Here is a 60,948-nt window from a genome sequence, read left to right on the forward strand (position 1 = left end):
TCCTTTGTGAGTGTGCAGTGTATGTGTGTGCGTGCATGCATGCATGTGTGTATGTGTATGGTGTGTGTGCGTACATGCTTCTGTGCACAGTGTGCACACTTATTCTTCTGCAATTTTTGCCCAGGTCCGGCGCAGTCACAGTCACCCAGTGTAGTTGGAGCAAATCAACATCAACAAGCCCGTCTCCCACAGTGTCTGGTGTAGAGGTATCTCTAAGCAGCCCTGTCATGTTAGGAGACATCAGCTGACGAACGCAGGACAACTCTAAACATGTCAATTGAAACTCCCATCAGAAAAAGGAAGAGAAAATGTCTGTCAATCGTCTTGACGTTCTACTCCGCTACGATTAACATCACTTAGCAGTCATGCATGAAGACCTTTCTGACTGCTGAGAGGATGGTGGTGCGTTGAACACAAAACTGACTGCGGTAACTAAGCGATATATCACAAACATCCCATAATACAATTCTAAATTATTGTGTCATCGGCGTGCCGTTACAGGCATGTCCAATACTTGAACTGATGATGTCATAGACTGAATTCATCAAGGCCGATAAGACACGTCATGTCCCAAAACTACAGAATAGCAGTTGTAGTCTGTCCTTCCCATTATTAGACAGGGCTAGAGGCTCTGGGAGAACTGCAGATTCACTAGACAATATTGCCACTTGCTGGTGAATTGCTGGTAATACACTACAACGCCTGTAAAAATACATATAGGCCTACAGTGGGCCTATAGGTCTATAGTACAATGCTGATAGTGTAGCCCAGGGGTATTCAACTCTTACCCTACGAGGTCCGGAGCCTGCTGGTTTTCTGTTCTACCTGATAGTTAACTGCACCCACCTGATTAAAGGGGAACAATAAAAACATGCAGTGGAATGGTCTTTGAGGCCCCATGTTGAGTTTGAGGGGTGTAGCCTATATCCTGCAGTCTAGTTTCTTAGAATTTTTGCATTTCTGGATTCACCTTCAAAGACAATGTGATTATTTCACAGGCACAAAACACCTCCGGTCTCTTGGGGAATTTAAGGAATCATGAACATCAATCTCAAAGGTTCTGGCATTCCGTTTGGGCTACCACCACAACTCCTACTGCGCATTAGTTTTAACTGCACTCTATTCACTACATTCTTCTAAAGACATCAAAACAGGATGCTCCTGAATTCTTTTGTTTCATATTTAAAAAGTTATTTTTTTCATCCACTGCAATCCCTCACTTCTGACCTCTGACAGAGATAGAGACAGAGTGACAGAGAGAGACACAGAGAGAGAGAGAGAGAGAGACACAGAGAGAGTGTGTGTGTGTATACAGTTGAAGTCGGAAGTTTACATACACTTAGGTTGGAGTCATTAAAACTCGATTTTCAACAAGTCCACACATTTCTTGTTAACAAACTATAGTTTTGGCAAGTCGGTTAGGACATCTACTTTGTGCATGACACAATATATTTTTCCAACAATTGTTTACAGACAGATTATTTATTTTATAATTCACTGTATCACAATGTCAGTGGGTCAGAGGTTTACATACACTAAGTTGACTGTGCCTTTAATCAGCTTGGAAAATTCCAGAAAATTATGTCATGGCTTTAGAAACTTCTGATAGGCTAATTGACATCATTTGAGTCAATTGGAGATGTATCTGTGGATGTATTTCAAGGCCTATCTTCAAACTCAGTGCCTCTTTGCTTGACGTCATGGGGAAATGAAAGGATCTCAGCAAAGATCTCAGAAAAAAATTGTAGACTTCCACAAGTCTGGTTCATCCTTGGGAGCAATTTCCAAACGCCTGAAGGTACCAGGTTCATCTGTACAAACAATAGTACGACAGTGTAAACACCATGGGACCACGTTCATCTGTACAAACAATAGTACGACAGTGTAAACACCATGGGACCATGTTCATCTGTACAAACAATGGTACGACAGTGTAAACACCATGGGACCACGTTCATCTGTACAAACAATGGTACGACAGTGTAAACACCATGGGACCACGTTCATCTGTACAAACAATGGTACGACAGTGTAAACACCATGGGACCACGTTCATCTGTACAAACAATGGTACGACAGTGTAAACACCATGGGACCACGTTCATCTGTACAAACAATAGTACGACAGTGTAAACACCATGGGACCACGTTCATCTGTACAAACAATAGTACGACAGTGTAAACACCATGGGACCACGTTCATCTGTACAAACAATGGTACGACAGTATAAACACCATGGGACCACGCAGCCGTCATACCGCTCAGGAAGGAGACGCGTTCTGTCTCCTAGAGATGAACTGTATGTATGTAAACTTCTGACCCACTGAGAATGTGATGAAAGAAATAAAAGCTGAAATAAATCATTCTCTCTACTATTATTCTGATATTTCACATTCTTAACACAAAGTGTTGATCCTAACTGACCTAAGAAAGGGAATTTTGACTTCGATTAAATGTCAAGAGTTGTGAAACTGAGTTTAAATGTATTTGGCAAAGGTGTATGTAACCTTCCGACTTCAACTGTATATTGCAATGTGTGTGTGTGTGTGTGTGTGTGTGTCACAGTATGACCGTGAGTGTTGTATCGCTGTGAAGCGCTGACAGCCAAGGGGGGCGTGAAGACTCCTCATGGTACTAGACAGACAGAGAGGATGCAAGCTGACATGGAGGTTAGTGCAGTGGTTCCCAAGCTTGTGGCGTCCCCTGAAATTGAAATGTGGTTTCCTGATAAAATCGTTGTTTGTCTTATCTCGAACACCCATTGGAGTTTACAGTTTACCCACCTTTTCTCTACCACTACTTCACCGGTGAGGAGGAAGAGGAGCGAGGAAGCCTGCTGCACATGGCAACACGCATCTCCACGTTCCATAAACACAAAGGGCAGCTGAGGGAACCCAGTTCTGTCTGTGGAATGTGCCAGGGAACAGTCGGTTCTTGGCACAAGTAGCAGGAGCAATTAACGTCACATAAGCAGAGGGCCAGCGCAACGGGGGTGGGGGGGCAGAAAGGAGGATGTGGGAAACAAGGCATCGATGGGAAGACCTGAGCTGAGCAGTGCTGCACGCTCAATCCAAGGCACCCCTTCCCTTTCCTATACCAGTCAACACTCAGAGATCTTGGACGAGAATCTCTCCTCCAAAGACAGTTCAGGTCATGGCTCAATTAATTTATGTGTAGTTGTTGGCAAATAGCTTTTGTTTGTATCTGTGCATCCATAATTAGGGAATTGACAGAAGAAGCTTGGTGTCCTTGGAGATACCTCACATCCCCCCCAAACTGTTTTGAAAAGTCCCCCCCCCTTCCCCTAGAAGTTAAACTAGAGTTGTTGTTTCACGACACAGCAGGTTGTGAGCCAGTTAAAAGGAAACACACAGGCAGGTAGCAGCAAAACAGTGTGAATGACTTGCAAACTAAAACCATACTGTATTGTATTGGTCTGGTGTCTTAACCCAGCCAATCAGAAAATAGGAAGTTGTAAATAGCTGTCATGTAATGGTGGCAATCTCTCATTCAGTTGGGACTGAGGCCGAAACACAAAATGACATCTACAGGAAATGTGTATTATGTAATATAGATTCAGCTCAACTAAGGCTGATTTTAGATAGTAAATCATCTGAGAAATGTTGATGTTAGGGTGAGAGAGAAGGAAACTAGGGGAGACTTAGGCTCAGGGGCCTCATTTATAAACCTTACATACAAACTATAACCAAAAATGTGCGTGTACACACAAAAGTTAGCATTTATAAAAACTGAACTTGACTTGAAAATGTGCTCACCTTCCAGCAAACTTTTGACCGCAAATACACACTTTCTATTGGTTGAAGTATTAGATTAGTATATTGTGAAAATTATGGATATACTAGACACGCTTGTTCATAACAATAAACAGGTTAATAACAAGATGCAATCATTTGCTGTTAGTGAGAAGAGAGACTATCTATAATTAGAAATAGGCATCTATTTCCAAGGCTATTATTTATTTAATTTACATGATCACTGCATAATAAATTCCTGACCTTTTCTGTGATGGTTTCATACTCACCAGGTTGCTAGCACATGGACCTAGAACAAGTACTGTATACTATTTGTCCCATATCTCGTTTAATTGCACCCACTTCATAGTAGTAAATATACAAGCTATTTTGCACTAAATCATCCGATCCAGAGCTCAGATCCAGAGCACAGTTTATTAACGGTGGCACAGATGGTATTGCGTTTATACACATAATACGTATTTTCAGAGCCATTGCAGAATAAATTCTTAAACCTTTTTGGCCATGATGGGTTCATATTCCCGAAGTAGCCACAGACTACAAACAATTACCATGCGCATCTCTCGTTTAACTGGGCCAATTAGATACGCTATTAATTCAAGTATTTTGCTCTATGCACAGAAAGGAAGCTGGTTTATAACATACAGTAGAATGTATTTAACAGGTGAACAGACATATGACATTTTGCATTGAAGTGTGTAAGTTATGGCCATCTCTGTGAGTAGACAATGTTCTAGAATTCGCGCAGTGCAGCAGCGTAGGTTGGAGAAAAAGTAAATGCAAAACATGAAGTCCTATTGAATTCAAACGGTCTGTTTAAAGGTCCACAGCTATTTATCTTTGTTGTTGTCTTACCTAAACGTTTTGTCTGTTAGATAGCTACGGCCTACAGCAAATGTCACTGCAAAGGTTTAACATTCTGCTTTGGCCTAGCTCCAAAGTATGCAGGAAATAAGGGCGTTATTGTCACAATAGAAGGTGAACGATGGGCATTTTCGGGCGGGGGTTTAATTTATACGTACACAGTTCCAGGACGGGTCTGATTAGTAGACGGAAAAACACATAAACATACATACAACGTGCATATTCCATGCACCAAGTTTCGTGTGCAATTTACACAATGGCTATAAATGAGGCCACAGGATTGCAACAACTATCTCGCCAGTCACTTTTTCAAATGATGTGTTTAATAAGAGTTGGCTGTTAAGAAACACTTAGCTAGTAATCGCTGCAAACGTAGATAGATGGCTAGCCAACAAGAAAGAGTGGCAAAACAGAGGCTCCACACAACGTGGTTTACAAGCTGCAAAGGCAAGTCTGCATGCTGGACATCAGGTGCAGCCAGAGCAGCTTGTCCCCACATGGAACTCTGAGTTGGTAGATCATTTGAATATCCAAGTTCATGCACATCTCATTGGCTGAGCTGGCAAATTCAGCTGTTTTTAACCAGTAAGCCCACACCATTCTGTTTTTTCCTTACATGCCAAACAAGGGCACAGACTCAGAGAATATCCATCTTTTTAACATCTTTAAGCACTTCAATTTCTTTTCCTGATGTTGACAGTAAAGAATTCTTTACAAAGGTTAACTTGCTAAATCCTGAACCCGCTGTAATCAATGTTTGCCATGGTTGCGAGAGAACTGAGAGAACATCCTGTCATGACCAAACTCAGACTGGTAAGGCTGGGCTGGGTTAGAGCCAGGGTTAGGGTTGAGGTTGAGGCTAGTGTTGAACCGGGATGTGGACATGAAACTAGGGCTAGGGTTGGACTGGTAAGACTGGACTGGGTTAGAGCCAGGGTTGAGGTTGAGGCTAGTGTTAGGGTTGAACCGGGATGGGGACATGAAACTAGGGCTAGGGTTGGACTGGTAAGACTGGGGAGAACCAGGGTGTTAATGAGATGAAAAGCAGTAATGTACTGTACATACAAACCAGATAGATACAGAGAGATTCTGGTTTTCTACAGTATCTCCGAAAAAGAGGGAAACGAGGCGGTCTTCTGGTCAGACTCCGGAGACGGGCACACCGTGCACCACTCCCTAGCATTCTTCTTGCCAATGTCCAGTCTCTTGACAACAAGGTTGATGAAATCCGAGCAAGGGTAGCATTCCAGAGGGACATCAGAGACTGTAACGTTCTATGCTTCACGGAAACATGGCTCACTGGAGTGACGCTATCCGAGGCGGTGCAGCCAACGGGTTTCTCCACGCATCGCGCCGACAGAGACAAACATCTTTCTGGTAAGAAGAGGGGCGGGGGCGTATGCCTTATGACTAACGTGACATGGTGTGATGAAAGAAACATACAGGAACTCAAATCCTTCTGTTCACCTGATTTAGAATTCCTCACAATCAAATGTAGACCGCATTATCTACCAAGAGAATTCTCTTCGATTATAATCACATCCGTATATATCCCCCCCAAGCAGACACATCGATGGCTCTGAACGAACTTTATTTAACTCTCTGCAAACTGGAAACGATTTATCCGGAGGCTGCATTCATTGTAGCTGGGGATTTTAACAAGGCTAATCTGAAAACAAGACTCCTAAATTTTATCAGCATATCGATTGCGCAACCAGGGGTGGAAAGACCTTGGATCATTGTTACTCTAACTTCCGCGACGCATATAAGGCCCTGCCCCGCCCCCTTTCGGAAAAGCTGACCACGACTCCATTTTGTTGATCCCTGCCTACAAACAGAAACTAAAACAAGAAGCTCCCACGCTGAGGTCTGTTCAACGCTGGTCTGACCAAGCTGACTCCACACTCCAAGACTGCTTCCATCACGTGGACTGGGAGATGTTTCGTATTGCGTCAGACAACAACATTGACGAATACGCTGATTCGGTGTGCGAGTTCATTAGAACGTGCGTTGAAGATGTCGTTCCCATAGCAACGATTAAAACATTCCCTAACCAGAAACCGTGGATTGATGGCAGCATTCGTGTGAAACTGAAAGCGCGAACCACTGCTTTTAATCAGGGCAAGGTGTCTGGTGACATGACTGAATACAAACAGTGCAGCTATTTCCTCCGCAAGGCTATTAAACGAGCTAAGTGTCAGTACAGAGACAAAGTAGAATCTCAATTCAACGGCTCAGACACAAGAGGCATGTGGCAGGGTCTACAGGCAATCACGGACTACAGGAAGAAATCCAGCCCAGTCACGGACCAGGATGTCTTGCTCCCAGGCAGACTAAATCACTTTTTTGCCCGCTTTGAGGACAATACAGTGCCACTGACACGGCCTGCAATGAAAACATGCGGTCTCTCCTTCACTGCAGCCGAGGTGAGTAAGACATTTAAACGTGTTAACCCTCGCAAGGCTGCAGGCCCAGACGGCATCCCCAGCCGCGCCCTCAGAGCATGCGCAGACCAGCTGGCCGGTGTGTTTATGGACATATTCAATCAATCCCTATACCAGTCTGCTGTTCCCACATGCTTCAAGAGGGCCACCATTGTTCCTGTTCCCAAGAAAGCTAAGGTAACTGAGCTAAACGACTACCGCCCCGTAGCACTCACATCCGTCATCATGAAGTGCTTTGAGAGACTAGTCAAGGACCATATCAGCTCCACCCTACCTGACACCCTAGACCCACTCCAATTTGCTTACCGCCCAAATAGGTCCACAGACGATGCAATCTCAACCACACTGCACACTGCCCTAACCCATCTGGACAAGAGGAATACCTATGTGAGAATGCTGTTCATCGACTACAGCTCGGCATTCAACACCATAGTACCCTCCAAGCTTGTCATCAAGCTCGAGACCCTGGGTCTCGACCCCGCCCTGTGCAACTGGGTACTGGACTTCCTGACGGGCCGCCCCCAGGTGGTGAGGGTAGGCAACAACATCTCCTCCCCGCTGATCCTCAACACTGGGGCCCCACAAGGGTGCGTTCTGAGCCCTCTCCTGTACTCCCTGTTCACCCACGACTGCGTGGCCACGCACGCCTCCAACTCAATCATTAAGTTTGCGGACGACACAACAGTGGTAGGCTTGATTACCAACAACGACGAGACGGCCTACAGGGAGGAGGTGAGGGCCCTCGGAGTGTGGTGTCAGGAAAACAACCTCACACTCAACGTCAACAAAACTAAGGAGATGATTGTGGACTTCAGGAAACAGCAGAGGGAACACCCCCCTATCCACATCGATGGAACAGTAGTGGAGAGGGTAGCAAGTTTTAAGTTCCTCGGCATACACATCACAGACAAACTGAATTGGTCCACTCACACAGACAGCATCGTGAAGAAGGTGCAGCAGCGCCTCTTCAACCTCAGGAGGCTGAAGAAATTTGGCTTGTCACCAAAAGCACTCACAAACTTCTACAGATGCACAATCGAGAGCATCCTGGCGGGCTGTATCACCGCCTGGTACGGCAACTGCTCCGCCCTCAACCGTAAGGCTCTCCAGAGGGTAGTGAGGTCTGCACAACGCATCACCGGGGGCAAACTACCTGCCCTCCAGGACACCTACACCACCCGATGTTACAGGAAGGCCATAAAGATCATCAAGGACATCAACCACCCGAGCCACTGCCTGTTCACCCCGCTATCATCCAGAAGGCGAAGTCAGTACAGGTGCATCAAAGCTGGGACCGAGAGACTGAAAAACAGCTTCTATCTCAAGGCCATCAGACTGTTAAACAGCCACCACTAACATTGAGTGGCTGCTGCCAACACACTGACACTGACACTGACTCAACTCCAGCCACTTTAATAATGGGAATTGATGGGAAATGATGTAAATATATCACTAGCCACTTTAAACAATGCTACCTTATATAATGTTTACATACCCTACATTATTCATCTCATATGCATACGTATATACTGTACTCTATATCATCGACTGCATCCTTATGTAATACACGTATCACTAGCCACTTAAACTATGCCACTTTGTTTACATACTCATCTCATATGTATATACTGTACTCGATATCAGCTACTGTATCTTGCCTATGCTGCTCTGTACCATCACTCATTCATATATCCTTATGTACATATTCTTTATCCCTTTACACTGTGTATAAGACAGTAGTTTTGGAATTGTTAGTTAGATTACTTGTTGGTTATTACTGCATTGTCGGAACTAGAAGCACAAGCATTTCGCTACACTCGCATTAACATCTGCTAACCATGTGTATGTGACAAATAAAATTTGATTTGATTTGATTTGACAGTTAAATAGGCTACTATAGCCACTAGAGGTCAGCACAGTACTATACAAACACTGTGCTGAGAAGCTGCAGTCAGCAATACGGTGTAATTACATTGATTAGATTAAGTCATAAAAAAGTGCCTAAATGTTTTAGTCTTTTTTTGTCAATGCTTGAAATCAAACAACATCATTCTGATTTTGTGTTAAACGCTCTTTAACAAAGCTTTCTTCGTGTCCAACAAGCTTTCTCAACCCTTAACCTTGTTCTGAACACCTCCAAAACAAAGGTCATGTGGTTTGGTAAGAAAAATGCCCCTCTTCCCACAGGTGTGATTACCAGCTCTGAGAGTTTAGAGCTTGAGGTTGTCACCCCATACAAATACGTGGGAGTATGGCTAGACTGTACACTGTCCTTCTCTCAGCACAAATCAAATCAAATCAAATTGTATTGGTCACATACACATGGTTAGCAGATGTTAATGCGAGTGTAGCAAAATGCTTGTGCTTCTAGTTCCGACAATGCAGTAATAACCAACGAGTAATCAAACCTAACAATTCCAAAACTACTACCTTATACACACAAGTATAAAGGGATAAAGAATATGTACATAAATATATATGAATGAGTGATGGTACAGAACGGCATAGGCAAGATACAGTAGATGGTATCGAGTACAGTATATACATATGAGATGAGTATGTAAACAAAGTGGCATAGTTTAAAGTGGCTAGTGATACATGTATTACATAAAGATGCAGTAGATGATATAGAGTGCAGTATATACTGTACTCTATATCATCTACTGCATCTTTATGTAATACATATGAGATGAGTAATGTAGGGTATGTAAACATTATATTAAGTAGCATTGTTTAACATGGCTAGTGATATATTTTTCAAACAATTCCCATTATTAAAGTGGCTGGATTTGAGTCAGTATGTTGGCAGCAGCCACTCAATGTTAGTGGTGGCTGTTTAACAGTCTGATGGCCTTGAGATAGAAGCTGTTTTTCAGTCTCTCGGCCCCTGCTTTGATGTACCTGTACTGTCCTCGCCTTCTGGATGATAGCATGGTGAACAGGCAGTGGCTCGGGTGGTTGTTGTCCTTGATGATCTTTATGGCCTTCCTGTGACATCGGGTGGTGTAGGTTAGAGGTCGACCGATTATGATTTTTCAACGCCGATACCGATTATTGGAGGACCAAAAAAAACGAAACCGATTAATCGGCCGGATGACACACATGACACGCTAGATAATAGTAATGTCATCAACTATGTGGAGTTAACTCGTGATTATGATTGATTGATTGTTTTTTTAAGATAAGTTTAATGCTAGCTAGCAACTTACCTTGGCTTGTACTGCATTCGCATAACAGGCAGTCTCCTAGTGGAGAGCAGCGAGAGAGAGGCAGGTCGTTATTGTGTTGTTACTGTAAGGTTTCAAGATTGGATCCCCCGTGCGGACAAGGTGAAAATCTGTCATTCTGCCCCTGAACGAGGCAGTTAACCCACCGTTCCTAGGCCGTCATTGAAAATAAGAACGTGTTCTTAACTGACTTGCCTAGTTAAATAAAGATTAAATAAAGGTGTAAAAAAAAAAAAAAAAAAAAAAATTGGCAAAATCGGTGTCCAAAAATACCCATTTCCAATTGTTATGAAAACTTGAAATCGGCCTCTAGTGTAGGTGTCCTGGAGGGCAGGTAGTTTGCCCCCGGTGATGCGTTGTGCAGACCTCACTACCCTCTGGAGAGCCTTATGGTTGTGGGCGGAGCAGTTGCCGTACCAGGCAGTGATACAGCCCGACAGGACGCTATCGATTGTGCATCTGACAAATCAAAGCTGCAGGCTAAAGTTAAATCTAGACTTGATTTCCTCTATCGTAATCTCAGCTGCCAAACTAACCCTGATTCAAATGACCATCCTACCCATGCTAGATTATGGAGATGTAATTTATAGATCGGCAGGTAAGGGTGCTCTCGCTAGATGTTCTTTATCATTCGGCAATCAGATTTGCCACCAATGCTCCTTATAGGACACATCACTGCACTCTATACTCCTCTGTAAACTGGTCATCTGTGTATACCCGTTGCAAGACCCACTGGTTGATGCTTATTTATAAAACGCTCTTAGGCCTCACTCCCCCCTATCTGAGATAACTACTGCAGCCCTAATCCTCCACATACAATACCCATTCAGCCAGTCACATTCTGTTAAATGTCCCCAAAGCTCACATATCCCTGGGTCGCTCGTCTTTCAGTTCGCTGCAGCTAGCGACTGGAACGAGCTGCAACAAACACTCAAACTAGACAGTTTTATCTCAATCTCGTCATTCGAAGACTCAGTCATGGACACTTACTGACAGTTGTGGCCGCTTTGCGTGATGTATTGTTGTCTCTAACTTCTTGCCCTTTGTGCTGTTGTCTGTGCCCAATAATGTTAGTACCATGTTTTGTGCTGCTACTATGTTGTGTTGCTACCATGTTGTTGTTATGTTGTGTTGCTACCATGCTGTGTTATGTTTTGCTGCCTTGCTATGTTGTTGTCTTAGGTCTCTCTATATGCAGTGTTGTGTTGTCTCTCTTGTTGTCCTATATTTACAAAAATAAAAAAATGTAATGTAAATCCCAGTCCCTGCAGGAGGCCTTTTGCCTTTTGGTAGACCGTCATTGAATTTGTTCTTAACTGACTTACCTAGTTAAATATAGGGTAAATTAAATTAAAATCCTCCTTCCTTCATGTTGCAGAAAACCCTTGAGGACCCATGGAGCATCATGCTGGTTGCTAGTGAACAAGCACAACTGATGGCAAATCTGGCCAAACTGATCAATGCCAGCAAAACCATTGAAATTGGTATGTAATGATAAAAACTTTTAATGTTCCTATATTATTTGTAACATATTTCATTGTGCCAATCTTTTCAACATTCACTAATTCTGAATTAACTGCCCTCATTCTAATATCAGAAGAGACTAATATTAATATTTTCCTGTCTACAGGGATGTACACAGGGTACAACACCCTGAACATGGCGTTGGTTGTACCAGAGAGTGGTCAAGTGGTAGCATGTGAAATAGACGACGAATACGTGAACATTGCTGAACCTTTCTTTAAAGAGGTCAACAGATCAATCAGATCAACATTCCGCTAGTCATTCAGCTAATTTACTTACTGACTTTATTGTCCCCATGGGGAAATTTTGTTGCAGTGTCATGTACACATTGAAAGTGGCGTTTAAATACACAACAAAATTGACAATACAACTTTCATAACAGTTACATACCAATTTTTTTTTTTTAAATACAGAAATAAAAAATATATTTTTTAAAAGACTAGCCTGCTTACGGAGTCTATAGGAACATTAGCCCTAACTATTTAGGAGGGAAATCACACCTGGCACAAATGATTGTCTAATCCTGTATTCCCTGCTGAGGGGTGCCCTATACCTGCGCCCAGAGGGGAGTAGTTCAAAGTCCAGTTACAGGGGGTGGCTTGGGTCTAAAATTATTTTGTGAGCCTTACGGAGGGCCCTGACCTTAAAGATCTCATCCAGGCCTGTCTGTTTGACTCAAAGTACCTTGCTTGCTATGGTAATACTCCTTCTCAACATATTTCTCTATATTCTGATTTCTGATAGATGTTTCAGAGGTAGGTGTTGTGCATAGACTTCAGGAAGCGTACATCTCTTTGGTCTTGTTGGTATTGAGGACCAAGTGTGATTTCCTAACACCTGTCTACAAAGTCACCTTGGACCGGGCCATGATGTTCCTCATCTTCGGCGATGTCATCTACAAAATGGCTTCCAACACTCTACTCAGCAAACTGGATGCAGTCTATCACAGTGCCATCCGTTTTGTCACTAAAGCACCTTATACCACCCACCACTGCGACTTGTATGCTCTAGTCGGCTGGCCCTCGTTACATATTCGTCGCCAGACCCACTGGCTCCAGGTCATCTACAAGTCCATGCTAGGTAAAGCTCCGCCTTATCTCAGTTCACTGGTCACGATGGCAACACCCATCCGTAGCACGCGCTCCAGCAGGTGTATCTGACTGATCATCCCTAAAGCCAACACCTCATTTGGCCGCCTTTCGTTCCAGTACTCTGCTGCCTGTGACTGGAACGAATTGCAAAAATCGCTGAAGTTGGAGACTTTTATCTCCCTCACCAACTTCAAACATCAGCTATCTGAGCAGCTAACCGATCGCTGCAGCTGTACATAGTCTATTGGTAAATAGCCCACCCATTTTCACCTACCTCATCCCCATACTGTTTTTATTTATTTACTTTTCTGCTCTTTTGCACACCAATATCTCTACCTGTACATGACCATCTGATCATTTATCACTCCAGTGTTAATCTGCAAAATTGTAATTACTCGCCTACCTCCTCATGCCTTTTGCACACAATGTATATAGACTCCCCCCTTTGTTTTCTACTGTGTTATTGACTTGTTAATTGTTTATTCCATGTGTAACTCTGTGTTGTCTGCTCACACTGCTATGCTTTATCTTGGCCAGGTCGCAGTTGCAAATGAGAACGTGTTCTCAACTAGCCTACCTGGTTAAAAAATAAAAAATCATCATGCAACAGGCTGATCAAGGCAGTGTCATCAGCGAACTTAACAAGGTGTCTGTCAGTATGGGAACTAGTACAACTATTGTTGTACAAGATGTACAGGAGTGGGGACAAAACACGTCCCTGAGGTGAGCCTGTGTTGGTATTGCGTATGTCTGACACGTGGGGAACTGTTTTGACTCGCTGTGACCATTGGCTCAGGAAGTCCAACAGCCACAAAACCAGCCCCCCATCTAAGGAGAAGTCCCAAATGAGTCTCTGCCAAAATGGAAGGCTGGATTGTGTTGAAGGCAGAAGAAAAGTCAACAAACAGAACCCTGACATGGGATTTGGCACCCTCTATATGTCTATAGACCATGTTAAGGAGACTACACCCTCTATACGTCTATAGACCATGTTAAGGAGGGTAAGAATGGCATCATCAACTCCTCTGCTAGTCTGATAGGCAAACTGAAATGGGTCGAGATGCTTCAGACACTCAGAATATGATTTTTCACAATTTTCTCAAGGCATTTCATTACTAAGGATGTCAAGGCGACAGGGCGGTAGTCATTCAGCACAGAGTGTCACGCCCTGACCATAGAGAGCCTTTTATTCTCTATGTTGGTTAGGTCGGGTGTGACTAAGGTGGGTGCTCTAGTTTTTTTATTTCTATGTTGGCCTGGTATGGTTCCCAATCAGAGGCAGCTGTCTACCGTTGTCTCTGATTGGGGATCATATATAGGCAGCCTTTTCCCACTGGGTTTTTGTGGGATCTTGTCTATGTATAGTTGCCTGTGAGCACTAGATTAGCTTCACGTTTCGTTTCGTGCTTTATTGTTTTCTGTGTGTTTCACTTCCAAATAAAGAGGATGGAACCATACCCCGCTGCATTTTCGTCCGATTCATATAACAACGTTCGTGACAGAACATCCCACCACCCCAAGCAGCGTGCCCAGGAGGAGCAGACAGCCTGGACGTGGGAGGATATATTGGACGGGAAGGGATCCTGGACGTGGGAGCAAATCCTGGCCGGAAAGGATCGCCTTCCATGGGAGCAGACGGAAGCAGCGAGGGAGGGACAGCGATGACACCAGGGTTCGCGGCCACGACGTAGGCCCAAGAAGCAGCCTCAAAACGTTTTTTTTTGGAGGGGTACACGGGGTGGTCGGCGGAGCCGAGGTGTGAACCAGAGCCAGTCTGGGAGAGGAAGGTAAACTTGGAGGAGAGTGAAGGGAGTGAATCAGAGACAGTCAGTGAGTTGATAGGGAAATTGGAGGAGAGAGTTATTATAGAGCTGTTGTGTTGGGGCATGAGGCACGACATTCGCCCGAAGGAGCGTGTCCTCAGTTTAATGCCACCTGAGTCAGCTCTCTGTACTCGTCCTGAGGAGCGTGCTAACCGTCTGGTGAAGACTGTACCGCCACTGTTACGCACGCCTCTATGAAGAGGGAACGCAACACCCTGCTACAACTAAACTCTCTGTGAAGCGAAAAAGGTATGGACTGTAGGTGCGAGTAAAAATGACAACAAGCAGAATGTGGTACCGTTTACAAGGACTTTATTCCTTTACACGGTAATATGGGGAAAAGGGGCTGGACGGAACCAAAGCAAAGAAAGTAAATCTCAAAGCCCCCTCTCCTATCTTACCTGCCTACCCACTACTTACCTAATTTAGCACCACCTGGTGCCCTAACCAAAATACAAGGGGTGGTCCGCCCAGGTCTTACCTAGTGTGCCTAGACAGCGAATATGCTACGGGTATATGTATGCCCGCGGGCCTCTTGCCTAAGCACTCCCTAGGTGCCTTCCCCTTCCCCCCCTGGGAACAAATGAAACAGAATATTAAACAATTTCACAAACAAACTAAGAGACAAAGGACATCAAATAAATTCTATCTGAGCAACAAACTCACAAAACATACCAACTCTCAGCAATGAACTCCCAGCAAAATCAACCTCTAGCAAAATCTCTCTCTAGCAAAATCTCTACAATGACCTCCCAGCAAATCTCTCTAGCAAATCTACCTCCAGCAAAATCCTCTACAAAAAGATCTCCTGAACAGAACACTGGCTTTTATATAGCTTCTGAAGGAATGGGTAATTGGAGACAGCTGTGTCTTGACGAGGGGGCGGGGTCAGCTCTCCAATTAGCCCTTGAGTCGACCAATCAGCTGCTTGAGGGATTTCAGGAAGCCATTTCCTGAAATAAACACATGCAAATACACAAACTACAACACATAATCTGGGGAACATAACACGCCCACCACAAAAATTGCAAACCTAGTTTTGCAATAATAAATGCCAACGTATCCCCAGTTAGTAAACCCGTGATAGAGCGTCAGCAACCACATTCGCCGAGCCCTTCACATAAGCTATCTGTACATTATATCTTTGCACAATCAGAGCCCACCGCATAAGGCGGCGGTTCTGGTTGTACATTTGTTTCAAGAACACCAACGGATTATGGTCTGTGAAGACCACTACAGGCAAGGCACTGGAGCCCACATATACCTCAAAGAACTGTAAGGCAAGCAATAAAGCCAGCGTCTCTTGTTCGATTGTAGAGTACCTTGACTGACACGAGTTGAACTTACGGGAGAAGAAACTGACGGGCCGATCCACTCCGTCTTCATCTTCCTGTAAGAGAACCGCACCCACCCCAATAATACTAGCATCTACCTCCAACTTAAAAGGTTTGTCAAAGTTGGGGGCGGCAAGCATTGGGGCACTACAAAGTAGCGCTTTAGCGGACTCAAAAGCGTAGTTACAGTCCTTGGACCACTTGAATGGTGCCTTGGGACTAAGCAGAGATGAAAGGGGAGCAACTACCGTCGAGAAATTCTTACAGAATGTACGATAGTACCCTACCATCCCTAGGAATCTGCGCAACTGGCGGCGAGTAGTGGGAGCAGGAAAAGCAACAATTGCTTCCACTTTGCCAGTTACTGGGCGCACTTGACCTCGTCCCACTTGTTTCCCTAAGTAAGTCACTGTAGCCTTCCCAAACTCACACTTGGCCAAATTGAGGGTTAAAGAAGCCTTCTCCAACCGCTGAAACACACTTTTCAAAGTGGAGAGATGATCAGACCAAGTAGACGAATGAATCACCACATCGTCAAGGTACGCAGTACAATTTGGCACATCTTCAAACACAATGTTAACTAGCCGCTGAAAAGTAGCAGGTGCATTACACATGCCAAAGGGCATCACAGTGTATTGTACAAAGTTATCTGGCGTAACAAAAGCCGATATGTCAGAAGCTCGAGAGGTCAGAGGCACCTGCCAATAACCTTTTAACAAATCTAACTTACTAACGTAAGCAGCAGAGCCTATTCTATCAATACAGTCATCTAAGTGAGGTAGAGGAAAAGAATCAGACTTTGTAACTGCATTTACGCGACGATAGTCCGTACATAAGCGGGACGTACCGTCAGGCTTAGGAACAAGAATACATGGAGAACTCCAGGAGCTGTTACTGGGTTTTGCCATGTCATTCTGTAATAAATAAGCTACCTCACTTTTCATTACCTCTCTTTTCTTAGCATTAACCCGGTACGGATGCTGACGTATAGGAACAGCGTTCCCCACATCCACGTCATGTTCCAAGATGGATGTGCGACTTGGAATGTCCTGAAACACACTGAGAAAACTGTTTATCAATAGGATAAGATCCTTAGTTTGATCATTATCCAAATGTTCCATTTGAGAGGGTAACTTCTTCAGCATCTCTGAATTACATAGGCGTTCACCTTGCTGTAATGTATGGCGTAACTCCAACCCGTCCTCCTTATCCTCATCTAGGTCCCAGCCAGGCTTCAGCACCACCGCAGCCACACTGGAGACGGCGGGCTGGACCGGCTTACTTGAGGAGCTGTCGGGAGAATCACGCACATAATATGTTTTCAGCATGTTAACATGACACACACGGGAAGAACGCCTTCGATCTGGTGTCTTTATCACATAATTGGTGTCATTGAGTTTCTTTTCCACCAGATATGGTCCAGAAAAACGTGCTGACATAGATGAGCCAGGGATTGGCAACAAAACTAAAACTTGATCCCCTGGTGCAAATGAACGGCCAACAGCCTTTTTGTCATAATGCAACTTCATGCGTTTTTGAGACGAGGAGAGAGACTTTTGGGCTAACGCACATGCGGCGTGCAGTCTCTCCCGCATCTTACTGACATAATCCAACACATTTTTAGGGGCGCTACTGGGTGTAGGAGATAAGATATGCTCCTTCAAAACTTTCAGCGGACCCCGTGGGGTGTGTCCAAACACAAGGTCAGCAGGGCTGAACCCTAAGGACTCTTGTATCGTTTCCCTTATAGCAAATAGGACAAAGGGCACCCCCTCATCCCAATCAGTACTGGTATCCATACAATACTTGCGTAGCATTGCCTTCAGTGTCTGATGCCAGCGTTCTAGAGCCCCTTGACTCTCTGGATGATACGGACTGGAGACCTGATGGGAAATACACAATGTCTTTAACACATTTGAAAACAGTTTAGACATGAAGTTGGATCCCTGATCAGTTTGGATTACTTTAGGGAGTCCAAACGTAGAGAAGAACTTCACCAGTGCCTTCACCACAGTCTTAGCCATTATAGTACGGAGAGGAATAGCCTCTGGGTATCGAGTAGCACTGCACATTATTGTTAGTAGGAACTGGTTACCTGACCTGGTTTTCGGCAATGGACCTACACAATCAATTATCACTCTTTCAAACGGTTCCCCTACCACAGGAATCGGGCAGAGTGGCGCTCGTGGAACTGTTTGATTCACTTTCCCAGTGAGTTGACATATGTGACATGTTTTACAAAATTGGACCACGTCAGACTTCAAACCTGGCCAGAAGAAATGACGAAGGACCCGGTTATAGGTCTTTGTGATCCCCAAGTGTCCAGACCACGCCTGGTCATGGGTGAGTGACAGCACCTGCTGTCGGAAAGGTGTAGGAACAACCACTTGACACACTTCACTCCAGTCATTAATGGTGTCATGAGATGCCCATTTATGCATCAAAACTCCTGCTTCCATAAAGTAGGCAGTCTCTCTAGTTTTAGCTTCCTCAATGGAAATTACCGAAGCAAAACACTTGCGAAGACTGGTGTCTTCTTTTTGACATTCAATCACCTTCTCAGGGGTGACAGACAAAAGAATGTCATGTAATTGGGGCGCGATTTCGTTTTCCCCTGCCTTAGTTTTTACGGGGGTAAAAACTGTCGGCAATGCAGAAGGAATACTCAGTGCATTGTCTTCTACCTCAACATTCTCAAAAATAGAACTAGCCAAATCCACCACATCTCCTAGCTTGCGAGATTGTGCCCTCGTTAACACACAAGCAGGAAAACATGTGGAAATGCTTGAACCAATTTCTCATCTGTAGTTCTGATTTCTGGGTTGTCTACTGCCTCTAACACAGGAGTGACATTACCACCAGCAATATCATTCCCTAGTAGCAATTTTACTCCTGATACTGGCAGTGTAGACACTACACCAACACGGAAACGTCCTGATACCAAGTCTGACACTAAGTGGACCCAGTGTAATGGTACAGGTACGGTTTTTGTCTCTATCCCCTGTAATATGACATGCGAGCCACAATACGTTTCAGGAGACCAGGGTAAAGCATCAGTAATGATTACTGACTGCGCCGCCCCGGTGTCTCGTAGGATTTGGATAGGCTTTTGATCAGTTGGTTCTCCTGTTAAGGAAACATAACCGGCAGAGATAAACGGAGCATAGACAGGATCCGGTTTCTCAAATGCTGAGTCAATATCTCGATCCAATGGACGATCCAAAGACTTGACTAAACCCAAACTTTTCATTTTTGGGGACGGTGACTGGGACTGTTGCGGTTTATTTTTCAAAACTGGGCAGTCCGCAATCACGTGACCCTTTTGGTGACAGTAATAACATTCACGGATTTCTTGAAAAGGCTTAGGGTTGTTAGAGGAAAAGCGACCTGAACGAGGAACTGATGACGTAATCGTCCGTCCTTCAAAATGTGGTGCACCAAAGACAGTCTTGTGTGTCAAAGCGTACTCATCTGCCAACACTGCTGCTTGGGCCAATGTCACCACTTTCTGTTCATTTAAATGAACTACAATTCTATCTGGGAGGTTTCTTTTAAAGTCCTCCAACAGCATCAACTCCCGAATATCAGCAAAGGTTTTAGCTTTGCTGGCTGAACACCAGCGACTAAACAGAGACTCTTTGTCCCTAGCAAATTCAACAAATGTACGGTGAGATGTTTTTTTGTGGTTCCTGAAGCGCTGCCTATAAGCTTCAGGCACCAACTCATAAGCCCGCAACACGGTAGTTTTAACTGTATCGTAATGTAAACTGTCTTCCAGGGAGAGAGCAGCTACTACTTCCTGGGCTTTCCCAGACAATTTACATTGTAACAGAAGCGGCCAAACCTCGAGTGGCCAATGCAGCGCAGCGGCCACACGCTCAAACGCAGAGAAATAATAATCAACTTCCGACTCTCGGAATGGAGGGACTAAAGCTATGTTTTTACTCACATCGAAGTGGGTTGGATGATGAGCAGCTTGTGGAGTCGCACTGGAGGCAGCGTCTAGCTCCAGTTGTCGGATCCTCACCTCCTTGTCAGCTTCTATTTTCCTAATTTCAAGTTCAAAATTCATCTGTCTCTCTTTATCTTTTTGCTCCATTTCTAACCGAGCCAGCCTCACCTTCAGCCTAGCAGTCCCATCTGAACGACCCGAAGCAGAAGATAAAGGATCGAATCGGGGCAATGTAAAAGGGGTACGAGGAACCCCTTCCTCCGCCCTGTCCTCTGACTTGGCATCAGAAGGTCTACCAGTCTCCTCTCCTTGCAATGAGAGAATCCGTTCTCTCACTAAACCCTCCCTGACTAGCACCAAAAGCTCAGCCTTTAGGGCTTTCTCAGGGAATACAAATCCATAATGGTCAGCTATAGCTACAAGGTCTACTTTACGAAACCTCACCAAACAATCAATAGAGGGCGCTTCAAAAAACTTGGAGATGGCTGAGGCAGCCATCTTTTACAATGCAGTCTCCTGAACACACTAACTAAACAAGTCATCCAAACTCACAACCTACCATCACACCTCAATCACTAACCACAGAGAGAGCTCAGAGCAGCAGGGTCCGGTGGGTTTAATGGAAAGATCCCGGATGAGCCCCCATTATGTTACGCACGCCTCTATGAAGAGGGAACGCAACACCCTGCTACAACTAAACTCTCTGTGAAGCCCGAAAAAGGTATGGACTGTAGGTGCGAGTAAAAATGACAACAAGCAGAATGTGGTACACAGGACTTTATTCCTTTACACGGTAATATGGGGAAAAGGGGCTGGACGGAACCAAAGCAAAGAAAGTAAATCTCAAAGCCCCCCTCTCCTATCTTACCTGCCTACCCACTACTTACCTAATTTAGCACCACCTGGTGCCCTAACCAAAATACAAGGGGTGGTCCGCCCAGGTCTTACCTAGTGTGCCTAGACAGCGAATATGCTACGGGTATATGTATGCCCGCGGGCCTCTTGCCTAAGCACTCCCTAGGTGCCTTCCCCTTCCCCCCCTGGGAACAAATGAAACAGAATATTAAACAATTTCACAAACAAACTAAGAGACAAAGGACATCAAATAAATTCCATCTGAGCAACAAACTCACAAAACATACCAACTCTCAGCAATGAACTCCCAGCAAAATCAACCTCTAGCAAAATCTCTCTCTAGCAAAATCTCTACAATGACCTCCCAGCAAATCTCTCTAGCAAATCTACCTCCAGCAAAATCCTCTACAAAAAGATCTCCTGAACAGAACACTGGCTTTTATATAGCTTCTGAAGGAATGGGTAATTGGAGACAGCTGTGTCTTGACGAGGGGGCGGGGTCAGCTCTCCAATTAGCCCTTGAGTCGACCAATCAGCTGCTTGAGGGATTTCAGGAAGCCATTTCCTGAAATAAACACATGCAAATACACAAACTACAACACATAATCTGGGGAACGTAACAGCCACGCACCAGGTCTCCGGTACGCCTCCCCAGCCCTGCACGTCCTGTGTCAGCTCTCCGCACTCACTTTGAGGAGCATGTTATCATTCCGGTACAATGTGTGCCGGTTCTACGCTCCGTGTCTCCAGTGCGCCTCAACAGCCCGGTACGTCCTGTGCCAGCTCCCCGCACTTGCCGTGCTAAGGTTGTCATCTGTCCAGGACACTTTGTGCCAGCTCTACGCTCCAGACCTCCAGTGCACCTCCACAGCCCGGTACGTCCTGTGCCGGCTCCACGCACCCAGCCTCCTGTGCATCTCCCCAGCCCGGTACGTCCTGTGCCGGCTCCACGCACCCGGCCTCTAGTGCATCTCCCCAGCCCGGTACGTTGTGTGCCAGCTCCACGCACTAGGCCTCCAGCGATGGTCTGCAGTCCAGAGCCTCCAGCGACTGTCGGCAGTCCAGAGCCTCCGGTGATGGTCTGCGGTCCAGAGCCTCCAGCGACGGTCTGCGGTCCAGAGCCTCCAGCGAGGGTTCCCAGTCCCGAGCCTCCAGTGATGATCCATGGCCTGGAGCCTCCAGTGATGATCCATGGCCCGGAGCCTCCAGTGATGATCCATGGAGCCTCCTGCGAGGGTTCCTAGTCTGGAGCTTCCTGCGAGGGTTTCCAGTCCAGAGCCTCCAGCGAGGGTTCCTAGTCCAGAGCCTCCTACGAGGGTTCCCAGTCCAGAGCCTTCAGCGAGGGTTCCCAGTCCAGAGCCTTCAGCGAGGGTTCCCAGTCCGGAGTCCCCGGCGACGATCCACGGTCTGGAGTCCCCGGCAACGATCCACGGTCCGGAGTCCCCGGCGACGATCCACGGTACGGAGTCCCCGGCGATGATCCACGGTCCGGAGCTTCCGGCGACGATGCACGGTCCGGTTCCTCCGGCGACGAGCCACGGACCGGAGTCCCCGGCGATGTTCCACGGTCCGGAGTTTCAGGCGACGATCCCCGCACCAGAGTCACCACCGAAGCGGGCGGATCCGCGAGTGGAGTGGGTACTTCGCCCCGCACCGGAGCCGCTCCCGACGTTAGATGCCCACCCAGACCCTCCCCTATACCAGGTCAACATATAAATAAAAAACTAGAGCACCCACCCTAGTTACACCCGACCTAACCAAACATCAGGGCGTGACACTCTGTGCTGAATGACTACCGCCCTGTCGCCTTGACAGGCTTTGCGGCCGGAGTCCACACCTTTGGGGGGGGGGAGCCTTTTATTCTCTATGTTGGTTAGGTCGGGGTGTGACTAGGGTGGGTACTCTATGTTGGCCTGGTATGGTTCCCAATCAGAGGCAGCTGTCTATCGTTGTCTCTGATTGGGGGATCATATTTAGGCAGCCTTTTCCCACTGAGTTTTTGTGGAATCTTGTCTATGTATAGTTGCCTGCGAGCACTAGATTAGCGCTTTATTGTTTTCTGTGTGTTTCACTTCCAAATAAAGAGGATGGAACCACCTGCATTTTGGTCCGATTCATATAACAACGTTCGTGACACAGAGGGATTAGATGCATTAGGAATTGGTAGAATTATAGAGTTGTTCCACAATACTGGCACGTGTTGCTGGTCGAGTGAGGATTGGAAAATGTATGTAAAAACACCGGCCAATTGTTCAGCACAGTGCTTTAACACATGTCCACTTATTTTGTCTGGGCCTGGGCTTTTGTATGCGTTACATCCCCCACTTGCTCCATCATTCCTCTAGACAGGAATTAGATCTGTTTGTCCAGTATTCAACCCCAATGCAACATCTAAACCCATTCAACCTGTTGGAATTCAGAAACATTGATTGTCTCCCCAAAAGCTTCAATACAGCATATTCAGTATCTAACATCTGTCAGTCAGACTTCACAAAGTGCTGTAGGTGGAGTAGTGAGGTCATCTGCTCAGAAGAATGTGTCAACGAAAGGTGCAAAGCCTAGCACTATAATGAACTTAATGCCCCCCTCCAAACCCCAACAGTAGAAATACTAATGTCCACAACACAGGTCAACCATTGTGACAGAAAATGGTTGGTATTGTCTGCTTCAAACAATCTAAACTCGAAATCAAGTCAAAATGTAATTTAAAGCACATTGAAACATCTAAATGGACAGATGCCTAGACAATGAAAGACATGTAACTAACTACCTTTTTCTTTTCTAGGCCGGAGTCGAGGATAAAATTACTGTCCATCTTCAAATGTGTATAAAAACACTGGGTAGGGGACTGACTTTAAAGACTTTAAAGATGCATGAAAAGATAGGCCTACATATAAAACACAGAGAAAGATGGCAACCTATCACCTCTGTCCTCAGTCTGAGCCTCTCTCCTCACATGTCTCCCCATTCAGCTCACTCCTCTAATCTGTCTATCTAATTACCCTCCCTTGACCTGTCTATTACATGTCTATCACCTGTCTATCTAATTACCCTCCCTTGACCTGTCTATCACCTGTCTATCACCTGTCTATCTAATTACCCTCCCTTGACCTGTCTATTACCTGTCTATCACCTGTCTATCTAATTACCCTCCCTTGACCTATCTATTACCACCTGTCTATCACCTGTCTATCACCTGTCTATCTAATTACCCTCCCTTGACCTATCTATTACCACCTGTCTATCACCTGTCTATCACCTGTCTATCTAATTACCCTCCCTTGACCTGTCTATTAACTGTCTATCACCTGTCTATCTAATTACCCTCCCTTGACCTGTCTATTACCACCTGTCTATCACCTGTCTATCTAATTACCCTCCCTTGACCTGTCTATCACCTGTCTATCACCTGTCTATCTAATTACCCTCCCTTGACCTGTCTATTACCTGTCTATCACCTGTCTATCTAATTACCCTCCCTTGACCTGTCTATTACCTGTCTATCTAATTACCCTCCCTTGACCTGTCTATTACCTGTCTATCACCTGTCTATCTAATTACCCTCCCTTGACCTGTCTATTACCTGTCTATCACCTGTCTATCTAATTACCCTCCCTTGACCTGTCTATTACCTGTCTATCACCTGTCTATCTAATTACCCTCCCTTGACCTGTCTATCTAATTACCCTCCCCTGACCTGTGTATTACCTGTCTATCACCTGTCTATCTAATTACCCTCCCTTGACCTGTCCATTACCTGTCTATCACCTGTCTATCTAATAACCCTCCCTTGACCTGTCTATCACCTGTCTATCTAATTACCCTCCCTTGACCTGTCTATTACCTGTCTATCACCTGTCTATAACCTTTCTATCTAATTACCCTCCCTTGACCTGTCTATCACCTGTCTATCACCTGTCTATCTAATTACCCTCCCTTGACCTGTCTATTAACTGTCTATCACCTGTCTATCTAATTACCCTCCCTTGACCTGTCTATTACCTATCATCTGTCTATCTAATTACCCTCCCTTCACCTGTCTATCACCTGTCTATCACCTGTCTATCTAATTACCCTCCCTTGACCTGTCTATTACCTGTCTATCTAATTACCCTTCCTTGACCTGTCTATCTAATTACCCTTCCTTGACCTGTCTATCACCTGTCTATCTAATTACCCTTCCTTGACCTGTCTATCACCTGTCTATCTAATTACCCTTCCTTGACCTGTCTATCACCTGTCTAATTACCCTCCCTTTACCTGTCTATCACCTGTCTATCTAATTAGCCTTTCTTGACCTGTCTATCACCTGTCTATCTAATTACCCTTCCTTGACCTGTCTATCACCTGTCTATCTAATTACCCTCCCTTGACCTGTCTATCACCTGTCTACCTAATTACACTTCCTTGACCTGTCTTCCTGACCTTCTGACCACAGGACACCTCACCTATATCTCTGATCCCCCCACCTTCTCCCCCCAGGTACTCTGGAGTGGTAAAGTGGTGGACCCTGCTCCTGATGACCTGACCTCCCAGGCTCTGGACAAGCTCAACAAGAAACTACACACAGACCAGAGGATTGATCTGAGCATGCTCACTGTGGGCAACGGACTCACCCTGGCCATCAAACGCTATCGATAACCCATGCTAACTCATAATAACACGTGATGACAAATGCTTAACCCATACTTCCAAACCCGCTGTGATTTATTGGGGATTTATTTGAGATGTGGTAAACATGAAGGTCTGGAATAAATAGAGGCTATTTTCAACAAGTACTGTACGTGTATGAGTGAGATTCACTTTTTTACTTGATATTCGAAAGCCTGTCAGCCTCTCAGTAAGAGCTAAATCACTACGTTTTACCACCAGAGATTTTTTTTTTCCAGGGTGTGACTAAAATCATTAAACCCTCCAGCTGGGAGAAGAGGGATCTGATGACGGGTCTCCAGGTTACATGATGGTGGAGAGGTGGGAGGTCTTTGGAAGACTTTTGCTCCAATATATCAAGTGAGACACAGGGGGTGAGTTGACATTTATGCCCATTGGTTGACAGAATGGGAAGTGATTATGGCACGAGTGAGACTGTAGGTTCTGATTTCTTTCTGTGTGTGTGTGTGTGTGTGTATGTGTGTGTGTGTACATGCGTTCGTGCAAGTTGAAAAAACATGTTGACTCATTATACTTTTAGAGAAACGTCAATGACAACCTCTCTTACATGTTGACAAAACGGTCTATGACTCTGTCATACAGTATTCACTTTTATTTGTTGTTGTCCTAGCCAACCTGGCTAAAATGACCACATGGCTATAATGCTTGCTCACTAGCCTAACTGTGATAGTTAACATTTGCCTTCTACATCTAGCTACATATTAAACTTCCGTCCTCTGGCCTGTGGCACAACAATGTATGAATTTATGTTTAGATCAGAATCGCTATTATAATCATTGGCTAGTACTGGAATTGAGCAAAACCACAAGTCCAACTCCCTATCTCCATCCATGGCTAATTTAGGAAAGGGTCAATTTTAGCTAGTTAGCTACAACAACACAACAAAGAAGCAACTATTTAAGGTGTTTCGGCCAATGATGTATTGCTCTCGATGTGATATGATTGGGGTGAAAGCAAATACAAACTGGCTTCGCTTAACACTTTATTTTGGTGCTCCATGACCATTCACAGTTGAGCTCACACATCACAATGACATAGATGTCTCAAGTTTTTTGGGAGAGTGCAATTGGCATGCTGACTGCAGGAACCAGAGCTGTTGCCAGAGCTGTTGCCAGATAATTGAATGTTCATTTATTTAACATAAGCCGCCTCCAACATCGTTTACAGAATTTGGCAGTACCTCCAACAGGCCTAGCAACCGCAGACCACGTGTAACCACGCCAGCCCAGGACCTCCACATTCGTTTTTTTTTCACCTGCGGGATCGTCTGAGACCAGCCACCCGGACAGCTGATGAAACTATGAGTTTGCAGAACCAAAGACTTTCTGCACAAACTGTCAGAAACAGTCTCAGGGAAGCACATCTGCGTGCTTGTCGTCCTCACCAGGGTCTTGACCTGACTGCAGTTTGGCAACGTGACCGACTTCAGTGGGCAAATGCTCACCTTTGATGGCCACTGGCACGCTGGAGAATTGTGCTCTTCAGGGATAAATCCCGGTTTCAACCTTACCGCGCAGACAGAAGACCGCATGTATGGCATTGTGTGGGCGAGTGGTTTGCTCATGTCAACGGTGTGAACGGAGTGTTTCAGCATGATAATGCACAGCCCCATGTCGCAAGGATCTGTACACAATTCCTGGAAGCTAAAAATGTCCCAGTTCTTCCATGGCCTGAATACTCACCAGACATGCAACCCATTGAACATGTTTGGGATGCTCTAGATCGACCTGTACGACAATGTGTTCCAGTTCCCGCCAATATCCAGCAACTTCGCATACCCATTGAAGAGTAGTGGGACAACATTCCACAGGCCACAATCAACAGGCTGATCGACTCTGTGCGAAGGATATGTGTCATGATGAATGAGACAAATGGTGGTCACACCAGATACTGAATGGTTTTCTGATGCACACCCCTACTTTTCTTTTAAGCTATCTGTTACCAACAGATGCATGTCTGTATTCCCAGTAATGTGAAATCCATTGATTAGGTTCTAAGTCATTTAAATGGACTGATATCCATCTATGAACTGAAACTCAGTGAAATGTTTGAAATTATTGCACGTTGCAATTCAGTGGATTTGCAGTGAGTGTACAGAACATAGGAAATACCTGTTCTTTCCATGACATACTGTAGACTGACCAGGTGAATCCAGGTGAAAGCTATGATCCCTTATTGATGTCACTTGTTAAGTACACTTCAATCAGTGTAGATGAAGAGGAGCAGACAGGTTAAAGAAAGATTTTTAAACCTTGAGACAATTGAGTTATGGATTGTGTGTGTGCCATTCAGAGGGTGAATGGGCAAGACAAAATATTTAAGTGCCTTTCAACGGGGTATGGTAGTAGGTACCAGGCGCACCAGTTTAAGTTTGTCAAGAACTGAATCGCGACTGGGTTTTTCATGCTCAACAGTTTCCTGTGTGTATCAAGAACTGCAACGCTGTTGGGTTTTTCACGCTCAACAGTTTCCTGTGTGTATCAAGAACTGCAACGCTGTTGGGTTTTTCACGCTCAACAGTTTCCTGTGTGTATCAAGAACTGCAACGCTGTTGGGTTTTTCACGCTCAACAGTTTCCTGTGTGTATCAAGAACTGCAACGCTGTTGGGTTTTTTCACGCTCAACAGTTTCCTGTGTGTATCAAGAACTGCAACGCTGTTGGGTTTTTCACGCTCAACAGTTTCCTGTGTGTATCAAGAACTGCAACGCTGTTGGTTTTTTCACGCTCAACAGTTTCCTGTGTGTATCAAGAACTGCAACGCTGTTGGGTTTTTCACGCTCAACAGTTTCCTGTGTGTATCAAGAACTGCAACGCTGTTGGGTTTTTCATGCTCAACAGTTTCCTGTGTGTATCAAGAACTGCAACGCTGTTGGGTTTTTCACGCTCAACAGTTTCCTGTGTGTATCAAGAACTGCAACGCTGTTGGGTTTTTCACGCTCAACAGTTTCCCGGACGTATCAAGAATGGTCCACCACCCAAAGGAGATTCAGACAAGTTGACAGTGACACAACTGTGGGAAGCATTGGAATCAACATGGGCCAGCATCCCTGTGGAATGCTTTTAATACCTTGTAGGGTCCATGCCCTGATGAATTGAGTGCAACACAATATTAGGAAGGTGTTCCTAATGTTTTGTACAGTCAGTGTATCTACTGAGTGACTTTCACCTGATCTAAAAGCACTTTCTCAACACTTTTGTTTGTATAGGGGGTGGGGTGAGGACAGTTAGGGGTTACATATTACAATACCTCGAAATTATAAAAATGTTGAATATGAAATGTGTTAAAATATGTGAATCACTCTGTATCCTTTTCTAACATACATCTATCAAGTGACATGAGTTGATGTAGTGCTTATTTTAGTGATGATACACTATTTTACAATAAAAAAGATGTTTGCTGAGACTTTGTTTAGTCACATTTTTCTATTTACTAATCTCTCTCTATAGAGGTTTTCATGTATGATAAAGAGAGTAAATATCATATTCTGATATCATATTCACATTATTGACTGAAATCCATCATTGATTTCTATGAGCAACCTACCGTATACTGTGAGGTGTAAATGAAAGCTGTATCACTGGAACACATCCAGGCCAACCCCTTTCAGCCAGTCTGTCTCCACCATGACAAGCAGACACATGCATTTTCCTCATGTAGACATTTGTAAAAAGGTGCAAGATTAAAGGGCAACTCCACCCATTTTCAACCTAATTTTCACTGGTTTGGTGCTGGAGATGATGAATATGAGGTTGAAACGTGTTTGAAATGCCCTTTAAAAGTGCTGCTTGACTGAGAAATGGGAGCAGTTATGTCTCGGCTTAGGGTCATTCTTACATGACTATTTTACACTTGCATTACTGTCTCTTATATACAGTAATATACAGTTATATTACAAGGCAAACACATTGAGCCAAACCAGATTCTGCAACCCCTTTCTATAATTTTAGCCCCTTGGATAAAACAATAGTCTGAACACCTGACAATGTATTGAAGACATATGACTTTTCATTTTGAGGTGTCATTGTAGACTGCCGACATTTCAAAGTGAAACTCCTATGCGTCAATGCTGTCTGAGACAAAACGATGAGGGAGAAAGAGAAACGGAGAGAGAACACAGGTGAGGACGCAAGCGTTGGCAGACAGTCAAGCCTACAGCTGATGCTATACATTTTCAGCACTATAGACAGTTCCATTCTGCAGCGCGAGCAGACAGAGGGGGTATAAAAAGGTAGGAGCGGCGCTGCTTAGCCTGCACACCAACACTGCTTAGTTTACTGAGGCAATATGAGCCACAGAATGGACTATCATTTGGGTTCTCCGCAAAGGGGAGCTCAAGCTGAGTATTGCTGCTATCAACCCAAACTGACCGGATCCCCCTCTGCATCCAGGACCGTTGGCTTTGAGTCGACTACCGCATACACGAACAGAGGATATGCAATGACGCTGAAGAGCGAATTGGGATCCGTTCCGAGATCATCGGAGAGCCTTTTCGATTTATCAAACCCATTTACTGAGGTTTTGACAAAAATGAATGAGAAAGAACTGCTCCATGGGCTGAACGACCGTTTCGCCGGATTCATAGAGAAGGTGCGTCATTTGGAGCATCAAAATGAATTGTTTGAGAGGGAAATCGAGGAAATCAAACTAAAAGCACAGTCCCCTGCATCTCTGGCTCAGGAGCACGAGCCGGAGCTTATGGACCTGAGGAACCTAGTTCATGACATCACCCTTCAGAAGCGTCAGATCGAGATAGAGCATCAGAACCTGGAGGAAGATTTCCTCACCTTGAGAGACAAGTATGAGCAGGAGGCACGTGACCGCTCGAACGCAGAGAACGGCATCCTTGTGCTGAAAAAGGACGCCAACGATGCATACCTCGCCAAACTTCAGTTGGACAAGAAAGCGCAGTCTTTGGTGGACGAGATCCACTTCCTGAAGAACAACCATGAGGACGAGATATCAGAAATGGTGGCCCAGATCCAAGAGGCTCAAGTAACGGTCAAGGCGCAAGACTTTGGCAAACCTGACATCACAGAGGCTCTCCGGGACATCCATGTGCATTTAGAAGGTCACGCCACCTCCGACTTTCGGCAAGCCGAGGAGGGCTTCCGTATCCAGTTCACAAAGTTAACCAAAGCGGCAGAAAGTAACAGAGAGGCGTTGAAGGCAACCCAACAGGAGATCCAGGAGAATAGAAGGCACCTGCAGGGGAAAACAATTGAACTGGACTGTGGGAAAGGAATGAGAGAGGCCCTGGAAAAACAACTACACGAGCTGGAGAAGCGTCACTATGCGGAAATGATTCATTACCAGGTAGACTGATTTTGTACCTCTAACAATTGTAAGTAAACATCCACATGTTTATGACTCATATTTGTATTCAGGGCTATGTTGTAAGTGTAGGCCACAAATATAGGCCCCATGTGAACTGTATCATTACTGGAATATAATTTCCTCATATAGGCCTATAAGGGTAGAACACTATTTCCCCCCTTAAATTTCTCCTTGTTGTCATACCAGACAAAGTGGCTGGTTGACCCTATTATTGACTCTTCGTGTGTGCTTTTCTGTCCAGGACACTATCAGGCAGCTGGAGAATGAGCTGACCAATGCTAAACTAGGCATGTCTGGCTACCTGAGAGAGAACCAGGACCTGCTGAATGTCAAAATGGCTTTGGATGTGGAGATTCTCTCTTACAGGTAAGAGACATCAACTCCGTCTCTCCCCTATATAAAATCATTGACTGAGGAAAATACTGTATATTTTTAGTGTGTTCCTGGATCTTTTTCTGAGGATAAACAGGGTGTGGACTATTTTATTCTATCCCAGTGCTAACACATGTGATTCAACTTAGTGCTGTGTTAGAGCAAACTGTGCAAAAGTGTCATAGCGGTGAGAGATTACTACAAAACACAGGCAATAGTGAACAAATGAAACAGTAGACATTTTATTGAAATAGTTTGATTTCATATTTAACATCAAATGAACATAGACCATTTCACAACACAGAATGACACTTTAATCATGATATGGATATTCAGACATATCCACACACACTGTTCTCACGAGCTGACATGGATGTGTGCAGAATTGATCACTCTGGAATTTACGAGGCTAAAACATTGGGACATATCCGTATTATAGTCATGACGGTAATAACACGTCTCTCTGCCTCCCTATAGGAAACTCCTGGAGGGTGAGGAGTCCCATCTGTACACCATCTCTGACACCCACATCTCCATGCCCTGCATCTACCGCCAGTCCCCCGTCTACACCCTGCCTTGCCTGGCCCGGCAGGGAGGGCCCACATGCAGGTCTGAGCCCCAGTACAAGTTTGTTGAGGAGATCATCTCTGAGACCACCAGAGACATGGAGATGTCCGAGATTGAGGAGACAGGCTCCGAGGAGACGGTCGGGGGAGAGGGAGACGAGTTGAGACAGAAGCAGGGAGAAGAGAGTGACAAAGCTGAGAGGAGGAGTGGGGAAGAGGAGGATGAGGACAAAGAGAAAGCTAGAGGTAAAGTGGATGTTGAAGTGGATGCCCCGGAGGAAGAGGGTGAACAGGAGGAAGAGGGTGAACAGGAGGAAGAGTCTAAGAGACAGCAGATGGTAACATCAGCAGAGGTCGAGGTAAATGGAGATGGAGTTAGCCCTAGTGAGGGAGAAAATGGAGAGGAGGGAGGTGATGAAAGAGAAGAGGAAAAGGGGGGTGAGCCAGATTCAATCAAGAAGACAGAGGACATTGACAGAGGTGAAAATACACAAAGTGAAGTCAAATCAGCTGAGGCCACCAGTGAGGGAGAGAAGGAAAAACTGGACACAACAGAGAAGCTAGACAGCGAGATAAATGAGACATTAGAAAAAGATGACACCCCAAAACATGGCAAATCCCAACTAGAGGTTCCCAAGAATGGTGACATCTCAACAGAACCCAAAACGTCAGAGTCAGAGGATAGCAAAACAGGAAGTTCAATAAAGGGTGAACCACAGGTCCCCACAGAGGACATCTCCAAAGAACCCAAAAAGGTGTCAGAGGAGAGAAAAAAAGAAAGCCCTTTAAAAGAGAAAAAAGAGGTAGATCTGAAAGAGGAGAGTGCCCCAACAGAGCAACAAAAAGATAGCCCTAAAGAAAGTCCCATCAAAGAGAGAAATAAGTTAAATCTGACAGAGCAGAGTGCCCCAACACTGGAGCAGAAACCTGATCAGAAGGAGCACAGAGAGTCAGACCAACCTCAAGAGGCAGAGAGTGCTCTGACAACACAAGAAGAGGATCTCCCTGAGCCCACAGAGAATGACATGGAATCCCCTGATAACACTGCAGAGCTTAACAGCAGTTCAACCAAGGAGACAGTGGAGCAGGTAAAGTCACCTGATGATTCTGGTGTAAAAACGACACAAGATGAGAGAACAGTAGGAGGTAAAATGCCAGACAGAATTCTCAGCACAACAAGTGAGTGTAAGGAAGATCCTGTGCAAAAGACTCCTAAACAGGAGGTGGGTCCGACAGAGCAAAAAGTGAGCAGCAAGGATGATAGTGTAAAAAGTATTGTGCAGAATGAACATAATGGCAGTGAAAAGGTCACAAAAGATGTCTCAATGGGTGAGGAAAAGGGGAAAGAATCTGAGACATCCCCTAAACCCGACGCCACTGTGACTCCTAAAGAAGAAACAACCCTGCAACCAGAGCCAACTGTCACCCCTAAAGAGGAGACATCCCCTAAACCGGAACCCACTGTCACCCCTAAAGAAGAAACAACCCTGCAACCAGAGCAAACTGTCACCCCTAACGAAGAAACTTCCCCAAAACCAGAACTAGCAGTCACGGCTAAATTAGAAACTTCCCCAAAATCAGAACTAGCATTTACCACTAAAGAAGAAACGTCCCCAAAACCAGAACCAGGAGTCATCCCAATAGTAGAAACTTCCCCAAAACCAGAACTAGCAGTCACCCCTAAAGTAGAAACTTCCCCAAAACCAGAAATAGCAGTCACCCCTAAAGTAGAAACTTCCCCAAAACCAAATTCAACCATCACCCCTAAAGAAGAAACGTCCCCAAAACCAGAACCAGCAGTCACCCCTAAAGATGACACATCCCCTAAACCGGACCCCACGGTCACTCCTAAAGAAGAAACAACCCCGCATCCAGAGCCAACTGTCACCTCTAAAGAGGAGACATCTCCTAAACCGTACCCCACTGTCACCCCTAAAGAGGAAACATCCCCAAAACCATTTCCGACTGTCGCCCCTAAAGAGGAGACATCCCCTAAACCAGAACTAGCAGTCACCGCTAAATTAGAAACTTCCCCAAAACCAGATCTAGCAGTCACCCCTAAAGAACAAACTTCCCCAAAACCAGATCTAGCAGTCACCCCTAAAGAACAAACGTCCTCAAAACCAGAACTAGCAGTCACCACTAAAGAAGAAACTTCCCCTAAACCAGAACTAGCAGTCACAGCTAAATTAGAAACTTCCCCAAAACCAGATCTAGCAGTCACCCCTAAAGAACAAACTTCCTCAAAACCAGAACTAGCAGTCACCCCTAAAGAACAAACTTCCTCAAAACCAGAACTAGCAGTCACCCCTAAAGAAAAAACTTCCCCAAAAGCAGAACTAGCAGTCACCCCTAAAGAAGAAACTTCCTCAAAACCAGAACTAGCAGTCACCCCTAAAGAAGAAACTTCCCCTAAACCAGATCTAGCAGTCACGGCTAAATTAGAATCTTCCCCAAAACCAGAACTAGCAGTCACCACTAAAGAAGAAACTTCCCCAAAACCAGAACTAGCAGTCACCACTAAAGAAGAAACTTCCCCAGAACCAGAACGAGCAGTCACCCCTAAAGAAGAAACGTCCCAAAAACCAGAACCAGGAGTCATCCCAAAAGTAGAAACGTCCCCAAAACCAAACTCAACCATCACCCCTAAAGAAGAAATGTCCCCAAAACCAGAACCAGCAGTCACCCCTAAAGATGACACATCCCCTAAACTGGACCCCACTGTCACTCCTAAAGAAGAAACAACCCCGCATCCAGAGCCAACTGTCAACCCTAAAGAGGAGACACCCCCTAAACCATACCCCACTGTCAACCCTAAAGAAGAAACTTCCATTAAACCAGAACCAGCAGTCACCCCTAAAGAAGAAGCTTCCCCAAAACCAGATTCAACCATCACCCCGAAAGAAGAAACTTCCCCAAAACCAGATCTAGCAGTCAACCCTAAAGTAGAAACTTCCCCAAAACCAGTACTAGCAGTCACACCTAAAGATGAAACTTCCCCAAAACCAGAACTAGCAGTCACCCCTAAAGAAGAATCTACCCCAAAACCAGAACCAGCAGTCACCCCTAAAAATGAAACATTCCCTAACCCAGACCCCACTGTCACTCCTAAAGAAGAAACATCCTCGCAACAGGAGCCAACAGTCACCCCTAAAGAGGAGACATCCCCTAAACCGTATCCCACTGTCACCACTAAAGAAGAAACTTCCCCTAAACCGTTCCCCACTGTTGCCCCTAAAGAGGAGACATCCCCTAAACCAGAACGAGCAGTCACCACTAAAGTAGAAACCTCCCCAAAACCAGAACTAGCAGTCACAACCAGAGAAGAAACTCCCCCAAAGCCAGAACCAGCAGTCACCGCTAAAGAAGAAACTTCCACAAAACCAGATCTAGCAGTCACAACCAGAGAAGAAACTTCCCCAAAACTAGAACCAGCAGTCACCCCTAAAGTAGAAACTTCCACAAAACCAGAACCAGCAGTCACCGCTAAAGTAGAAACTTCCACAAAACCAGAACCAGCAGTCACTCCTAAAGAAGAAACTTCCCCAAAACCAGAACCAGCAGTCACCCCTAAAGTAGAAACTTCCACAAAACCAGATCTAGCAGTCACAACCAGAGAAGAAACTTCCCCAAAACTAGAACCAGCAGTCACCCCTAAAGTAGAAACTTCCACAAAACCAGAACCAGCAGTCACCCCTAAAGAAGAAACTTCCCCAAAACCAGAACCAGCAGTCACCCCTAAAGAAGAAACTTCCCCAAAACCAGAACCAGCAGTCACCCCTAAAGTAGAAACTTCCACAAAACCAGAACCAGCAGTCACCCCTAAAGTAGAAACTTCCCCAAAACCAGAACCAGCAGTCACCCCTAAAGAAGAAACTTCCCCAAAACCAGAACCAGCAGTCACCCCTAAAGAAGAAACTTCCCCCAAACCAGAACCAGCAGTCACCCCTAAAGTAGAAACTTCCACAAAACTAGAACCAGCAGTCACCCCTAAAGTAGAAACTTCCACAAAACCAGAACCAGCAGTCACCCCTAAAGAAGAAACTTCCCCAAAACCAGAACCAGCAGTCACCCCTAAAGAAGAAACTTCCCCCAAACCAGAACCAGCAGTCACCCCTAAAGTAGAAACTTCCACAAAACTAGAACCAGCAGTCACCCCTAAAGTAGAAACTTCCACAAAACCAGAACCAGCAGTCACCCCTAAAGAAGAAACTTCCCCAAAACCAGAACCAGCAGTCACCCCTAAAGAAGAAACTTCCCCCAAACCAGAACCAGCAGTCACCCCTAAAGTAGAAACTTCCACAAAACCAGAACCAGCAGTCACCCCTAATGTAGAAACATTCCCAAAACCAGACCCAACCATCACCCCTAAAGAGGAAATATCCCCTAAACCAGACTCAACTCTCACTGCAGAATTAACGACCACCCCTAAACCAGACTCAAACCTCACCCCAGAAACAACGACCACCCCTACAGAAGAGAGTGAAATTATGGGCAGATGTGACAAAGCTAAGACAATCACACCACCAGAGGAACAGATGCCTGCAGTTGCAGAGAGCAAGGACTCACACAGGGGGGCGCCAGAAAGCAACACAATTCAGGAGAAACCAGAGGAAAGTATGGATAAAGAGCCTGAGAAGGTTACAGATCCCAAAGATGGACCACCAAAGACAGTTAGCGTGAAGACCAAGGCCTCTGAGTTAAAACCTGAACATGTTGAGATATCTATTACAAAGATATCACCAGTGAAAGAACAGGATGAATCAGCCGTGGGTTTGAAAGATCAGACAGTTGATGAGAAGATAACAGAACAGGTGCAATTTTAAATAGACTAGAACAGCTTTACAGGAGGTGCATGGTTAGTGCAAGCCTATAAAGCAATATGAGAACTGCTCCACCTTAAGATATTAACTGAAACTTAATATGTAAAGTATCATGGTTCGTGACTGTCAATTATCACCAGGGCCGCAACTTTCACTGGGGACGGGGACGGGACATGTCCCCCTCCCACATTCTGAAATTGTATTTTTGTCCCCCCCGTTTCACAAAACGAGGCAGTGGTGTGCTTTTGGACCATGTGAATGCCTCCGAGTGGTCGGGTAGGCTGTTTGGAGTGTTTATCCGACTGGATATGATTTTCTTTTTTACAATAATAATAACGCTCCCCCACTTCTAAAATCAAAGTTGCGCCCCTGATTATGAGGCACAGTTAATGAACTCCTGCAAGAGATATGTACTGTAATATTGAATGTAACAAATCAAAAGCTGTATTTTGCTGTATCTATTTACTTCTGACCAATGGATGATAATGTGCATAGGGATGATAATGAGAATGGTTGATAATGTGATATGATCATGCCTGAATGTGCTGAGCAATAAATGCTATTTGAAGAGCACTTCTGTTTCCAGCTATTCTTACATACTGTGCTGTATTTCACCTGATAAGATGGCATCACATATAGAATTTCTCCCCTATGTAGAAGCAGGGGAATTCCAACAGCACTATCCTGAATTCAAAATAAATCTACCCTTCGCCCGCATCCTATTTCCATAAAGCATGGTAGAAACTCACGGTTGAACACTTTATATTGAACAAAAATATAAATACAACATATTGAGTTACAGTTCATATAAAGAAATCAATCAAATAACTTCTATGCTCGCTTAGAGGCAAATAACACTGAAACATGCATGAGAGCATCAGTTGTTCTGGACGACTGTATGATCACGCTCTCTGCAGCTGATGTGAGTAAGACCTTAAAACAGGTCAATATTCACAAGGCCGCAGGGCCAGATGGATTACCAGGACGTGTACTCCGAGCATGCGCTGACCAACTGGCAAGTGCCTTCACTGACATTTTCAACCTCTCCCTGTCTGAGTCTGTAATACCAACATGTTTCAAGCAGACCACCATAGCACCTGTCCCCAAGAACACTAAGGTAACCTGCCTAAATGATTACCGAACCGTAGCACTCACGTCTGTAGCCATGAAATGCTTTGAAAGTCTGGTCATGGCTCACATTAACATCATTATCCCAGAAACACTCGACCCATTCCAATTTGCGTACCACACCAACAGATCCACAGATGATGCAATCTCTATTGCACTCCACACTGCCCTTTCACACCTGGACAAAAGGAACAACTACAGTGAGAACGCTATTCATTGACTACAACTCAGCATTCAACACCATATTGCCCTCAAAGCTGATCACTAAGCTAAGGTTTGGCATGTGTCCTCAGATCCTCAAAAGGTTTTACAGCTGCACCATCGAGACCATCCTGACGGGTTGCATCACTGCCTGGTATGGCAACTGCTCGGCCTCCGACCGCATGGCACTACAGATGGTAGTGCATACGGCCCAGTACATCACTGGGGCCAAGCTTTCTGCCAACCAGGACCTCTATACCAGGCGGTGTCAGAGGAACGGCCAAAATATTGTCAGACTCCAGCCACCCTAGTCATAGACTGTTCTCTCTGCTAGCGCACGGCAAGTGGTACCGGAGCAACAAGTCTAGGTCCAAGAGACTTCTCAACAGCTTCTACCCCCAAGCCATAAGACTCCTGAACATCTAATCAAATGGCTAGCCAGACTATTTGCATTGACACCCCCCCCCCATGCTGCTGCTACTTTCTGCTATTATCTATGTTTATCTAGTCACTTTAATAACTCTACCTACATGTACATATTACCTCAATTACCTCGACACCGGTGCCCCCGCACATTGACTCTGTACCGGTACCCCCTGTATAAAGCCCCGCTATTGTTATTTACTGCTGCTCTTTAATTATTTGTTACTCTTACTATTTTTTAGGTATTTTCTTAAAACTGCATTGTTGGTTAAGGGCTTGTAAGTAAGTATTTCACTGTAAGGTCTACACATAGTCTGCGGTTGTGAGGCCAGTTGGACATACTGTCAAATTCCAATGCCTTTGGAGGCAGCTTATGGTAGAGAAATTCATATAAAATTCTCTGGCAACAGCTCTGGGGGACATTCCTGCAGTCAACATGCCAATTGCACGCTCCTTCAAAACTTGAGACATCTGTGGCATTGTGCTGTGTCACAAAACGGCGCATTTTATAGTGCCCTTTTATTGGCCCCAGCACAAGGTGCACCTGTGTAATGATCATGCTTTTTAATCAGCTTCATGATATGCCACACCTTTCAGGTGGGTGGATTATCTTGGCAAATGAGAAATGCTCACTAACAGGGATGTAAACACATTTGTACACAGAATTTGAGAGAAAAAAGCTTTTTGTGCCTATGGAACATTTCTGGGATCTTTTATTTCAGCTCATGAAACATGAATCCAACACTTTACATATTGCATTTATATTTTTGTAGTTTTAGAAGACAACACAATAACACAGATGACTCAAGTTTTGAGGGAGCTTGCAATTGGCATGCTGAAATGTTCCACACGCACTGGGAAGGACTGAGATGAGCTGAGCTGAGCAATGCTGCACGCTCACTCCAAGGCATCACTGGGAAGGACTGAGACAAGCTGAGCTGAGCAGTGCTGCACGCTCACTTCAAGGCATCCCTGGGAAGTAGTGAGACAAGCTGAACTGAGCAGTGCTGCACTCTCACTCCAAGGCATCCCTTCCCTTTCAGTCACAGTCAGAGATCTCGGTCGAGTTTCCTTCCCCCAAAAAACAGCTCAAGTCATGGCTCATTTCATTTATGTGAACTTGTTGGCAAGGAACTTTTGTTTGCATCCCTGCATCCATAATTGGGGAATTGACAGAGGAAGACAGAGGAAACTCTGGTTTAACTTCTAGGGGAAGGGAGAGGACTTTTCAAAACTGTCTTGAAAAGTCCCCCCCTACCTCTAGAAGTTAAACTAGAGTTGTTGTTTCACAACACAGCAAGGACAGCAAGCTTCCTCTGTCTTCCTCTGTCAATTCCCTAATTATGGATGCAGGGATGCAAACAAAAGTTCCTTGCCAACAAGTTCACATAAATTAAATGAGCAGCAAGGACAGGGAGCCTAGTGGTTAGAGCGTTGGACTAGTAAACGGAAGGTTGCAAGTTCAACCCCCCTGAGCTGACAAGGTCCAAATCTGTCGTTCTGCCCCTGAACAGGCAGTTAACCCACTGTTCCTAGGCCGTCATGGAAAATAAGAATTTGTTCTTAACTGACTTGCCTATTAAAATAAAACACAGCAAGTTGTGAGATAGTTAAAGGGAAACACACAGGTAGGCAGGGGCAAAACAGTGTGACTGACTTGCAAACTAAAACCATACTGTATTGTCTTAACCTAGCCAAATAGGAAGATGTACACTATGCTGTAACGTTAGCTGTATTGTAATGGTGCCAATCATTCTCATTCAGTTGTGATTGAGGCCTAAACACTAAAAGACATCTACAGGAAATGTTTATTATGTAATATAGATTCAGCTCAACTAAGGCTGATTTTAGATAGATTATTTACTAAGGGACTTTGATCTTAGGCTGAACTTACCCTTTAACAAAGTCTTGAACCTCTACGGGATTGGTGTCACTAATACTACGACAGTAGTTGCTCAGTATGTGATAATGTTACTAGAATGACGTTGTAAACAATAGCCAACTTTCCGGGACATAGACATGTCTTATGTGAGCAGAAAGCTTAAATTCTTGTTAATCTACCTGCAGTGTCCAATTTACAGTAGCTATTACAGCAGAAAAAGACCATGCCGTTGTTTGAGGATAGAGCACAACAAAACACTTTTATCACGGCAACTGGTTTGATACATTCACCTCTGAAGGTAAATAATGTACTTACATTCAGTAATCTTGCTCTGATTTGTTATCCTGAGGGTCCCAGATGAAAAATGTAGTATTGTCTTGTTTGAAAAAAATCTATTTTTATATTCAAATGTAGGAACTGGGTTCCACAGTTTGACCCCACTGCTCTCTCTGGCTCCACACACACCCCGCCCGGCCCTCTAGATGTGTGAAGGTTAGTGTCTTTTCTGTAAGGAAGCTAATGACCCATCATGTATGACATTCCTGGGAGTGTGTAAACTTAAACAATATTATTACCATAGCATTGTTGTATGTTCGCCATAGTTACTTGATCATGTATAAATTGACCAATTCGGCACATTTGGGCAAACACCTGGCAGACATGATACAACATATTGTGTAGTGATGTAATTCTTCACTGGATCAGTCTGAAACATTGCACACACTGCTCCCATCTTGTGGACAACATCTAAATTACACCTAGAATCATACATCACTGTCTGGCCTTTCTATTGCATTGCAAACATGATGTAACAAGAAAAATAGAAAACACATGTTTTTTTGTTTGTATTATCTTTTACCAGATCTAATGTGTTACATTTTCCTACAATAATTTCACATTTCCACAAACTTCAAAGTGTTTCCTTTGAAATAGTATCAAGAATATGCATATCTTTGCTTCAAGTCCTGAGCTACAAGCAGTTAGATTTGGATATTTTAGGCGGAAATTGAAAAAAAAGGGTCAGATCCTGAACTGGGCTTTCTGCCTAGTTTGATTGAACAGTGTTGCTCATACTCAACCCCAATGTTATGCGACCAGGGGGCAATGCATGGCACTTCTTGTCACTTCTACTCCTGCTCCCCCTCTCTGGCACTCATTGTTGCCGGTTTACTTATTATTACGCACACCTGCCACCATCGTAACGCACACCTGCACCTCATGAGACTCACCTGGACTCCATCACTTCTTTGATTACCTACCTTATGTCTGTCATTCCCTTTGGTTCGTTCCCCAGGCAGTATTAGTTATGTTTCCATTTCTAGATGCTACTCTTGTTTTGTATTGTTCCATTTATTATTCATTTTACTCCCTGTACTTGCTTGCAGTCTCCCAGTGTATGCGTTACAGAATACTGCCTCAACAAATGGAAGCAAAAGTGATTTTACATTTAAAAAAAAAATTTTTTGCTGGTGATGTCGGGTCCAAGGGCCACTGCCGGAGCTACCGGGGATGCCTTAGACAGTCCGTCAGGCTCCCGCGCCTCAGCCGGTTCGCCTGTTTCCCGTGCCTCAGCCGGCTCGACTTGGTCCCGCGCTTCAGCTGGCTCTTCAGGTTCCCATGCCTCATCAGAAGTGACCGGCCTGCTCCTGGTACTCGGGACCGTTCCTCTGGTCGGCGTCCTGCTTCTTGAGCCGCGCTTCAGAGAGGGGGTACTGTCACGTCTACTACCCCTTCCCCTCTCCTCATTGTCGACAGTTTACTTATTATTATGGACACCGGCCACCATCGTAACGCGCACCTTCGTCTCACGAGACTCACCTGGACTCCATCACTTCTGATTACCTCCCCTTCATCTGTCATTCCCTTTGGTTGTGTCCCCAGGCAGTATTAGTTATCTTTCTCATGTCCAGATGCTAAACTCTTGTTTTGTATTGTTCTATTTATTATTAAATTCACCCCCTGTACTTGCTTCCTAACTCCCAGTGTCTGTGTTACACATCTACTATTTGTATGTATTATTTGACCCCCTGTACTTGCTTCCTATAACTCCCAGTGTCTGCGTTACACATCTAGTATTTGTATGGATTATTAGACCCTCTTTACTGCATACAGTGAGTTTCAAACAGTGGTTCCCTATGGCTGACACATTGGAAACTCCACTGTTATATCATGGGGTGGTGTTTGGAAAACACATTGTGAGGAAAGTGTTCTTGTGAAACATCTACATACAGAGTGGTCGATATCTTGTCCCTCACCTTAAAAGGATAGTTCAAAACAAACACACATGGAGACCATCAAATCAAATTTATTTATAAAGCCATTCTTACATCAGCTGATGTCACAAAGTGCTGCACAGAAACCCAGCCTAAAACCCCAAACAGCAAGCAGTGCAGGTGTAGAAGCACGGTGGCTAGGACAAACTCCCTAGAAAGGCCAGAACCTAGGAAGAAACCTAAAGAGGAACCAGAGGGGTGTCCAGTCCTCTTCTGGCTGTGCTGGGTGGAAATGATAACAGAACATGGCCAAGATGTTCATAGATGACCAGCAGGGTCAAATAATAATAACCACAGTGGTTGCAACAGGTCAGCACCTCAGGAGTAAATGTCAGTTGGCTTTTCATAGCCGATCATTCAGAGTATCTCTACCGCTCCTGCTGTCTCTAGAGAGTTGAAATCAGCAGGTCTGGGACAGGTAGCACGTCCGGTGAACAAGTCAGTATTCCATCACCGCAGGCAGAACAGTTGAACCTGGAGCAGCAGTGGAGAGCAAGGAGTCATCAGGCCAGGTAGTCCTGAGGCATGGTCTTAAGGAGAGCACACTTACATTCACACAGGACACCGGATATCCATCCTGCCCTGCCTATCTAAAGTCATCGAAAGCCAAGTTAATAAACATCACTGACCATTTAGAATCCCACCGTACCTTCTCCGCTGTGCAATCCGGCTTCGGAGCCGGTCACGGGTGCACCTCAGCCACGCTCAAGGTATTAAACGATATCATAACCGCCATCGATAAAAGACAGTACTGTGCAGCCGTCTTCATCGACCTGGCCAAGGCTTTCAACTCTGTCAATCACCGTATTCCTTTCGGCAGACTCAATAGCCTTAGTTTTTCTGACGACTGCCTCGCCTAGTTCACCAACTACTTTGCAGACAGAGTTCAGTGTGTCAAATCGGGGGGCATGTTATCCGGACCTCTGGCAGTCTCCATGAGGGTACCACAGGGTTCAATTCTCGGGCCGACTCTTTTCTCTGTATATATCAATGATGTCGCTCTTGCTGCGGGCAATTCCCTGATCCACCTCTACGCAGACGACACCATTCTGTATACTTCTGGCCCTTCCTTGGACATTGTGCTAACTAACCACCAAACGAGCTTCCATGCCATACAACACTCCTTCCGTGGCACTACTAAAACGAAATGCATGCTTTTCAAACGTACGCTGCCCTCACCCTTCCGCCCGACTAGCATCACCACTCTGGACGGTTCTGACCTAGAATATGTGGTCAACTATAAATACCTAGGTGTGTGGCTAGACTGTAAACTCTCCTTACAGACTCATAATAAACATCTACAATCCAAAATCAAATCTAGAATCGGCTTTCTATTTCGCAACAAAGCCTCCTTCACTCACGCCGCCAAACTTACCCTAATAAAACTGACTATCCTATCGATCCTCGACTTCGGCGATGTCATCTACAAAATAGCTTCCAACACTCTACTCAGCAAACTGGGTACAGTCTATCACAGTGCAATCCATTTTGTTACCACATCACCTTATACCACCCACCACTGCGACCTGTTGCTCTAGTCGTCTGGGCCTCGCTACATATTCGCCGCCAGACCCACTGGCTCCAGGTCATCTATAAGTCTATGCTAGGTAAAGCTCCGCCTTATCTCAGTTCACTGGTCACGATAACAACACCCGCGCGTAGCACACGTTCCAGCAGGTATATCTCACTGATCATCCCCAAAGCCAACGCCTCATTTGGACGCCTTTCCTTCCAGTTCTCTGCTGCCAGTGACTGGAATGAATTGCAAAAAATCACTGAAATTGGAGACTTTTATTTCCCTCACCAACTTTAATAAACATCAACTATCTGAGCAGCTAACCGATCACTGCAGCTGTACATAGTAAATCTGTAAATAGCCCACCCAATCTACCTACCTCATCCCCATACTGTTTTTATTTTATTTACTTTTCTGCTCTTTGCACACCAGTATCTCTACTTGCACATCATCATCTGCTCATTTATCACTCCAGTGTTAATCTGCTAAAATTGTAATTATTCGCTCCTATGGCCTATTTATTGCCTACCTCCTCATGCCTTTTGCACACTGTGTATATACTTCTTTCCTCTACTGTCTCATTGACTTGTTTGTGTTATTGGCATGTTTATTGTTTCCTCCATGTGTAACTCTGTGTTGTTGTCTGTGTCACACTGCTTTACTTTATCTTGGCCAGGTCGCAGTTGCAAATGAGAACTTGTTCTCAACTAGCCTACCTGGTTAAATAAAGGTGAAATTAAAATATTTAATCAAATAAAATATAAGACAGGAGAAATACTCCAGATAAAACAGACTGACAATAGCCCCCCCCTACACATAAACTACTGCAGCATAAATACTGGAGGCTGAGACAGGAGGGGTCAGGAGACACTGTGGACCCGTCCGACGATACCCCCGGGACAGGGCCAAACAGGCAGGATATAATCCCACCCAATTTACCAAAACACAGCCCCCACACCACTAGAGGGATATCTTCAACCACCAACTTACCATCCTGAGACAAAGCCGAGAATAGCCCACAAAGATCTCCACCACGGCACAACCCAAGGGGGGGCGCCAACCCGGACAGGAAGATCACGTCAGTGACTCAACCCACTCAAGTGACGCACCCCTCCTAGGGACGGCATGGAAGAGCACAAGTAAGCCAGTGACTGAGCCCCTGTAATAGGGTTAGAGGCAGAGAATCCCAGTGGAGAGAGGGGAACCGGTCAGGCAGACAAAGCAAGGGCAGCTCGTTGCTCCAGTGCATTTCCGTTCACCTTTACACTCTTGGGACAGACTACACTCAATCATAGGACCTACTGAAGAGATGAGTCTTCAATAAAGACTTACACTCTTACTGACAGTTGTGGCCGCTTTGCGTGATGTATTGTTGTCTCTAACTTCTTGCCCTTTGTGCTGTTGTCTGTGCCCAATAATGTTTGTACCATGTTTTGTGCTGCTACCATGTTGTGTTGCTACCATGTTGTGTTGCTACCATGCTGTGTTGTCATGTGTTGCTGCCTTCCAATGTTGTTGTCTTAGGTCTCTCTTTATACAGTGTTGTGTTGTCTCTCTTGTCGTGATGTGTGTTTTGTCAATGCCAGCAAAACCATTGAAATTGGTATGTAATGATAAAAACTTTTAATGTTACTATATTATTTGTAACATATTTAATTGTGCCAATCTTTTCAACATTCACTAATTCTGAATGAACTGCCCTCATTCTAATATCAGAAGAGACTAATATTAATATTTTCCTCTCTCCAGGGATGTACACAGGGTACAACACCCTGAACATGGCGTTGGTTGTACCAGAGAGTGGTCAAGTGGTAGCATGTGAAATAGACGACGAATACGTGAACATTGCTAAACCTTTCTTTAAAGAGGTCAGATCAACATTCCACTAGTTATTCAGCTAGTTTACTCGCTCCATCATTCCTCTAGACAGGAATTAGATCTGTTTGTCCAGTATTCAACCCCAATGCAACATCTAAACCCATTCAACCTGTTGGAATTCAGAAACATTGATTGTCTCCCCAAAAGCTTCAATACAGCATATTCAGTATCTAACATCTGTCAGTCAGACTTCACAAAGTGCTGTAGGTGGAGTAGTGAGGTCATCTGCTCAGAAGAATGTGTCAATGAAAGGTGCAAAGCCTAGCACTATAATGAACTTAATGCCCCCCTCCAAACCCCAACAGTAGAAATACTAATGTCCACAACACAGGTCAACCATTGTGACAGAAAATGGTCTGCTTCAAACCATCTAAACTCAGAATCAAATCAAAATGTAGTTTAAAGCACATTGAAAATCCTCAATGGACAGCCCGGTTCGACCTGTGCCTGTACTCTGGAGGTGTCGGGCTAGAGTGGGCATTCATCCTGGAAGAGTGGCGTCAAGACTACGCACCAGATCTTCAGTGCTCCCCCACAGCTCGGTTCATCCTGTGCCTCGGACCACGGACCAGGCCTCCAGTAGGTCTCCCCAGCCTGGTTCATCCCGTGCCTCCTTCACGGACCAGGCCTCCAGTAGGTCTCCCCAGCCTGGTTCATCCTGTGCCTCGGACTGCGGACCAGGCCTCCAGTAGGTCTCCCCAGCCTGGTTCATCCCGTGCCTCCTCCACGGACCAGGCCTCCAGTAGGTCTCCCCAGCCTGGTTCATCCCGTGCCTCCTCCACGGACCAGGCCTCCAGTAGGTCTCCCCAGCCTGGTTCATCCCGTGCCTCCTCCACGGACCAGGCCTCCAGTAGGTCTCCCCAGCCTGGTTCATCCCGTGCCTCCTACACGGACCAGGCCTCCAGTAGGTCTCCCCAGCCTGGTTTATCCCGTGCCTCCTACACGGACCAGGCCTCCAGTAGGTCTCCCCAGCCTGGTTCATCCCGTGCCTCCTACACGGACCAGGCCTCTAGTAGGTCTCCCCAGCCTCGTCAGTCAGGGGCCCGCAACGAGGGTTCCCAGTCCCAGTCTGATTATTGCACGAGTGAGTCCATAGGTTAATCAGCAGGCATGGTGGAAATGCATTAGTGTGCCATGCTCATAGGCAGAAGTTAATAGGTGAAGGACATTCCACCCGCTTGTTAATGGTAAAGAAGAAGAGAGACGTGAGGCTATCCTGATGAGGTGTCAATAAATACACTAACATACAAATACCTGCTATGCTGACTAGTGAGATAGGAAGCAAGCAATGTGAATTATAGAGTTTACAAGGTGAATGAAATGCCGATCCATTCAAACCAGCCTTACCGACTGAACTTTCCTAAATACATTTCAAGTACAGCAGTTGTCACCAACCGGTCAAAGTGTTCACATTTTTTAACCATTTCATGTGTCTGAATGTAGAACTCCACCTACCCGGCAGGCCCAGAGAGCAACCGATGGCCAATCATATAGCTCAGGTAACTGTGTCTGCACAGTTTCCTCGAGTAAAATCACTGGTTATAGAGCAAGCAACACAATTATCACAACAGAAAATAAAGCCATATTTCAACCGATGTGTTTTGATAATTGCGTTGTTTGCACTATAACCTGTTAGTTCATAAGCCCTGAGACACACAGTGGCAGAATAAATTCAACCACACTGTTTTTTCATCACAAAACCGGAGAGCAAGCTCTGTCCGGCGAAGTCCACAAATCATATTGCATGTAACAAGCAGTTAGTTACATTACCTACAGCATGGTCAAGCACTCAATGCTTCTGACATTTTCAGACTACTAAATAACTATAGGGGCGGCAGGGTAGCCTAGTGGTTAGAGCGGTGGACTAGCAACCAGAAGGTTTCAAGTTCAAACCCCCGAGCTGACAAGGTACAAATCTGTTGTTCTGCACCTGAACAGTCAGTTAACCCAGTGTTCCTAGGCTGTCATTGCAAATAAGAATTTGTTCTTGCCTAGTTAAATAAAAAAATAGATAGAACAAGAGTGATCACAAGAAAACAGTTGCTTCCTCCACTGTTCCAGCACCATTTCTTTTGTCTTTTTTTTACCCCTTTTTTCTCCCCAATTTCATGGTATCCAATGGTAGTAGTTACAGTCTTGTCTCATTGCTGCAACTCCCGTACAGACTCGGGATAGACGAAGGTCAAAAGCCATGCGTCCTCCAAAACACAACCCAACCAAGCCGCACTGCTTCTTGACACAATGCACATCCAACCCGGAAGCCAGCTGCACCAATGTGTCGGAGGAAACACCATACACCTGGCAACTTGGTCAGCGTGCACTGCGCCCGGCCCGCCACAGGAGTCGCTAGTGCGCGATGAGACAAGGATATCCCTGCCGGGGCAAACCCTCCCTAACCCGACGACACTTGGTCAGTTGGATACAGCACCACTTCAACTGAAACAATTCAACATCATCAAATCACATTGCCTAGTCTAATACAGTGACAACTAAAAGATACCAAAAATGATTTAGTCCAATCAATATAAGCTAAATATATATGTGCGTGTGCGTGTGTGCGTGTGCGTGCGCGTGCGTGTGTGTGCGTGTGTGTGTGTGTGCATGCAAGTTGAAAAAACATGTTGACTCAATCTAACGTCAAGAGAAACGTCAATGACATCCTCTCTTTCATGTTGACAAACGGACTATGACTCTGTCGTACTGTGTACACTTGTATTTTTTTGTTGTCCTAGGCTACCTGGCTAAAATGCTTGCTCACAAGCCTAACCTCTTTTCATGGGCAAAATTTGCTAGTGTAATGAAACAGGCAGGGAGCAGGTTTTGAACCCTCAACCTTCTAGCCCGAAGTCCAACGCGCTATAGACTGTACCGCAAAAGCATGCTCCAGCGGCATTGTCAATATCCACACTGAAAAACACAGGGACGTCACACTAGTTAACATTAGCCTTCTACATCTAGCTACAACAATGTATGAGTTTATGGTTAGATCAGAATCACCGTTATAATCATTGACCAGAATTAGAATGAAGTAAAACCACAAGTAAAACCAAACCCCTATCCCCATCCATGGCTAATTTAGGAAAGGGTCCATTTTAGCTAGTCAGCCACAACAACAAGTTGTTTTGTCAATGATGTTTTACTCTCGATGTGATGTGATTGGAGGGATGCCAAATCCAAACTGGCTTCCATGGACACTTTTTCTTGGTACGCCAGGACCATTCACAGTTGAGTTCACACACCTCAATGCCACAGATGTCTCAAGTTTTTTGGGAGAGTGCAATTGGCATGCTGACTATAGGAACGTCCACCAGAGCTGTTGCCAGATAATTGAAAGTTAATTTATTTACCATAATGTCAAGGATTCCGAAGAGGAGAGGCGAAAAGGATCAGAGGACCAATATGCGGCGTGGTAAGTGTCCATGGTTCTTTCAATACGTAAACATGAAAAACTGATTACAAAAACAAGAAACGTGTGAAAACCTAAACAGTCCTATCTGGTGCAAAACACAGAGACAGGAACAATCACCCACAAACACACAGTGACACCCAGGCTAAGTAAGTATGATTCTCAATCAGAGACAACTAATGACACCTGCCTCTGATTGAGAACCATACTAGGCCGAAACATAGAAATACCCAATCATAGAAAAACAAACATAGACTGCCCACCCAACTCACACCCTGACCATACTAAATAATGACAAAACAAAGGAAATAAAGGTCAGAACGTGACACATAAGCCGCCTCCAACTTCGTTTTAGAGAATTTGGCAGTACCTCCAACAGGCCTAACAACCGCAGACCACGTGTAACCACGCCAGCCCAGGACCTCCACATCCGTTTTTTTCACCTGCGGGATCGTCTGAGACCAGCCACCCAGACAGCTGATGAAACTATGGGTTTGCACGACCAAAGACTTTCTGCACAAACTGTCAGAAACAGTCTCAGGGAAACTCATCTGGTTGCTCGTCGTCCTCACCAGGGTCTTGACCTGACTGCAGTTTGGCGTCGTAATCACTTCAGTGGTTAAATGCTCACCTTAGAAGGCTGCTGGCATGCTGCAGAAGTGGATAAATCATGGATAAATCCAGGTTACAATCATACCAGGCAGATGGCAAACAGCGTGTATGGTGTCGTGAGGGCATGTGGTTTGCTCATGTCAACGGTGTGAACAGAGAGCCCCATGGTGGTGGTGTGGTTATGGTATGGGCAGGCATAAGCTACGGATGACAACAAACACAATTGCATTTTATTTATGGGATTTTGAATGCACAGAGATACCTTGACGACATTCTGAGGCACAATATCGTGCCATTCATCACCTCATGTTTCAGCATGATAAAGCACGGCCCCATGTCGCAAGGCTCTATACACAATTTCTGGAAACTAAAAATGTCCAAGTTCTTCCATGGCCTGCATACCCACCAAACATGCCAACCATTGAGCATGTTTGGGTTGCTCTGGATCGACTTGTACGACAGCGTGTTCCAGTTTGTGCCAATATCCAGCAACTCCACACAGCCATTGAAGAGGAGTGGGACAACATTCCACAGGTCACAATCAACAGCCTGATCAACTCTATGCAAAGGAGATGTATCACAAATTTTCAGGACGTTTAAGCCTTGAGACAGTTGAGACATGGATTGTGTGTGTGCCATTCAGAGAGTGAATGGGCAAGACAAAATATTTAAGTGTCTTTCAATGGGATATGGTAGTAGGTACCAGGAGCACCGGTTTGAGTATGGCAAGAACTGCAATGCTGTTGGGTTTTTCACGCTCAACAGTTTCCAGTGCATATCAAGAATGGTCCACCACTCAAAGGAGATTCAGACAACTTGACAGAATCTTGACAGTGACAAAAGCATTGGAATCAACATGGGCCAGCATCCCTGTGGAATGCTTTTAATACCTTGTAGGGTCCATGCCCTGATGAATTGAGTGCAACACAATATTAGGAAGGTGTTCCTAATGTTTTGTACAGTCAGTGTATCTACTGAGTGACTTTCACCTGATCTAAAAGCACTTTCTCAACACTTTTGTTTGTATAGGGGGTGGGGTGAGGACAGTTAGGGGTTACATATTACAATACCTCGAAATTATAAAAATGTTGCCTATGAAATGTGTTAAAATATGTGAATCACTGTGTATCCTTTTCTAACATCTATCAAGTGACATGAGTTGATGTAGTGCTTATTTTAGTGATGATACACTATTTTACATTAAAAAAGATGTTTGCTGAGACATTGTTTAGTCACATTTTTCTATTTACTAATCTCTCTCTATAGAGGTTTTCATGTATGATAAAGAGAGTAAATATCATATTCTGATATCATATTCACATTATTGACTGAAATCCATCATTGATTTCTATGAGCAACCTACCGTATACTGTGAGGTGTAAATGAAAGCTGTATCACTGGAACACATCCAGGCCAACCCCTTTCAGCCAGTCTGTCTCCACCATGACAAGCAGACACATGCATTTTCCTCATGTAGACATTTGTAAAAAGGTGCAAGATTAAAGGGCAACTCCACCCATTTTCAACCTAATTTTCACTGGTTTGGTGCTGGAGATGATGAATATGAGGTTGAAACGTGTTTGAAATGCCCTTTAAAAGTGCTGCTTGACTGAGAAATGGGAGCAGTTATGTCTCGGCTTAGGGTCATTCTTACATGACTATTTTACACTTGCATTACTGTCTCTTATATACAGTAATATACAGTTATATTACAAGGCAAACACATTGAGCCAAACCAGATTCTGCAACCCCTTTCTATAATTTTAGCCCCTTGGATAAAACAATAGTCTGAACACCTGACAATGTATTGAAGACATATGACTTTTCATTTTGAGGTGTCATTGTAGACTGCCGACGTTTCAAAGTGAAACTCCTATGCGTCAATGCTGTCTGAGACAAAACGATGAGGGAGAAAGAGAAACGGAGAGAGAACACAGGTGAGGACGCAAGCGTTGGCAGACAGTCAAGCCTACAGCTGATGCTATACATTTTCAGCACTATAGACAGTTCCATTCTGCAGCGCGAGCAGACAGAGGGGGTATAAAAAGGTAGGAGCCGCGCTGCTTAGCCTGCACACCAACACTGCTTAGTTTACCGAGGCAATATGAGCCACAGAATGGACTATCATTTGGGTTCTCCGCAAAGGGGAGCTCAAGCTGAGTATTGCTGCTATCAACCCAAACTGACCGGATCCCCCTCTGCATCCAGGACCGTTGGCTTTGAGTCGACTACCGCATACACGAACAGAGGATATGCAATGACGCTGAAGAGCGAATTGGGATCCGTTCCGAGATCATCGGAGAGCCTTTTCGATTTATCAAACCCATTTACTGAGGTTTTGACAAAAATGAATGAGAAAGAACTGCTCCATGGGCTGAACGACCGTTTCGCCGGATTCATAGAGAAGGTGCGTCATTTGGAGCATCAAAATGAATTGTTTGAGAGGGAAATCGAGGAAATCAAACTAAAAGCACAGTCCCCTGCGTCTCTGGCCCAGGAGCACGAGCCGGAGCTTATGGACCTGAGGAACCTAGTTCATGACATCACCCTTCAGAAGCGTCAGATCGAGATAGAGCATCAGAACCTGGAGGAAGATTTCCTCACCTTGAGAGACAAGTATGAGCAGGAGGCACGTGACCGCTCGAACGCAGAGAACGGCATCCTTGTGCTAAAAAAGGACGCCAACGATGCATACCTCGCCAAACTTCAGTTGGACAAGAAAGCGCAGTCTTTGGTGGACGAGATCCACTTCCTGAAGAACAACCATGAGGACGAGATATCAGAAATGGTGGCCCAGATCCAAGAGGCTCAAGTAACGGTCAAGGCGCACGACTTTGGCAAACCTGACATCACAGAGGCTCTCCGGGACATCCGTGTGCAGTTAGAAGGTCACGCCACTTCCGACATTCAGCAGGCCGAGGAGGGCTTCCGTATCCAGTTCACAAAGTTAACCAAAGCGGCAGAAAGTAACAGAGAGGCGTTGAAGGCAACCCAACAGGAGATCCAGGAGAATAGAAGGCACCTGCAGGGGAAAACAATTGAACTGGACTGTGGGAAAGGAATGAGAGAGGCCCTGGAAAAACAACTACAAGAGTTGGAGGAGCGTCACTATGCGGAAATGATTCATTACCAGGTAGACTGATTTTGTACCTCTAACAATTGTAAGTAAACATCCACATGTTTATGACTCATATTTGTATTCAGGGCTATGTTGTAAGTGTAGGCCACAAATATAGGCCCCATGTGAACTGTATCATTACTGGAATATAATTTCCTCATATAGGCCTATAAGGGTAGAACACTATTTCCCCCCTTAAATTTCTCCTTGTTGTCATACCAGACAAAGTGGCTGGTTGACCCTATTATTGACTCTTCGTGTGTTATTTTCTGTCCAGGACACTATCAGGCAGCTGGAGAATGAGCTGACCAATGCTAAACTAGGCATGTCTGGCTACCTGAGAGAGAACCAGGACCTGCTGAATGTCAAAATAGCTTTGGATGTGGAGATTCTCTCTTACAGGTAAGAGACATCAACTCCATCTCTCCCATATATAAAATCATTGACTGAGGAAAATACTGTATATTTTTAGTGTGTTCCTGGATCTTTTTCTGAGGATAACCGGGGTGTGGACATTTTATTCTAGCCCAGCGCATCTGATTCAATTTAGTGCTGTGTTACAGCAAAACTGTGCAAAAGTGTCATAGCGGTGAGAGATTACTACAAAACACAGTCAATAGTGAACAAATGAAACAGTAGACATTTTATTGAAATAGTTTGATTTCATATTTAACATCAAATTAACATAGACCATTTCACAACACAGAATGACACTTTAATCATGATATGGATATTCAGACATATCCACACACACTGTTCTCACGAGCTGACATGGATGTGTGCAGAATTGATCACTCTGGAATTTACGAGGCTAAAACATTGGGACATATCCGTATTAAAGTCATGACGGTAATAACACGTCTCTCTGTCTTCCTATAGGAAACTCCTGGAGGGTGAGGAGTCCCATCTGTACACCCTCTCTGACACCCACATCTCCATGCCCTGCATCTACCGCCAGTCCCCCGTCTACACCCTGCCTTGCCTGGCCCGGCAGGGAGGGCCCACACGCAGGTCTGAACCCCAGTACAAGTTTGTTGAAGAGATCATCACTGACACCACCAGAGACATGGAGATGTCCGAGATTGAGGAGACAGGCTCCGAGGAGAAGGTCGGGGGAGAGGGAGACAAGTTGAGACAGAAGCAGGGAGAAGAGAGTGACAAAGCTGAGAGGAGGAGTGGGGAACAGGTGGATGAGGACAAAGAGAAAGCTAGAGGTAAAGTGGATGTTGAAGTGGATGCCCCGGAGGAAGAGGGTGAACAGGAGGAAGAGTCTAAGAAACAGCAGATGGTAACATCAGCAGAGGTCGAGGTAAATGGAGATGGAGTTAGCCCTAGTGAGGGAGAAAATGGAGAGGAGGGAGGTGATGAAAGAGAAGAGGAAAAGGGGGGTGAGCCAGATTCAATCAAGAAGACAGAGGACATTGACAGAGGTGAAAATACACAAAGTGAAGTCAAATCAGCTGAGGCCACCAGTGAGGGAGAGAAGGAAAAACTGGACACAACAGAGAAGCTAGACAGCGAGATAAATGAGACATTAGAAAAAGATGACACCCCAAATCATGGCGAATCCCAACCAGAGGTTCCCATGAATGGTGACATTTCAACAGAACCCAAAACGTCAGAGTCAGAGGATAGCAAAACAGGAAGTTCAATAAAGGGTGAACCACAGGGCCACACAGAGGACATCTCCAAAGAACCCAAAATGGTGTCAGAGGAGAGAAAAAAAGAAAGCCCTTTAAAAGAGAAAAAAGAGGTAGATCTGAAAGAGGAGAGTGCCCCAACAGAGCAACAACAAGATAGTCCTAAAGAAAGTCCCATCAAAGAGAGAAAAGGGGTAAATCTGACAGAGCAGAGTGCCCCAACACTGGAGCAGAAACCTGATCAGAAGGAGCACAGAGATTCAGACCAACCTCAAGAGGCAGAGAGTGCTCTGACAACACAAGAAGAGGATCTCCCTGAGCCCACAGAGAATGACATGGAATCCCCTGATAACACTGCAGAGCTCAACAGCAGTTCAACCAAGGAGACATTGGAGCAGGTGAAGTCACCTGATGATTCTGGTATAAAAATGACGCAAGATGAGAGAACAGTAGGAGGTAAAATGCCAGACAGAATTCTCAGCATAACAAGTGAGTGTAAGGAAGATCCTGTGCAAAAGACTCCTAAACAGGAGGTGGGTCCGACAGAGCAAAAAGTGAGCAGCAAGGATGATAGTGTAAAAAGCGTTGTGCAGAATGAACATAATGGCAGTGAAAAGGTCACAAAAGATGTCTCAATGGGCGAGGAAAAGGGGAAAGAATCTGAGACATCCCCTAAACCCGACGCCACTGTCACTCCTAAAGAAGAAACAACCCTGCAACCAGAGCCAACTGTCACCCCTAAAGAGGAGACATCCCCTAAACCCGACGCCACTGTCACTCCTAAAGAAGAAACAACCCTGTATCCAGAGCAAACTGTCACCCCTAAAGAAGAAACTTCCCCAAAACCAGAACTAGCAGTCACGGCTAAATTAGAAACTTCCCCAAAACCAGAACTAGCATTTACCACTAAAGAAGAAACAACCCTGCAACCAGAGCCAACTGTCACCCCTAAAGAGGAGACATCCCCTAAACCCGACGCCACTGTCACTCCTAAAAAAGAAACTTCCCCAAAACCAGAACCAGCAGTCACCCCTAAAGAAGAAATGTCCCCAAAACCAGAACCAGTAGTCTTCCCAAAAGTAGAAACTTCCCCAAAACCAGAACTAGCAGTCACCCCTGAAGTAGAAACTTCCCCAAAACCAGACTCAACCATCACCCCTAAAGAAGAAACGTCCCCAAAACCAGAAATAGCAGTCACCCCTAAAGTAGAAACTTCCCCTAAACCGGACCCCATTGTCACCACTAAAGAGGAGACGTCCCCAAAACGGGAGCCAATAGTCACCCCTAAATATGACATATCCCCTAAACCGGACCCCACTGTCACTCCTAAAGAAGAAACAACCCCGCATCCAGAGCCAACTGTCACCTCTAAAGAGGAGACATCTCCTAAACCGTACCCCACTGTCACCCCTGAAGAGGAAACATCCCACTGTCACCCCTAAAGAGGAGACATCCCCTAAACCAGAACTAGCAGTCACCGCTAAATTAGAAACTTCCCCAAAACCAGATCTAGCAGTCACCCCTAAAGAACAAACTTCCCCAAAACCAGATCTAGCAGTCACGGCTAAATTAGAAACTTCCCCAAAACCAGAACTAGCAGTCACCACTAAAGAAGAAACTTCCCCAAAACCAGAACTAGCAGTCACGGCTAAATTAGAATCTTCCCCAAAACCAGAACTAGCAGTCACCACTAAAGAAGAAACTTTCCCTAAACCAGAACTAGCAGTCACTCCTAAAGAACAAACTTCCATTAAACCAGAACCAGCAGTCACCACTAAAGAAGAAACTTCCCCAAAACCAGATCTAGCAGTCACCGCTAAAGAAGAAACTTCCCCAAAACCAGATCTAGCAGTCACCCCTAAAGAAGAAACTTCCATTAAACCAGAACCAGCAGTCACCGCAAAAGAAGAAACTTCCCCAAAACCAGAACTAGAAGTCACCACTAAAAAAGAAACAACCCTGCAACCAGAGCCAACTGTCACCCCTAAAGAGGAGAAATCCCCTAAACCCGACGCCACTGTCACTCCTAAAAAAGAAACTTCCCCAAAACCAGAACCAGCAGTCACCCCTAAAGAAGAAATGTCCCCAAAACCAGAACCAGTAGTCTTCCCAAAAGTAAAAACCTCCCCAAAACCAGAACTAGCAGTCACCCTTGAAGTAGAAACTTCCCCCAAACCAGACTCAACCATCACCCCTAAAGAAGAAACGTCCCCAAAACCAGAAATAGCAGTCACCCCTAAAGTAGAAACTTCCCCAAAACCAAACTCAACCATTACCCCTAAAGAAGAAACGTCCCCAAAAACAGAACCAGCAGTCACCCCTAAAGATGACATATCCCCTAAACTGGACCCCACTGTCACTCCTAAAGAAGAAACAACCCCGCATCCAGAGCCAACTGTCACCTCTAAAGAGGAGACATCTCCTAAACCGTACCCCACTGTCACCCCTGAAGAGGAAACATCCCCAAAACCATTCCCGACTGTCGCCCCTAAAGAGGAGACATCCCCTAAACCAGAATTAGCAGTCACCGCTAAATTAGAAACTTCCCCAAAACCAGATCTAGCAGTCACCCCTAAAGAACAAACTTCCCCAAAACCAAAACTGGCAGTCACCCCTAAAGAACAAACTTCCCCAAAACCAGAACTAGCAGTCACCACTAAAGAAGAAACTTCTCCAAAACCAGAACTAGCAGTCACGGCTAAATTAGAATCTTCCCCAAAACCAGAACTAGCAGTCACCACTAAAGAAGAAACTTCCCCTAAACCAGAACTAGCAGTCACCGCTAAATTAGAAACTTCCCCAAAACCAGATCTAGCAGTCACCCCTAAAGAACAAACTTCCATTAAACCAGAAGCAGCAGTCACCGCAAAAGAAGAAACTTCCCCAAAACCAGAACTAGAAGTCACCACTAAAAAAGAAACTTCCCCAAAACCAGAACCAGCAGTCACCCCTGAAGTAGAAACTTCCCCAAAACCAGACTCAACCATCACCCCTAAAGAAGAAACGTCCCCAAAACCAGAAATAGCAGTCACCCCTAAAGTAGAAACTTCCCCTAAACCGGACCATATTGTCACCACTAAAGAGGAGACGTCCCCAAAACGGGAGCCAATAGTCACCCCTAAATATGACATATCCCCTAAACAGGACCCCACTGTCACTCCTAAAGAAGAAACAACCCCGCATCCAGAGCCAACTGTCACCTCTAAAGAGGAGACATCTCCTAAACCGTACCCCACTGTCACCCCTGAAGAGGAAACATCCCCAAAACCATTCCCGACTGTTGCCCCTAAAGAGGAGACATCCCCTAAACCAGAACTAGTAGTCACCGCTAAATTAGAAACTTCCCCAAAACCAGATCTAGCAGTCACCCCTAAAGAACAAACTTCCCCAAAACCAGAACTAGCAGTCACCACTAAAGAAGAAACTTCCCCAAAACCAGAACTAGCAGTCACAGCTAAATTAGAATCTTCCCCAAAACCAGAACTAGCAGTCACCACTAAAGAAGAAACTTTCCCTAAACCAGAACTAGCAGTCACCGCTAAATTAGAAACTTCCCCAAAACCTGATCTAGCAGTCACCCCTAAAGAAGAAACTTCCATTAAACCAGAACCAGCAGTCACCGCAAAAGAAGAAACTTCCCCAAAACCAGAACTAGAAGTCACCACTAAAAAAGAAACTTCCCCAAAACCAGAACCAGCAGTCACCCCTAAAGAAGAAATGTCCCCAAAACCAGAACCAGTAGTCTTCCCAAAAGTAGAAACTTCCCCAAAACCAGAACTAGCAGTCACCCCTGAAGTAGAAACTTCCCCCAAACCAGACTCAACCATCACCCCTAAAGAAGAAACGTCCCCAAAACCAGAACTAGCAGTCACCCCTAAAGTAGAAACTTCCCCAAAACCAAACTCAACCTAAAGTAGAAACTTCTCCAAAACCAAAACCAGCAGTCACCCCTAATGTAGAAATTTCCCAAAAACCAGACATCACATCCCCTAAACCGTACCCTACTGTCAACCCTAAAGAGGAGACATCCCAGCAACAGGAGCCAACAGTCACCCCTAAAGAAGAAACATCTCCTAAACTGTTCCCCACAGTTGCCCCTAAAGAGGAGAAACTTCCCCAAAACCAGACCCAACCATCACCCCCAAACAGGAAATATCCCCTAAACCATACTCAACCCTCACCCCAGAATCAACGACCAACCCTAAACCATACTCAACCCTCACCCCAGAATCAACAACCACCCCTAAACCATACTCAACCCTCACCCCAGAATCAACGACCACCCCTACAGAAGAGAGTGAATTGATGGGCAGATGTGACGAAGCTAAGACAATCACACCACCAGAGAAACAGATGCCTGCAGTTGTAGAGAGCAAGGACTCACACAGGGGGGCGCCAGAAAGCAACACAACTCAGGAGAAACCAGAGGAACGTATGGATAAAGAGCCTGAGAAGGTTACAGAACCCAAAGATGGAACCCCAAAGACAGAGAGCGTGAAGACCAAGGCCTCTGAGTTAAAACCTGAACATGTTGAGATATCTATTACAAAGACATCACCAGTAAAAGAACAGGATGTATCAGCCATGGGTTTGAAAGATCAGACAGTTGATGAGAAGATAACAGAACAGGTGCAATTTTAAATAGATGAGAACTGATTTACAGGAGGTGATGGAGAGAGCAAAGATGACAAAACTGCGAACAGGACAAGCCGCTGAGTCAATCGCAGCGAAGCAAGCTAAACCTAAAACTTGGGACTTAACCTCTTTATATAATGACTAGATTTAGAGGTCAGTAGAGGTTTTCTTTAAAACTGCATGGTTAGTGCAAGCCTTTAAAGCAATATGAGAACTGCTCCAGAGTAAATATTAACTGACACTTAATATGTAAAGTATCATGGTTCGTGACTGTCAATTATCACCAGGGCTGCAACTTTCACTGGGGAAAGGGGGGACATGTCCCCCTCCCACATTCTGAAAGTGTATTTTTGTCCCCCCCCGTTTCACAAAACGAGGCAGTGGTGTGTTTTGGACCATGTGGATGCCTCCGAGTGGTCGGGGAGGCTGTTTGGAGTGTTTATCCGACTGGATATGATTTTCTTTTTTACAATAATAATAACGCTCCCCCACTTCTAAAATCAAAGTTGCACCCCTGATTATGAGGCACAATTAATGAACTCCTACAAGAGAGATGTACTGTAATATTGAATGTAACAAATCAAAAGCTGTATTTTGCTGTATCTATTTACTTCTGACCAATGGATGATAATGTGCATAGGGATGATAATGAGAATGGTTGATAATGTGATTTGATCATGCCTGAATGTGCTGAGCAATAAATGCTATTTGAAGAGCACTTCGGTTTCCAGCTATTCTTACATACTGTGCTGTATTTCACCTGATAAGATGGCATCACATATAGAATTTCTCAGAATTTCTTCCCTATGCAGAAGCAGGTGAATTCCAACAGCACTAGTCTAAATTCAAAATAAATCTCCCCTTCGCCCACATCCAATTTCCCCAAAGCATGGCAAAAACTCACTGTTGAGCCCTTTAAATTTAACAAAAATTTAAACGCGACATATTGAGTTACAGTTCATATAAGGAAATCAATCAATTGAAATGAATGTATTAGGCCCTAATCTATGGATTTCACATGACTGGGAATACAGATATGCATCTGTTGGTCACTACAGCGGCTCCAATGCTCGTCGGATGTGGCAGGGCTTGCAAACTATTACAGACTACGAAGGGAAGCACAGCCGAGAGCTGCACAGTGACACAAGCCTACCAGATGAGCTAAATAACTTCTATGCTCGCTTAGAGGTAACACTGAAACATGCATGAGTAAATCAGTTGTTCCGGATGACTGTATGATCACGCTCTCCGCAGCCGATGTGATTAAGACCTTAAAACAGGTCAATATTCACAAGGCTGCAGGGCCAGACGGATTACCAGGACGTGTACTCCACGCATGCACTGGCCAACTGGCAAGTGTCTTCGCTGACATTTTCAACCTCTCCCTGTCTGAGTCTGTAATACCAACATGTTTCAAGCAGACCACCATAGCACCTGTCCCCAAGAACACTAAGGTAACCTGCCTAAATGATTACCGAACCGTAGCACTCACGTCTGTAGCCATGAAATGCTTTGAAAGTCTGGTCATGGCTCACATCAACACCATTATCCCAGAAACCCTCGTCCTATTCCAATTTGTG

At 45.0% G+C, this 60,948-nt stretch overlaps 3 protein-coding genes across 3 annotated transcripts; all 3 read left to right on the forward strand.

The window, feature by feature from the left end:
• The first annotated feature begins 5,418 nt into the window (after positions 1-5,418).
• On the forward strand, positions 5,419-12,091 carry LOC112253556 (catechol O-methyltransferase domain-containing protein 1-like). Its single transcript, XM_024425500.2, has 3 exons — positions 5,419-5,451; positions 11,688-11,793; positions 11,940-12,091. The coding sequence occupies exons 1-3, from the start codon at positions 5,434-5,436 to the stop codon at positions 12,089-12,091; spliced, it is 276 nt and encodes a 91-aa protein (XP_024281268.1). The 5' UTR covers positions 5,419-5,433.
• A 17,997-nt stretch (positions 12,092-30,088) lies between these two features.
• LOC121839678 (proteoglycan 4-like) lies at positions 30,089-37,357 on the forward strand. The gene is made up of 3 exons (XM_042299898.1): positions 30,089-30,874; positions 31,137-31,261; positions 31,745-37,357. Exons 1-3 carry the CDS (start codon positions 30,089-30,091, stop codon positions 36,657-36,659), a joined length of 5,826 nt encoding a protein of 1,941 aa, XP_042155832.1. The 3' UTR covers positions 36,660-37,357.
• Positions 37,358-52,322: 14,965 nt separating this feature from the next.
• LOC112247184 (neurofilament medium polypeptide-like) lies at positions 52,323-56,175 on the forward strand. The gene is made up of 3 exons (XM_024415899.2): positions 52,323-53,108; positions 53,371-53,495; positions 53,973-56,175. Exons 1-3 carry the CDS (start codon positions 52,323-52,325, stop codon positions 56,173-56,175), a joined length of 3,114 nt encoding a protein of 1,037 aa, XP_024271667.2.
• Positions 56,176-60,948: the final 4,773 nt, after the last annotated feature.

The sequence above is a fragment of the Oncorhynchus tshawytscha genome, linkage group LG16 (assembly GCF_018296145.1).
Source record: "Oncorhynchus tshawytscha isolate Ot180627B linkage group LG16, Otsh_v2.0, whole genome shotgun sequence".
NCBI lineage: Eukaryota > Metazoa > Chordata > Actinopteri > Salmoniformes > Salmonidae > Oncorhynchus > Oncorhynchus tshawytscha.

Excerpts from the sequence above, each read along its gene's own strand:
- LOC112253556 (XM_024425500.2), top strand. Across the intron at positions 11,794-11,939 it reads CAGCAAAACCATTGAAATTG|GGATGTACACAGGGTACAAC; the intron begins GTATGTAATGAT and ends TCCTGTCTACAG.
- LOC121839678 (XM_042299898.1), top strand. The coding sequence starts at position 30,089 with ATGAATGAGAAAGAACTGCTCCATGGGCTGAACGACCGTTTCGCCGGA. Across the intron at positions 30,875-31,136 it reads CGGAAATGATTCATTACCAG|GACACTATCAGGCAGCTGGA; the intron begins GTAGACTGATTT and ends TTTTCTGTCCAG. Across the intron at positions 31,262-31,744 it reads GTGGAGATTCTCTCTTACAG|GAAACTCCTGGAGGGTGAGG; the intron begins GTAAGAGACATC and ends GCCTCCCTATAG.
- LOC112247184 (XM_024415899.2), top strand. The coding sequence starts at position 52,323 with ATGAATGAGAAAGAACTGCTCCATGGGCTGAACGACCGTTTCGCCGGA. Across the intron at positions 53,109-53,370 it reads CGGAAATGATTCATTACCAG|GACACTATCAGGCAGCTGGA; the intron begins GTAGACTGATTT and ends TTTTCTGTCCAG. Across the intron at positions 53,496-53,972 it reads GTGGAGATTCTCTCTTACAG|GAAACTCCTGGAGGGTGAGG; the intron begins GTAAGAGACATC and ends GTCTTCCTATAG.